At 48.1% G+C, this 72,089-nt stretch overlaps 3 protein-coding genes and 1 long non-coding RNA gene across 6 annotated transcripts; all 4 read right to left on the reverse strand.

The window, feature by feature from the left end:
* Positions 1-13,070: 13,070 nt before the first annotated feature.
* LOC123125058 (protein RADIALIS-like 3) lies at positions 13,071-14,002 on the reverse strand. Its single transcript, XM_044545590.1, has 2 exons — positions 13,668-14,002; positions 13,071-13,392 (listed from the first exon to the last, which is right to left on the reverse strand). Exon 1 carries the CDS (start codon positions 13,939-13,941, stop codon positions 13,681-13,683), a length of 261 nt encoding a protein of 86 aa, XP_044401525.1. The 5' UTR covers positions 13,942-14,002; the 3' UTR covers positions 13,071-13,392; positions 13,668-13,680.
* A 15,171-nt stretch (positions 14,003-29,173) lies between these two features.
* Positions 29,174-32,614, reverse strand: LOC123122024 (uncharacterized). Of its 3 annotated transcripts, XR_006460013.1 has the most exons (8): positions 32,161-32,614; positions 31,855-32,067; positions 31,249-31,341; positions 30,698-30,841; positions 30,256-30,348; positions 30,067-30,151; positions 29,685-29,799; positions 29,174-29,391 (listed from the first exon to the last, which is right to left on the reverse strand). It is a non-coding gene; the product is annotated as an uncharacterized lncRNA (long non-coding RNA). The 3 variants fall into 3 exon arrangements; XR_006460012.1 differs by lacking the exon at positions 29,685-29,799 and having other exon boundaries at positions 32,161-32,612; XR_006460014.1 differs by lacking the exons at positions 29,685-29,799; positions 30,256-30,348 and having other exon boundaries at positions 32,161-32,611.
* Positions 32,615-34,502: 1,888 nt separating this feature from the next.
* LOC123125059 (protein RADIALIS-like 3) lies at positions 34,503-35,866 on the reverse strand. Its single transcript, XM_044545591.1, has 2 exons — positions 35,516-35,866; positions 34,503-34,845 (listed from the first exon to the last, which is right to left on the reverse strand). Exon 1 carries the CDS (start codon positions 35,796-35,798, stop codon positions 35,529-35,531), a length of 270 nt encoding a protein of 89 aa, XP_044401526.1. The 5' UTR covers positions 35,799-35,866; the 3' UTR covers positions 34,503-34,845; positions 35,516-35,528.
* Positions 35,867-43,829: 7,963 nt separating this feature from the next.
* LOC123125060 (protein RADIALIS-like 3) lies at positions 43,830-45,147 on the reverse strand. The gene is made up of 2 exons (XM_044545592.1): positions 44,800-45,147; positions 43,830-44,201 (listed from the first exon to the last, which is right to left on the reverse strand). The coding sequence occupies exon 1, from the start codon at positions 45,080-45,082 to the stop codon at positions 44,813-44,815; it is 270 nt and encodes an 89-aa protein (XP_044401527.1). The 5' UTR covers positions 45,083-45,147; the 3' UTR covers positions 43,830-44,201; positions 44,800-44,812.
* Positions 45,148-72,089: the final 26,942 nt, after the last annotated feature.

Genomic DNA, 72,089 nt, shown 5'->3' on the forward strand with positions numbered 1-72,089 from the left:
GCCTGAATTCTGGTAATGATATTCAGACCCAATGATATTCTCAGTTAACAGAGTGCATGTGTGAAGCAATTGATGAATGAAATGTAGCAATTCATAAAATGCAGTAATTCTTCAGTTAACAGAGTGCATGTGTAGAGTTCATGGTAAAAAAAAGTTATTGGGCCATGGGCTGATGAGTACCGTGACAAAAAGCAGGCCCAAATAGAAAACAAGCCCACCCGCTTGGTGCACCAAATGTAGCAATTCATAAAATGGCTGCATGAACACATGTATGTATTGTAACTTTTTTTGTTTTGCTTTATATATTTGTTGCTTGTCTACGGTTCCATGAAACCCAAATTAAATGGGGATATGTGAAAGCCTCAGAAATCATTTTTGGAAATGATCATGTTAAAATTCGCTTCAAATAGGTCTAAGAAAATGTTCCTATTTTGCTCTGAAAATATTGGCCAAAGGTAAAATTCAAACCAATATTTTTAGGAGCACAGAAATATTTATTTGGGCATTTGAGTTAATCCAATAATTATTTTCACAAATAAAATTTCACCCTACACCTACTAGCTAGGGTGGCCCTAATAGCCGGGGCCTAGATACATGCATGCCCACATGCAGCACACCAATATATGATTTTTTTTTTTGCAAAAACAATTGGGTACCCATACACTTGCATGTCCATAGTGAAATCTTCCTTGTATTAGTAACACATAGATCAACTAGATAGATCATCAAGCACATATATCAATTGACCAATATCAACTCGATAGAAAAAACAAAAACTAGATAGAACACTTTGTGAGTATCTAGTTTGCATGTCCATGGTTTGGGTCATGACCCATGATTTGGCCAACATTGTGAAGACCGTTTGTGTGGCGTGGTGAATGGGGTGTAGCAACACAAGGCAACACACAAATAATAGCACAAAACGGGTACAACCCATAGCAACCCACAAATAATAGCACGAAACAAGAATATATAGTAGCACGAAACCCAACAACAATATAAATAGTAGCACAACCCATAGTTCCACGACATAGATAGCATAGCCTTACAACTTAATAATAGTAGCACACAAACATAAATGATTACAACTTAAAATACTAATATGATAGATAGATAGCTAGATAGTTCGGGGGCACCAATCGAGTTCTTCTCCTTCTCCTCCTCTTGGCAAACGCTACCTCGCTCCTCCGGACGCCCTTCACTCCTGGTTGTCGACGGGGCACAGGAGGGTGTGCACGCTATTGTTGGTGGGGAAGATGTTGTTGAAGTCGGTGAAGATGTTGTGGGTGGTGAAAGCAATAAACTCACACCCACACAAAAACACTCGGCCGAGGAGGTGGAAGGCGTTGAAGGGGTTGGTGAATATAGCGAGGAGCGCAACCACAACGCCATTGTGATTGACCTCCTCAACATGGAACATCCTTGGAGAGCCAGGGGAGGTGGCGGTAGCCGGCCGAAAGGAAGAACTGCGTTAACTCCCTTACGCCCCTCCACCTGGAGATCGCCTACACCCTAAGGGTGTTCTCTACATAGACGTCGGCGGGATAGAGCCTCTCCCGCACGGTGGGGGGGGGGGGGAAGCGGTAGGTTGGGCCGTTGTACTGCATGGTGGCTTCGGGACCCTCTACTTTGTGGAGAAGAAGGAAGAAGGAGGGCAGATGGGGGCAGATGTGAGAGGATGGGGTTGGGGTATGGATGAGGAGGGAGAGGAAGACGATAGGTATGGCTTAAATAGCCCTAGTGCGACATGTTTTTTGATTTTTTTTTGAATGGTTTCACCGGGTGGAAGTAATGACCGGGCGGCGTTTGGTGGCATCGGGAGTGTGTACACACGCATGGGGAACCGAAAGGCTGCATCGCATCAATGGGTGCCCCTGCATCAATAGCCCCGCTGCGACGTTTCACAGCTACACGCGTCTGTGCCATCGGTCGGGGGTTAAGGGGTCACGCTGACCCGTTCTTCTGTGCGTGTGCCGCCCGTGCATGCATGCATCGTAGGCTCCAATCGAGCATGGCAACGTAGCCTGCTGGCTAGGGCCTGGCTAGAGGAGGCGTAGTTCGGTCCAAAGGTCCAAAGGGTGGGCTTCTTTCACCAGAGCCCAACGGCTAGCCCACTCGCCACAGCGCAAAAAAATGTTTCTGAATCCAGCAAATCAGAGCGTAGCGCGTGGATCGCTGACGTAGCACTACATGCTGATCCACACCGTTGAACGCGTAGTGATCCAGTGATCCAGAGTTGAGGCGGGGGCTTATCCAGCATTGTCGACTGCAGGCAATCACAAAGCCTCACGCGGATCAGTGATGTAGCCCTAGCGCCTGATCCAGGCCGTCCACTAACAAAGATTCAGCGGCGCGAAGGGTGCGGGGTTTCAGATGGGGTTTTGAGGGGTTTTCAGAGGGTTTTGAGGGCTAGGGTTGAGCATAACTAATTCAAAAAAAATCATAAAAATATGAAACTTTGCACTCATCATCGTTTTATGTGAGTGAGTTGCTAGGAAAAATAGGAAACTTAGTCTATGGTATTTTCATGAAAAACCCTTCACAAAACATAGCTATCATGAACGAGGTTGCATGGGATTCAAGCTAGGGTTTAGCGCTAAGTATGTCATAATTTATCCAAACGATCTCATATTGGGCATGGACCCTATATTTCCACACTAGATGTCAAGTTTTGATTTTTGGCCCGTTTAGAAAAGGTAGAAAAAATTTGCTTACGAATGGGGTGTTTAGCCTAGCTTCGGAGCTCATTTGGAGCCCATTTTTCATGACTAGTGTTTCACATCAACAATAAGTGCTCGGATTGATCGCTTAACATGCATATATATGACTAATATTTGAGAAAGCATTGTAACATCAATACCATATACTAAACAATTTCAAATTTGAATTTTGGGTCAAATTTGAAATTCAGCCAGAATTTGAATAGCATTACGCAAATACCATTTTACACAAATTGAGGCAAGTTTGTTACTCTACAACACACATCACCATTAGACAAGTTTGACAAAAGAATTTTTCACTTCTTCTTACCACTCGATTTCTTCTTCTTACCACTTTTCGATCCTACCACACCTAGTTCACTCAAAGTCTTGGTTTTCTTAACTGGACTAGCTGGGATAGCTTCAGTTGGCACCACAACATCTACATGAGGCTCAGTTTGCACAACATCAACTCCAGTAGCTTCAATTGGTAATACAATTTGCAATATAGGCTCAGTTTGCGGAACATCTGCCGCAACAGCTTCAGTTTGCAGAACATCTGCCGCAACAGCTTCAGTTTGCACCACATTCTGCACCACATCATCATCCAAATGTTGCTCATGATGCATCACAAGATCAAAGACTGCCTCATTTTGCACAACATCATCCAAATCTTGATCATTTTGCATCACAACATCATCCAACTCTTGCTCATTTTGCACCGCAGCATCATCCAACTCTGGTTCATCACCAAAATTTCTCTTGTTTCTACATCCATTAATTCTTGCCTTTTTGATTGCCCAGCAATCTTCAACAACAAGGGGTTGACCACCACGCTTCCTCCTGGGAAACAAAGCTTGTAATTTTGCTAGTAATTAAAAACAACACCCAAATAAAAAAACACAAACGTAAACATACTTTGGCCTTTCAGGAGTGTAACGACATTTTGGAGATCCTTTTCGGTGCCCAAGTTCTGGCACAGCTTGCATCTATTTTTGTTACCTTTTTGGGACATTTTTGGCTTTGCATCCTTCGTCCCCTTCCCCTTTTTACTACTCCCACCTTTCTCAAACCATGCCTTGAATCTACTCTCTTTAGGCCTGCCAGCCTTTCTTTTTGTTAGGGGAGGACACATGGAAAATTCAATTTTCACTTCAGGCCACTGAGACTGATCTGTAAGTGCTGGAATTGGAGTTGCATATGCAGCCTTGAATCTTGCCACTGAGTAATATTCATGAAAATATGGGTGTATGTTTATCTTGGGTTGGGAGGCCAAGAAAAGAATGGAATGGTCACATGGTTTCTGTGTGTGTTGCCACTCGAGGCAAGTGCAGTCATGCAACTCAGTGTTAACAACATGCCTCCTTCCAGTCTTGGTATCTCTAACTTCAGCACCCCACAATGAAGATTTTTCCACAGACAAATGTGTAAGATTTCTGCTCCTGTTCACCACCTGTTGTACCACTGCAGGAAGGTTATCCCCTTGCAGACAATCACCAATCCTTCTTCTCAATTCCCACATGTGCATGATCATGATCCTGATTTGGTCAACCATCTCATGCACATGCAAGTTCTTTAACTGCTTTATCTTGTTGTTAAAACTTTCTGGCAAGTTATTGTTGATATGATCACATTTGATGGCAGTGTTAAACCCTGACCTGTACCACAATAGAGAATGATAGGTGTTCAACCATGGACCAAACTCACTGCATGCTGCTTTTATCTTATCAAGATGATATGAATGTGGTTGTTTGGTGTAAGATCGTGCTGCTGGCCACATTCTCCCAAATTCTTCCCCTCTGATTTTTTGATCAAATTCATCCACATATGGCCGAAGCACTCCCTCTGCTCACAATGAGGAAAAACATTCTTCACTGCATTTTCTAGCCCTTTACATGCATCTGTGTGTACTGCCAAAGGAGACACTGGCCCTATGCATCTTTTCAACTACATCATGAACCATGTCCATGAAACCTCTGTCTCTGACTGAAACAAACCAATAGCAACAGGGAACATCCAGTTGTGTCCATCTAAAGCATTGCATGCTGCCAATTGACCATTCCATTTGCCTGTCAAAAAAGATGAGTCTATGCTCAAATATGGACGGCACCCTGCTTTGAAGCCATCTATGCAAGGCTTTAAAGCCATAAAGAACTTGGAGAAAAGAACTCTACCATCCTCTGTTACCTCAGTATCTATCTCCACAACACTGCCAGGTGACCTCTTTTCCACCTCTGCTTTGAAGTTATAAAGCATCCTAAAAGTATTTGCCCAATCACCATATAATTCTTTCATTGCCCTCTGTTTTGCTTTCCACACTGTGGTATACTTCACCTTAATGGGGTACTGCTTTTCCAAGTCCACTTTAAGTTTCTTTGTTGTAGTGTTTGGTTTCTTGGCTAAAATTGGAGTGATCTTTTCTGCAATCCAAAGTTGTGATGTCATGGTTGATACTCTCTGTGAACTTGTAATACAAGTATGTGGATTTGGGATTTTATTAACCCTAATGGTACTTCCATTAGGTTGAATTCTAGCAGATATGTACCACTTGCAAGGCCTGACGCTTCCATCAAAACCTCTGCACCTTGCATAAAGTTTCTTTCGATCAGTCCACATAGTCTTGGCATCAAACTCATGTTTGACTGCATAAGTCTTGAAACACATCCTAAACTCCTCCATGCTTGGGAACAACTTGCCTACTTCAATAACAGGATTTTCTTTGTCATACACACTTACAAGCTCATCATCATGTGCATCATCTACATCATCTGCAACATCTTTCATCAGCTGCCCATCCACATCTTCACAAGCATCTATGTTAGCATCATTAGGCAAACTCGATTCATCCCTCTCTTCCTCATCTTGATCATCTACTGGAATGCCAATTTTTTTGGCCATCTCAGTGTCAGCCATCAGTGCAATGACCAAATCAGTAGTGTCTTCTAATTGTACTGAATTCCAATCAACACAAATAACCCTTGCAGCACCATCACAGCCCTCTTCTGCATCTTGCTCAGCCCCCTCTATTACTGTCACTTCACCCATAAACATGGGCATTATCTGTCTCTGTGAAGCCCAATCATCATCTACCATCTGCGAAGCCAACTTTGAGGGCACATATCCAACCTTAGAAATTGATTTCAGATCAACGAGCTCTACATGAAAGGTAGTCTGTTTGCTTGCCCAGCCGTCTTGCCGATCGATTTCATCCATCATCTCTTCACCATTCTCAATTCTCACATACTCACCCTTCCAATTATCAAACCGTAACAATGCTATCTCTTGCTCTGGACACCAAAAAATGCTCTCCCCAATTTTCTCCACAACATTTCTCACGGCCCTCTCTTTCATGCTCTGTATTTCCTGTGGATCAATCTCTGCAAATTCAACCTCCCATTTCACAACTGTATCTCTCTCTATGTCTCGCACGCTACCATCACCTAGCTTTGCCTTAGAAGGAAAGAATTCGATAGTGAATTCGAATGTCCGAGCACCATCGCCCCTGTTTGTCAATGGCGGGCAGTGTGAGCTAGCGGAAGCAGATGAGGCACAAATCGCATAGCTTGGAAAGTGATACACATACCTAGTCGACGTTGTTGTCTCTGGCAGCTCCGTCGCAGTCAGCCTCCCTCCCCCGCACCCAAATCTGGATCAAATCGATGAAAAACGGAGGGAAACAGAGGCGATGCGGTGAGATCTAACTCGACAAGGAGAGGAGCAGGAGAAGGGTTCCGGATTCACTCACCACAGTCGCCACCGTCGGCGAGAATGAAAGCTCCGCCGCTGCTGTCACCAAGAAAAAAAGCTCTGGTGCCGTCGCCGGCTCACCGCTGAGAACGAAGAGGAGGGAGCAACGGGTCATGTCTCACCTGATTCAGAAAAGCACGGGGACACGTCTCACCTGATGCACTGCCAATTGGGGTCGTAAACAGATGCACTGTCAAGTGGGACCCACATGTCTTAAACATAACCTCAGTTCCGTTGACGACCATTTTAATCGCCCGAGTGGGCCTTGGCTATTTGGGCTTATGAAACGTTGCACCAGATCTATTTTCATCAACTATGTCGCACTCCTTCCATTGCACCTCAAAGATGTCGCACAGGGGCTATTGACCCCCCAGCATGAGTTCCTAACGCGACCCTCTACGGCATCCGATCCACGTCGCCGATGTGTCGTCCCGTCGGCCGGCCGCCCGGCGACCGGCCCGCCACGTGCTCACCGATAGATCGCAACATCCCTCGCCGCCGTGTTTATCTTCACCAGGATCGACCCCTGCTCCACCTGCAATTGTGTCCTGCCGTCCACCACGCCGGAGCGCATCTTAATTTATGAGCAAGTCCAGCACGAGTGGAGGTGGAGTAGTACATAAGGATTCCCCCATCCCATCCTTGTCTGAATTAGGATTTTGATCAACTCCTATTGATTCCTAGGTATTCCTGATTTGCTTGTTGGTTCCTAACACAAACGTGCTCTGAGGTTTGTGTATGTCAATATCTTGCTTTATTCCCTATGATGTGCAGTCACATATTGGTTACAAAGTATTAGTGATTCTCAAATTTAAAATTTTGTGCTTACACTATTTACAATTTTCAAGCTATGTTCTGTATGAATATGATGCTTCCAAGTATCCATGCTTAAGAAGCATCATAATCCTGCTTCACTGCGTAGAATTTGCGGCATTCTAGCCATGCTTCTATTTTCTTCTCCTCTTTGTGCTATCGATGCTGAGATTGCATGAAATCGACGCTTCCAAATATCCATGCTTCCTAACTCCTAAGCATCGTAGATGTGTTTCGGCAACATCATATGTTCATACTTGCCAAGAGTTTATATCTTAATTTATTTGTCATGCACAACCTTATATTATGTATCTGACCATATTAGCAATCAAATTATAAGGATTCAAGTGTGACTTATATATGTCTGATAAAATGAGGTTATTGTTTCTATCAACCATGCTTCCTCTAATTTTTCCATAATAAATGTTATGCATATATATATCGTAAGGAATTTTTGCTTCGACCATTATAAGTGCGTGCTACTTCGTATCATGCAAATATTTTACTTAACCATTATCAGATACTAGTGTATATGTGTATGCACTAACCACTACCAATGTGTGGTTCAAGCATTCAGAGTGTTGCTACTGCTAGTAAATTTATTGTGCAAACATTTTGCTTCTTTTGGTGTGTTTTTTATCATCAATCACTTCAGCGTGTGCTTCCACCTTTCTCACTGAATGCTATTGTACCGAAATTTTGCCGCGCTGGATTCCATTTGTGCTTCTTTGTTTTCAATATAAACACAATGGTGTTGTACTGTGTTCAATGCTTACAGGCTGAGATCAACCAGGCACTGCTCTAAGCTGTCGGATGTACTGCAGGCGGGCGTAGAATGTCCTTGCTGTCGTGCTTGCCCAAGGGCATGGGTGGATGTATCATGGGAGTTTCACCCACTGTGCTATTGCCATTTGCCAATCAGATCTTTTGCATGCAACATATTGGCGGAATGAAACTCCAAATAGCTGACCAGGAAGCAAGTAGCAGAAGAAATGAAAACATGTCTGGTATGACCTACTGAATGTTTTTTGTGTGTGTGGAAATAGTAGCTAATGAATTGTATGTTCTTAAACTTTTTGCGAAGCACAACTTTCTGCATCTAATCATGCTAGCAATCCATGAAAATTGCATTTTTCCGACGTGTTTTGTATATGTTACGATATAATGAAGTTGTTGCTTCCTAGTAGCCAAGCTTCCTAATATTATTTCTTGCTTATGTTTCTATGGTATAGAACTTTTGCTTCAGGCATTATAAGTGTGCTTATTTTGTTTTACAATTTTTTTATAGTACCATTAGCAGCACTAGTGTATGCTTCAACCACTAATGATATGTGCTTCAACCACCACCGGTGTTGCTTCTATTGGTGAAACTTTATTGTACATACATTTCACATCTTCTAGTGTATCAACAACTATGTGCTTCCTTCTTTCTCACATAATGCTTCTCTTGTATAGATACCTGCACCCGATTCCAGATGGGCTTCTTTATTCCCAACAAGATGCCAATGACGTTAAGTTCCCTATAATTGAGACAAGCCAATGACTGCTCTAAGTTGTCGGTTGTACTAGAATGACGGAGAGCTGGTGGCACGCGTGGATCTTGTCCATGACCATCCTATAAAAGTGGTGTTGTAATAGTCTTTTATTTAGCTGCAAAAAAGAGTTGTGCTTCCCCATGATTTCTTTGCTAAGAAAATGTTTTCGTTATAAAAGAAAAATGTTTACTAAACACCAAAAAACTATTTCCAAATCTTCTAAAAACATTAGATAGATCAAATCCTTCTGTTGAACAATATTTTCTGCCACACCAGAAACTATAGTTTACCACAAGTTAACGGAAATGCTTCCATGACACAAAAGCTATGTTGTTGTTGCATAAAAATGCGTCTCGGAAAAACATAGCTATTGTATTGGATTTATTGAATTGTATGCTTCCTTTGGCTCAAAGGAATGTTTCCATGACAAAGGCACGTTTGCATGGCAAAAAGATGGTATCTCCCATAACAAATCTAGGAAACAATTCTCGGAAGCAGTAGTAATTAGCGGAAATCAGGCCCATCGTCCCCGCAAAAAAAGGAACCACCACAGGGTCCATGCATGCATAGCAGTAGGATGCACCAGGCAATTAATGCTTCACTCCAGAAATCATGCGCGGGGTTTATTGGTTGATCTAACGACTAGGATGCAATCAATCGGAGGGCTATGGACTGGTCTGATAGGAAAGAAGCATCAGTAGGCTGATGCCTAGTGCTGCCCAATATGTTTTCTATGGAACGGCAGTCCAGTATATATTGATGAGGTCCCCATGCATAGAGCTGGCTGTAAACACACCATTAGTATTCAATCGTCATTTGAATACATCTGGCGTTTGTGATAAGTTGACCAACGTCAACATGTAACTACGCTACCCATTTTCCCCTATCAAAGGCTGCCTAAATTTGTTGTTCATAGGTGTAGATCCCATAATCGACTGCATAGTCTCATTTGTTCTACGTGCCACGTTATTTAACAATGGGTATTGTAGAGCAAGCAAAGTCCCCAACTAAGTGTCTTTGCAAAAACTCATAGAATGGCCATTGCGAACCTCAAGCGAATCTATCTTAAATAAAGAAGACATGGCGTTCATCAAGCCCTTCCAGAAAGGGGAGTCCGTTGATTTTGCTTCCACCTGAGATAGAGTTTTGGAATATAGATACTTATTATGAATAAGCTCATACACCCTCCTCGTATAGCCATTTACTAAGCAGCGCTTGTTTTTTATCCTTAAGTTTTTAATACACAAACCACCTTGATCCTTTGGCCAACAGAAGATAACCCACTTATCTAGTACACCCCCCCCCCCCCCCCCTTTAATAAGACGTTTATGACAACATACATTGAACTATTTTGGCTATTGTCTGAATTTCTAAAACGTCTTATAAAATTGAACAGAGGGAGTATGTACTGCTATTTGTGATCATCGCACCTAGGCCTGGGCGTTCGGTCTAACCGAAGCTTTCAGTTCAATTTTCCGGGTTAAACTTTTTCTAGGTTTCCTAAAAATGCAGGCCGATCGGTTCCTACATAAGTAGGTAACCGATATTATTCTGAACCGAAAACTCGGTTCTTTGATCGGTTCTGACCGAACAGAACCGGAAGTTCAGGCCCGAGAATCTGTTTTCCTTTTTAGTCAGCCTGTACGTGTCAGTACAAGCAGCGGACGAGACGAATGGCTAGTAGCTGGTACTTCCTTATATAGTCTTGCCTACGGTACCTTTCTCCGTGGCTGCCCGAGGTGGTACTAAACCATAAACAGCTGTAGTGCAATTAACGTATTTTGTATATATGGGCCGATTGCTACAGAATATTTGGGCCATACCAAACATGTACGTTGTTAAACTGAGATGGGAGAAAGACTAGACCATTTTCACTGTTCTGACCTTATGAGGAAACTTTAGCACAAAATGAAGTCCAAACAAAACAATTTCACGATTGACCCTTTTCAGAAAGGGAAACGTTTGGGGCCGGGGCACCGGCGGAAGATTGGGCCGGTCGCTCCCTCTTCCTCGCGTCTCCTTCACCGCGTCTCCCCGCATCTCCCGCACATCTCACGCAGCTCCCCCACATCTCGTGCAGCTCGCCGGGGGCGCGCGCCGCCCTCTTCTTCTGCCCCCTCCTCCCCATCCCCTCCCCCTCCCCCGCCCCCGCCCCCGGTCGCAGCACCACGCCTTCCCTCCCCGCTCAAAGCTCGCCATGGCTCTGCGCAGTGACCATCCCATCTTGCCGGCGATCGAGGGGGGTGACCACGGGAGATGCTGCAACCGGGGTGACGGGGTGCTACCACGGTGACACTGATGCAACCCCGCGGAGGCCGGGGTGTGTGACGGCGATGACCGAGGTGACCGCAGGCTGCAACCATGGCTTTTCCATCGCCGGTTGCCGGTTGAAGCTTTTCCTATATACGGTTGAAGCTTTCTCTGTCAATGTTCGCAACTTTTTCTCTGGTCGCAGGTCTGGTTGAAGCTTTTTTTCTTAACGAATGAAGCTTTTTTATACACGGTTGAAGCTTCTCCAAACCACAGTCGAAGCTTTTCTGAAAACGATGGAAACTTTTTTCTTTTTTTTGTGTTTGCTACAACCACGTCATTTTTTTGCTGCAATCGGCAACCACAGAAGCTACATCCGGTTAACATTTTTTCTACAATGACGACGGCGGGCTGCAGCGGTAAGCTTTTTTGCTGGAAGCGATAAACTTTTTTGCTACAACCGGTGTCCTTTTTTGTTGGAACCAGCAAGAGCCTCAGGTGGGCACACGGCGAGGTACATCACGAGCACAACGACAGTGCTGCGGCCGGCGGCCAGCGCCACCGGAGATGCGGCCATCTCCCCCGGAGCTGTGGCCATCTCCCCCGGAGCTGCAAGCCTGCAACCACGAGTGCAACCATGGGCGCACGCTGCTGCATCCACAGAGGTGAGAAACGCATGAAGGCGGCATAGGTGAGGGCGGCGATCGGCGGTGAGGAGGCGAGGCGAGGCAGTTGGCGCGTGCGAAGGCGGGCCTCTCCCTTTTCCGTGCGGGAGGTTGAAGATGGGAGAGGTTGAAGATGGGAGAGGCTGGGGCTTGACCGGCCCAATGATTGGGCCGGTGCGCCGGCGCAGACCGCTGCCCTTTCAGAAACGCCAAAGGTCGTGGCGTTGTTGCACTATATGAAAACGCCGAACTAGTTAGCGTTGCTGGCCTGATCGAGACGCTACGTGGCAGGGCTGAAACGCCAAAGTTTGTAACGTTGCTGGAAACGCCAAGGGGGTGGGTGTTGCTGCCCAAGCATGCAACGCCAAGGGTGGTTGGCGTTTCAACTAGCTTTTCACATTTTTCATTTATTTATGAAGTGAAGCAATGCTAGCTAGTTCGGCTTTTCCAGATAGAGAAGAAACACCACGGCTTGTGGCGTTACCAAAAGGGTCAGATCGTGAAACCGAAATTACTGAATAAATTTTGGTTCTGCAAATTTGAAAACCGAAATACGAACCCAAAAAATTAGTTTCGGTCAATTCGGCTTCGGTCCCGGTTATTTTGGTTCGGTACATCGGTACTTGGTTAATGTGCCCACCCCTAATCGCACCGATAGAAGAGCCTAGCTAAAAAAAAATCAAGCCTTCTAAACAACACTTTGGGCATTAAAAAAATGGACAACATAAACATGGGTAGACTTGTGAGAACAGTGTTGATAAGAGTCAATCGTACCCCATATGACATGAGTTCCCCTTCCAACTGTTGAGCTTCTTTTGAAAACGATCCTTGATAATTTTCCATTCTTATTTTGTGAGCTTAGGGGGTGAATGAGTATTCCGAGGTACATAAACAAAAGAGATTCCACCTCACAACCGAAGAGTTGCCTATATTAATTCTCTCTTTCCTTGGCCTTTCCAAAGGAAAATAGCTCGCTCTTATGGAAATTTATTGAGATGCGAAAGCTGTTCGAAAAGACAAAGAATCAACTTCATGTTTTCACTTCATACATTTTTGTTATTGTAAATGTTTTTTTAAGGTTGTTATTGTAAATGTTCATATAGTTTTCTATAAACTTGGTCAAACTTTTCAAAGTTTGACTTCAATCAAAACTATGCGGAATAAATAAAACGGAGGGAGTACACAAGTTACCAGATGCCACATAGCCATACTCACATCTACTCCATCTTTGTCAGAAAGGATCAATAATTATTACTTGTAAAGTGTAATGTAAACATCCGAGTCATGAAGATGGATAAAACAGGAATATTCTACCAAGCACAAGTTCATAAACACTACACACAGGTAAAGGGGATTTACATCACAGATGTTTACTCCAAAACTTATTGGAGATGAGTAATACTGTACGCAATGAAAAATACAAGCTAGCATCAGCAAGACCAAGCACACTTGATTTGCTTACAAACCTAATTAATATTATGTACACACACATATGTTTTCTTCTTTTATTCCTAACCAAGTGCCCACAATCTTAGTTATACGGTACATAATTATGCTTGCTTCAATAACATGGTCCCAGCTAAGGACTAGATTATCAACAGGTTATCCTGTTTGCAGGATCTTCTCTCTCTTTTTTTGATGGAAAGCTCTTTGCAGGATCTTCAAAATTCAGAAGCTTTGCTCCTGAAAAAAACAACAACAACAAGAGATGTACCTTGTAAGTTAACATATCTTAACTTCTCAAATTTAGAACTGGGCTACATTATTGACATTTGCATTTTAATGGGAGAAACATGCATGCCCCCATTTGTTTGGATAGTTTTGTGTAGATGCTAGGCTAGGCCATGGTCTAACGTTATTATGAGAAGTGACTGAGTTGAGATCTCAAGGACCTGCTGATATTTCACACTTATAAAAACTGTAGACAAGAGACAAGGATCCGGTTGGGTTTTCGGTACCTTGATTGATGAATCAGTTCCAAGCCCCCCGGCCCTGGGTGTTGTACTTGGGGAAAGGAACCCTGCCGGAGTCGATCAGCTTGATGTCGCTATCAAGGATCTCGTAGTGGCGGCGCACCTCGTCGGCCGTCTTGGTCCCGCCCATGGCGCGGGACACCTTGAGCCAGCGGTCGGGCGTGCCCTCGCCGTAGTAGGCGAGTGCATCCTCGAACAGCTTGTTCTCTTTTTTGCTCCACTCCGCGCCGCGGGATGAGCTCCTCGACCCAGAAGACATCTCCAACTGGATCGGAAACCGAGCTACGTTTGCGCTGATTGATGGTTTTTGCACTTCAGAAGCTCCGGTGGTTATGGTTTGATGATCGCCGTGCTTCTTCGGTGCCCGCTATTTATAGGCGCTTGGGGCGCCGCCCCGCCGTCCTTGTCGCTCGAATGGTATCGGGATTGCCATCGGCTCGGGGATTGAAAGATCAGTGAGGCTAATTAGATTCTGAACTTTTTTGGATGAAGGTGCTTCCTTTGGAATGTAGATTCTGGTGCTGCGGTGCGCCTGGGAACAAAGAATCAACGATCGCCTGGGAACAAAGAATCAACGATCCACGTCAACGTCAAATGCATGCATGGCTCGTTAGTTCTTGTTTTCTTGAACTTGCAGCAAAGAGTCTACGGGGTCCTGCCTTGCATTTCGCGATCATTTTTGCGATAAGATTCAAAAGTCGAAGACCTAGCGTTTCCGGCCACTGTACCAACGTGGCGCCTTCCGGGCCGATGGGCAACATGGCGACGAGTTGGTGACTACGTCTGCACACTCTGGAGCTGCTCTATCCGATCGACGTGATAAGCAGATGCTCATGCCTCTTGGAGGTGCAGTAGCGATCAGGGCCACATGCAGAAATTCGCCTTTCTTGTCCGTGCCCGCGCTATGGATCGAGCGAGATATATACCTAGATAGAGAGATAGGCTAGCTAGGGTGGCGGGTGCGTATAGGAATGATCGAGCCGAGAGAATAATTTACGGCACATCAGGATTGGGATGCCCTTTTTGGCTCAGGAAAAGGAGTAAATATTCTGAATCCTGGCTTAGCTGATGTAGAGTAGAGACCGCCTGGATTCCAATCCCGCAAGTTGGTGCCTGGAATCTGAGAGGTTCCATTGGCAGATTTGGGATCCAGTTTGATGTAGACTGCACGCGGCGGTGGCTGCGTGTACGTTCGTGGTAGTAATCTCCGTGCATGCTGCGAGGTTGCTAGGTCACAGCAGAAACTCCCCACGAAGAGAATTCAACACGTACGTGAAGCAGCGAACTTTATGTCGTTAGAACCCGCACATGCTCTGCCCAGCAGAAATTCACCCTAAGTATAGCTGACAAGATGCACTTCAGAAAGGAGGTCCAGAAATCACAATTTGACGGGGGAATCCTGAAACCGCGCTTTATGCAGATTATATTCCACGAAGATTGATCTACTGTAGTGGGGAAAGATGCCCAGTTTAATTCTTTGGTCCACGGCGAGCATCAGACGGGCCGGAGCGCCTCCACGTGAGCTAGTAGCTCCTCCCATGGAGATGGAACATGTGGCGGCGAAATCTCGCAATTTCATTGCCCCCGTGGCCAACCGAGGAACATGAGCAGAGTCACAGGACCATGGATAAAAGGCATCACAACCTCATCATGGCATATGGTCAAATTCTTTCTCCAAACATATCGGAGTCATGAGTGGGGAGATCCATTCTTTCTCTTTGGTCTTAAAAGTTGGAACATATTCTAGCTACCAATTGGCGGCTACACATTGGATGGTTGGGATTATGCCAGGATGCAAGGTGCATCAACAGCTATCGCTACGAAGGACCTTCTTGGGCTGCAAAAATGTGGTACGGTAGTAAATTTTATTTTATTGTTGAAAGCACTGCCCTAAAGCTCTTTACTCGTTAGGCGGCACCTTATCTGATTGCAAGAATCCATTAGATGGCCAGGGATTACATCATACGTAACTGAAAGTTCATCAAATTTAACAGCAAAACACGCACAAAAATGGGCTAAAAAACTAGCACCTGCTCCCAGCAAATACTAGCTTAAACCCGTGGAAAGAGTGGATCATCGATCTCATCTCCTTCATGCTATGAACTCCTCCAGATTTGTCATCTTTGGTATCCCATAGTTGCTGCATCATTTGACAATCAGTCTCAACAGTAATAAACTGAAAAGTGAAAACCACGCTCCACCGCAAGCACGATTGCATCTCTGCAAGCAAGAAGCACACGACAAGCATGAGATTTTTTCCGGAAAAGAGGTTAAAACCCCCGGCCTCTGCATTAATAGATGCACACACTCATATTTATTAAATTATTTAATAAAGGTTTGACAAGAACATACACCAAACAATCTGAAACCACTACTCAAACCTACACACTCGATGATGGGAAATGACATCACCCCCACCATTTAGAACCGGGCTTACCGCCTATCCGCCCGCATGACATACTAGGGGCATAGACCCGGTGCAGCAGATCCAAAGTGTACACCACATGCACACGCTTCAGAAGCCGCCACCGTCATCGATCCGCTAACCCATCTCTAGAAAAGAGATATGCATTGTACTTGTGAGGCCGACCGGCCATCGACACCACCACGACGTCAAACACTCCGCCGCCCTGAGCTCGTCCATCCAGTCACATCCGTTGCCAAGAATGAGCTTCACCATGCTGCCAAGACCTGTCGTCGTCGACGCGGTAGATGCCACACAGCTCCACCTGCTAACCTCCACACCACCGTCGTTGCTTGAGCCCTTGTCCGGAGCCCACCGCCCACAGCCACACTCTCCCTAAAACCCAAACCTCCCAAGATGGCAACCCCGATTTTTTGTTCAAAAAGACCACTTGCCGAGACGAATTAACAGAAAAGACTACATGTAGATTAAATTGGCAAAAAAACCCCAGCCGTGGCGGCAGGCGCGGCAGCCAACACGTGGCACCTGCCGCCACGTCTGGTGGCGGCAGCACCTGCCGCCAAACTGGCAGGCGGCCACCAGCGAGTAACAGGAATTGGCATTCGCGGCCATCCTGCGATGGAACGGTGCTGGCCTTGTGGGCCATGCCGCCAACGTATGAGGCGGCCTCTGCCGCTGCTGTTCTATGCACTAATTGTGCTTTTTGACTTTTTAGATGGCACTAATTCCTACAAGACTACGATGACTGAAGCACTATTTGATTCCCATCTACATACTGATTGTAGTGTTTTAGATCACGTATATTTTTCGCCTAAAATTATGTCTGTTCACGGTTATTTTCACGCCATTAGAGCAACTCCAACGCGCCGAGCTAAACGGACGGCGCTTTTATCCGCTTTTTGTCCGTTTGTGTCGGCCGCCCGCTCGGTGTCCGCCCTCTTTAAGATTTGGGTCGGCAGTTCGCCCAATGGCTGCGACCCATTTTCATGTCCGCGTGCAAATTTCGAATAAGGTCCGCGGCCATAGATCATGCCAGCGGGCATGTCGTCGCCCGAAGTTCATGCCTACACCATGCCAGCAGGCATGTCGTCGCCCGAAGTTCACGTCGGCTGGCATGGGCCGCGCGCGTTTCCTCCCCTCCGGATGACGAGCCACCGGCCACCGGTGTGGCATTGAGGTCGATGGTTGCTGGCGCGGGCGTGGAAGGCGCCATCACGCTCACCTCGAGCGAGCATTCCCCGGAGAGTCGGGAGCCTTGCGGATAGACATGGAAGCCGGGTATCGGCTGCGTCGCTGACGTGCTGGCCAGGGTTTAACCCTAGAAACATCAGCGTGACGCGGCGCGTTAGGGGCCTCCTACTGCGCGGCGGCCGCCGCGATGCTTCGTCCCTTGCGCCCGCCGCGTGCCTCCGGCCCTTCCTCTTTGTTAATTCCCTTGCGCGCTCCGCGGGCGTTAGCTTCTTCTTCGGCTTGGGCGCGGCAGCGGTCTTGCGGGAGGGGGGAGGCTTGCCAGGTGGAGTAGTTGGCGCGCGTCGCGCGTGTCCGCCTCGTGTCTGGGCCGACGCAAATGAGCCTCAAAATGGGCCGGGAATGGGTCGGCAGGCGGACAAAAAGCGGACGCGCGTCCGTTTGGGTCGGCGCGTTGAACCAACTTTTCTGTCTGCGCCGACCCAAACGGACGCGCGCGAACGAAATAGGTCGCCGCGTTGAAGTTGCTCTTATATTTGTCATCGGAGTAGCCCAGCGCCTCCGGCGACCAAACGTCCCGCACCGGCAGTGGATCCACGAGGAGGGGAAATGAGCAGCTCCGCCACCGCCTACGCCGGTACAAACTAATAATACAAGTACATCTGAATTTTAAACGGGAAATATATGTGATCCAAAACACTACAATCAGTGTGTACACAGATGAAATTTTAGACGGGAATCAGATAGTGCTTCAATCATCGTAGTCTTCGTAGCAATTAGTGCCATCTAAAAAGACGAAAGGCATTGCAATCAGTCCATAGAATAACAACACGATGGGAATCAACACAGCAAAACAATCTCCGCGTTGCAAAACAGCAACGGCAGAGGCCGCCTCAATCGTCGGCGGCATGGCCCACAAGGCCAACAACGTTCCATCATGGGACGCCCGCGCCTGCCGATTCGTGTTACTCGCCGGTGGTGTGGCGGCAGGTGTTACACTGGGTCTTTTTTGTTAATTTGATTCGCAGGTATTTTTTTATTAATTCATCTCAGTAAGAGGTCTTTTTAAACAAAAAATCGGCAACCCCATGGAGGGTACGACGCGCATTGCACTGCCGCCGCCGCCCAATCCAAGGCTGAAAACGGAGATGAAGTTTGGTTTTGGGATGATACTTAAACATGTTTGTGGCTTTACATTGATTGCTTTGACTATGTAAAACTAATATGGTCGTTAATGATAGAGGAACGTATGAGCTCCTAAATTTGTAGCCGATGAGGGAGGAAGCTACCACGTCAAGGGAAGATCTAGAGCACACTTATTGACCGCGTTGTCATTGTCGTTGAAGCCACAACGCCAGCCGACCGAAATTCTAACGACTAAGGCTTAAACCTGAATCTCTAAATATGCTTTCGTCCTGCTTTATAAATAAAACAACCACCAAGTTTACGAGCAACACATGAAATAAAGTTGTCTGCTCAGGCATCAGCACAAACACGCCCAAGAAAAGCATAAAGGAAATAAGAAAAAAGACCACCCACTACTAGGGAAAAGTCTAGCAGCAGCGCGGGTTTTAGGTATATCAGTAGCGCGGGGACCGGCGCTACTAATAAGGTGCTACAGCTAACCCATAGCAGCAGCGCGTGCACGCCCGCGCTACTGCTATACAAGTGTAGCAGCAGCATGCTGCGTGGAAGCTCGCTACTGCTAATAGCTCTAGCGCGCTTTGGCCGTACGCGCTACTGCTATAGTCACGCTGCTGCTAACTTTTCTCCACTCGCTACTGCTAATTTTAGTAGTTTTTGATATTTTTTTCTGCATATTTGTTTTGTATTTGAACAGGCTTTATACAAGAATCTTTAGCACATACAAATGTCATCATCATACACATACAAATGGCTGCGAGACCACAAATGTAATCATAGCATATACATACAAATAGTCTCATCATAATCATCATCCAACACAAAGTGGTATCTCGTCATCATCTCAAAAATAGCGATACATGCAAGTCTCGAATACTTGCAACTACAACGTCATCCATCTAAACAATGATATACGCGAGAAGTGCTATCACTATGAGTGATAGTGGAACTATGCAGTACATGAGGCGGCGGTCATGAGTCCTCTCTCGCGCTCGCCTGAACCTCAAGTAACTAGCTTGTGCTTCTTGTCTGCTTTTGAAGCCTTTATGGTTGACGCCCAAGACTCCCTGCACTTGTGCCTGCACTCATGCCACTCGTCATACACTCCCGGAACCTTCCCTTCGTACACGACATAGCACTTGGCCATCAAGAAACTAGGTACCTGTTAGAGATGCATCTTCATCAAGAGGGTACAATCATATGCAACAAAATATACCAGAGCAACACGAAAAAGAAAGGGTTAGCAACTAGATGCAACATACAGTACGCAAACTAATTAACTAGAGGTACGCAGGTCATCGTACGCAAACTAACAAAGTAGCGTTACGCAAGTTCGGCAGGGACTGTGGACATCACAAAGTTTCATCGCTACAGGAAGTCTACAAGTTCAACCGACACATATCATCATCATCGGCATCGTAAATCACTAGAAGTTCCATCCTTCCATATCATCGAGGATGGACCCTAGCTTCTTGAACGGCGTGAGGTCTAGACGTTGCATGCCTATGTGAGTTCGGACGTCAGCTCGCGATATAGGACCGCCTTCTCATCGATGACTTCTTTCATGATGATCGTCGCAATGTCCCTTTGGATGCGAAAGAAGTCATCTCTAAGTTTATAATCCGCTTCTCCATGAGATACTAGCCACTTGTGGATATGATCATCATTTCTGCTTGTCATGCGAAGCTTTTGGTGATCCCTGCTGAACTCAATCATGAGATGGACGATGTAGAATCCATCCTTCTTGCTTGGTTTTGGGATATGGATGCAGCAGAAGTTAGTTTTATGCGCGAAACCCATCTTCTTGTTCCTTTGTTTCCTGATCTGCATGTGGCCACCTCTAATGCTGAAGCCTTGGAGAGCATCATCTAGAATATTCATTATGTGGGTGTAGTCCTTTTTCTTGTAGTCTCTGGAAGGGTCGAAATACACGGCGTGGGAGACTCGCGGGTAAAGAATGATAAGGACGGCGCGCCCGTTGCTGCGGGGAAAAGACACCTCAAATTATTCTCCATATGAGCGAGAAGGAATGATTGAAATGTACGAAAGGGTTGTCCGGAACTGACTTACTTTGGATGATAAGGCAGGAGGACAATTTCCTGGTCCTTATTCTGTACCATGAAGTTTTGGAGGTAGTTCCTAGCAGTTTCACGCTCAAAGTCGCCGTGACTCAAGAAAGACTCGTGCATGTAGTACGGATCCGCCACACAGATTTGCGAGACTTCTTCTCTCTTCATGACGGAGCTCATATGTAGCACAAAAAGGCGGACGATTGTAAAATCGAGCCGCCTCGTCAGAAACATCTCAAAGATATGGTCAAACCGCAGGAAGAACACCTTTGCGGGCCGTGTGTCGACGTAGCACTTCCCCTCAGGCACACGAGCCGTGTATGTCGGATATCTTGGATCCTTCGAGGCTAGTAGGCTTTTCTCAGTCGACAACACATGGTCGTGCAGTATCCTGAGATCCCCTGATAGTGCCTCCAGCGGTTTCGGCGGTAGCATCGGCTCGCCCGTGAGATGGAACATGGCCGCACCTTTCACGGGTACACGCTCTTCAGAATCCATCATCTGGCTGCTATGTGCTCTGGCTTGTTTGGAGGCAGCTATCTTCCCGGATCTCTTCCTCTCCTTTTTCTTGGGCACACCTTCCAGGCCCTTCCTTAACCCCTGCCCCAATATTCCCGGGCTAAGCACTGTACAACCCCTGGCTAGTTGAGCCTGTGTTGAGGTGGCACTACTAGGAAAAGGCCTACTAGTGGCGCACCAGTTTTGCCTACTAATGGCGCACTACTGGTGCGCCACTAGTACCACGCCACTAGTATTAAATACTAATGACGCACCACTGGTGCGCCATTAGTATCTGGTATACTAATGGCGCACTGGTGCGCCATTAGTATAGGCCACGGTGCGCCATTAGTATAGGCCACTGGTGCGCCATTAGTATCTGGTATACTAATATACTAATGGCGCACCACTGGTGCGCCATTAGTATAGGCCACGGTGCGCCATTAGTATAGGCCACTGGTGCGCCATTAGTATAGGCCACGGTGCGCCATTAGTATTTTTGAATTTTGAAGGCGGGAAAATAGTAGTGGCGCACCGTCTAACCCCCACCGTGCGCCATTGCTATTTTTGAATTTTGAATTTGGATCTGGATCGCGATTTTTTTGCCCATTTTTTGCTCATTTTTTTGCACGATATTTTTTCAAATTTTGTTCTCTTTTTTGTATCTTGTACGTTCTTTTGCCGGAGAGGGGGAGTAGGAGGTCACCGGAGAGGCGCTCGCCTACATCGCCGGAGAGGAGGAGGAGGTCGCCGGAGAGGAGTTCACCGGAGCACCGGAGAGGAGGAAGGAGAAACCGTGAGGGGAGGGGAGGAGAGGAGGGAGGAGGAGCTCACCGGAGAGGAGGGAGGAGGAGATCACCGGAGAGGAGGGAGGAGAAACCGTGAGGGGAGGGGAGGAGAGGAGGGAGGAGAAGGTCGCCGGAGAGGAGGAGGGTAGTATGGTGGAGGAGAGAAGGGGAGATGGAGTGGAGGAGAGGAGGAGATGGAGTGGAGGAGAGGTGGAGTGGAGGAGAAGAATGAAGAGGTAAGGAGGAGAGGACCACGCCCAGCCATATATACGGCATAGTAATGGCGCACCGCGGGCAGGTGCGCCATTACTAACTTTTTTATTTTTTTATATTTTTTTTTTGAATTTTGAAGGCGGGAACATAGTAATGGCGCACCACGGGCAGGTGCGCCATTAGTAAGTTTGAATTTTTTTAAATTTGTTTGCCTCTCCAGATCTTAAAAGCCCCGTATCTTTTTTCTGTTAGGTTTTTGAGAATTTTGAAAATGTTTAACGGGGTTCCCCCTGTTAAATTCGGATGTAACTTTTCGAGTAGATGATTTTTCATATAAAATACTTTTTCATCCGAGTTCGTATGCAAAAGTTGTGCCCATTTTACAAATTCTCGAGAGATTTTGCAAAAAAGTCGAAAATTCATGTTTATAAATTTTGCTAACAACTAGACCACATATCACATGGGAATCTTATTTTCTTTTTTTTGAAACTGAAAAGGCAGTCACGGGGTGCATTCGGGGGAATGTTTGGGCCAAACTACTAATGGCGCACCACGGGTATGGTGCGCCATTACTAGTTTTATTTTTTAAACTACTAATGGCGCACCGTGGGAGTGGTGCGCCATTACTAGTCCCACGGTGCGCCATTAGTAGTTTAAAAAATAAAATAAAATAAAAATTTGAAAAAAAATTGAAACATATTTACTAATGGCGCACCGTGGGAGTGGTGCGCCATTACTAGTTGAACTAGTAATGGCGCACTATCCCCGGTACGCCATTACTAGTTTTGAAGAAAAAATTTTACTAATGGCGCACCATGGATGTGGTGCGGCATTAGTATTTGCACACTAATGGCGCACCAACACATGGTGCGCCATTACTATTTAGTAATGGCGCACCACATGCATAGTGCATCATTAGTGTCCATATTGGCTATAGCTGTTTTTGTAGTAGTGTGGCATCTTCAGGCGTGTTCTGTGAGGATTTCATGAAGAGAGACTTTTTGCAATCCCTGCTACGACCTTCCTGCCCGGGCAGATCATCCATATCCTCATTAGCATGCTGATAGCCTGATTCGTCATATGGTTGACTCATCATATCTATGTCACAGTCATACGCGTTTGTATTGAGAAAACCCATAGGGTCGACCTCCGTCTCATCATCCATTCTCTGTTCTACATGACCGATTACATCAGCCAGTACTATTGCACCCCTTTCATCACGTCGTCCGCCGCTCTCACCCGGCACTACAGGAGCTGGTAATTGTGTAGGCGGGGTGGTCTCCGCACATGCTTGTTGATGTGTGGTTATTGGTGTGCTCTCGGCCGGCTCCAAACGAATAAGATTCTTCGGCCATAGCAGCACCCAACCCTTGCAGCTTCCAATCCGCGGCGGGGTCTCGTCGTCCTCTCCCACATGCTGTACTGGAGGAGGCAAATCCTCGTGCCCCGATTTCACACTGGACAAGCTAACCCTGAAGTGCCCAGCGGGGATCGGCTGTTTGTGAAACGTGGGTTGCAAGGGGTTTATTATCATCCCCTTTCCCACGTCCACCTTCTGGCCTTTGATAAATAGAGCATGGTGCACGGGGTTTCTTTCGATAGTGTTGTGTGAATGTCAGGCTTGGCAAAGAGTGTGATTAAGTAGAACTAGAGGATAAACAGCCCTAGCTAGCTAGGACATTCCCTCAAAAAAACAAAAAAACAAAAAAAAAACAAGAGTCAAGGATCCGGTTGGGTTTTGGTTACCTTGATTGATTAATCAGTTCCAAGCCCCCTGGGTGTTGTACTTGGGGAAAGGAACCCTGCCGGAGTCGATCAGCTTGATGTCGCCGTCAAGGATCTCGTAGTGGTGGCGCACCTCGTCGGCATTCTTGGTCCCGCCCATGGCACGGGACACCTTGAGCTAGCGGTCGGGCATGCCCTCGCCGTAGTAGGCGAGTGCCTCCTCGAACAGCTTATTCTCCTTCTTGCTCCACTCCGGGTTGGCGCCGCCGCGGGATGAGCTCCTTGACCCAGAAGAAGACATCTCCAACTGGATGCGAAACCGAGCTAAGTTAGCGCTGATGCTTTTTCTGATGGTTTTTGCACTTCAGAAACTCCGGTGGTTATGGTTTGATGCTCGCTGTGCTGCTTCGGTGCCCGCTATTTATAGGCGCTTGGGCCGCCGCCCCGACGGCCTTGTTGCTCGAATGGTATCGGGATTGCCATCGGCTTGGCGACTGAAAGGTCAGTGAGGCTAATTAATTACATTCTGATTCTGAACTTTTTTGGATGAAGGAGCTGGTGACTACGTCTGCACACTCTCGAGCTGCTCTATCCGGTCGACGTGATAAGCTGATGCTCATTCCTCTTGGAGGTGCAGTAGCGATCAGGGCCACATGCAGAAATTCGCCTTTCTTGTCCGTGCCCGCGCTATGGATCGAGCGAGATATATACCTAGATAGAGAGATAGGCTAGCTGGGGTGGCGGGTGGGTATACGAACGATCGAGCCGAGAGAATCTACAGCACATCTGGAATGGGATGCCCTTTTTGGCTAAGGAAAAGGAGTAAATATTCTGAATCATGGCTGAAGTGATGCCTGGATTCCAATCCCGCAGGAATGGGAATGGGATGCCCTTTTTGGCAGAGGAAAAGGAATAAATATTCTGAATCCTGGCTGAAGTGATGTAGAGGCCGCCTGGATTCCAATCCCGCAAGTTGGTGCCTGGAATCTGAGAGCTTCCGTTGGCAGATTTGGGATCTAGTTTGATGCAGATTGTATGTGGTGACTGTGTGAGCTAGTCAAGAGTCAAGACACAAAGCATGACCACGGGTACAAACCCAGTAAGAAAACCACTAGAAGAACAGTGATCTCCGTGCTGTGAGGCTGCTAGGTACGTAGTACACAGCAGAGGCGAGCTCACAAAGAGAATTCAAGCAGCGTACTTATGTATTTCAGAAAGCATGAGCTCTGCCTAGCTAGCAGAAATTCGCCCTAAGTGAAGTAGCTGACAAGATGCATTTCAGAAAGGAGGTTCAAAAATCAGAATATGACAGGGGGATCCTGTCATCCCGAAACCGCGCTTTATGCGGATTATATTCCAGCGAGATCGATCTATTCGGCCCATGCCTCCTCGATCTACTGTACTGGGCAAGATGCCCGGTTTCTTTGGTCCACGGTCGGCACCAGACGGACCCGAGCGCCTCCACGTGAGCTAGCTAGCTAGCTTCTCCCGTAAAGATGGAATATGTGGCAGCGGAATCTCTGCATGGTGGCGTTGGAAAATCTCGCAATGCCATGGCCCCCGTGGCCAACCGAGGAACATGAGCAGAGTCACATGACCATGGATAGAAGGCATCGCAACCTCATCGTGGCATATGGTCAAATTCCTTCTCCAAACATATCGGAGTCGTGGGTGGGGAGAAGAGGTCCATTATTTCTTTTTGGTCTTAGAAGTTGGAATAGATTCTGCCAATTGGCGGCTAGACATTGGATGGTTGGGATTATGCCAGGATGCAAGGTGCATCAGCAGCTATCGCTACCAAGAACCTTGGGCTGCAAAAATATGGTTCTGTATTTTATGTGACATGACTTTCAACACACGGATGCCCCTACACCCTTCATAAACAGTAAATTCAAAAAAACAGATCAAAAAATCGGAAACTTTGGGGGATCAAAGATGATCAAACGTTCGATGTTGTTACAAAGTTTCAGCCACAAATAACATTTGGAAAGACCTCACCTAAAAAGACAAAATCAGTGTTCAACGTTTATGTGCAGTTTTGAGTAGTGATTTTTTTTTGGTCAGGGCTCCTCGAATGTTGTTTGTGCCTGAAACTTTGCAAGAACATCAAAAGTTTGCCCAACTTTGATCCCCTAAAGTTTCAGATTTTTTTTGATTTTGTTTTCATTTTTATGAATTTACAGTTTCACGAGGATGTAGGGGCACCCAGGAGCTGTCACACCTTCCTCATATTTTGTTTTATTTTTGAAAGCACGGCCCTAAAGCTCTTTATTCGTTAGGCGGCACCTTATCTGATTGCAAAGAATCAATTAGATGAAGATTACATCATATATAACTGAAAGTTCATTACAGCAAAGCGCGCAGAAGAATGGGCTAAAGAATTAGCACTGCGCCCAGCAAATACTAGCTTAAACCCCTGGAAATAGTGGAGCATCGATCTTATCTCCTTCATGATATGAACTGAAAAGTGAAAACCACGCTCCATCACAAACACGATTGCATCTCCGCAAGCAAGAAGCAGACGACAAGTATGCTATATTTTTCTTAAAAAGGAGCTTAAATGCCCCGACCTCTGCATCAATAGATGCACACAATTATTTTTATTAAATTATTTAACAAAGGCCTGACAACAACCTACACGAAACAACCCAAAGCCACCACCCAAACGTACAAAATCGATAATGGGGAATGATGTCACTCCCCACCATTTAGAACCGGGAGCATAGACCCGGTGCAGCAGACCCAACGCGTACGCCACATGCACATGCTTCAGAAGCCGTCACCACCATCGATCCACTGACCCATCTACAGAAAACAGATCCACATTATACTTGCCAGGCTGACCAGCCATCGAAGCTGCCATGGCACCAAACATGTCACCTCCTTGCTTTCGTCGCCAAGACTGAGGTGCACCATGCCACCAAGACCCGCTGTCCTCGACGCGGTAGATGCCACGTCGTTCCACCTGCCAACCTTCACACCACCACCGTTGCCCGAGCCCTTGTCTGGAGCCCACCGCCCAGCCGCACTCTCTCGAAAACCAAAACCTCCCAAGATAGCACCTCCATGGAGGGTACGACGTGCATGACGCCGCCGCCCAATCCAAGGCTGAAAATAGAAATGAAGTTCGGTTTTGGGATGATACTTAAACATGACATGTTTGTGGCTTTACATTGGTTGCTTTGGCTATATGGAAATAATATGGTCGTTAATAATACAGGAATGTCTGAGCTCCTAGATATGCCGCTGACGAGGAAGGAAGCTACCACATCAAGGGGAGATCTATAGCACACTTATTCGCCGTCCTTGTCATTGTTGTCGAAGCCACAACGCCAGCCGACCGAAATTCTAATGATTAATGCCTAAAACTATAGAACCTCGAAATATGTTTACACCTCGCTTTATAAATAAAGCAACCACCAAGTTTACGCTACACATGAAATAAAGTTGTCTGCTGGGGCATCAGCACAAACACGCCAAAAAAGCATAAAAGAAATAAGAAAAAAGACCACCAAGTGGACGGCCTGAACCTACAGAAAACATGACTTGAACGCGGGGCTCCATCGACCCACCTACTCATTGTAACCGCAAGGCCACCAGGAGGAGAGGGGTCGCTAGAGAATGGCGGCAAAAAGGAGAACCCCCCCCCCCCCCCCCCCCCAAGGAATCGCCGCCATTTGTTTCCTCAGATTCAGTCTGTTTAGCAACGCTAGGAAGGGCATCAATAAGTAAGTAAATCCAGTTTGACAAAGATCAGTGCAATATTTCAGGTTCACGGACTGATTAAAATCATGGGCTAAAGGATTAATCGGCAGATAGAATTGCAGCAAAATTTAGGCCTACAGGCGTAATTCTCCTGTGAAATTGGCGCTATCTCGCACCATTTTGGGAGGCAGGAAAATAGTAGGGCAGTTACTAAACGACGATAGCGGCACAATAGCATTGATTTCACGGGCAGTTTAATTGAGATTTTAATCTTCCAAATATGTTTTCTATGGAGCACCAGTCCCGTATTGATGAGGTCCTCATGAATAGACCAGTGTAAACATTTTTTGTTAGAAAATGAGGACGACCCCTGGCCTCTGCATCTGGACGATGCATACAACCACTTTATTAATTATTCACAAAAACCTTACAAAGTAATACATCAGTATGTCTGAAGCCACCATCTTGGCAATATCTGTCGCAACTCCTATCCACTTGATGAAGGGGAGCCGATAGTTTGTGTCGAATACCAAACAGACCTCACACCATAGCATAACATCTAAAACCGAAGGCCCCAACCAAGCCACATTGTCGGGTCTGGAGCACACAGCAGTCCGGCACACTCTTAGAAGCCGCCGCCGTCTTCCGCCGATCCATCTTCAGAGCTGTACTGACGGATCGACCTTGTCAGGCCTAGCTGCCGTCGACGCCACCATGACGCTAGACAACGCCACCATCCTGCGCTCGTTCATCATCACGCGCCCACCGTCGAGACCCTAGTGCTCCATTCCACTGAGACCCGTCGTTGTCGACGTGCCAGATGCCACGCCGCCCCTCCTTCGCGAACAACACCTGTTGCCACTGGCCCCATCCCCTCCACCTGCAGTTCCTCTAACCAAGCACCCGAACACCCCAGGCGACGCCTCCAAGAAAGGCATGACGTACACGCAGTGCCGCCGCCGCCCAATCTGAGGAGAATTTGGGTCATCACTCGGGCATGGGTCGAGGTGGAGGGCAGGAACCTCGACGGCGCTTGCAAGGTGGAGAACGGCGACCTTGGTCGTCGCCACCGTTGGGATGAGTGAGTCATCCAGAGTTTCCTTCGGTCCAATGTCACCTCGACCAGCCCCGCGAATGCACTGAGGCCAACGACCAAGATCGCAAGACACCAGGTGCAACGGGAGAGGGCCTGTATCGGGGAGGAGATCCACCAGCAACTCACTGCCCACGCGGTCAAGACGCCGTCCAACCACCACCCGCGAACACTACACCACAGCACTACATCCCCAACAACCAGGTTGGCGTCGGTCGGGAAAAACTATTGCTGACCAACCTTGTCTGTTGGGGAAAGTCCAGACGGGAAAACCCTTTCCCGACCGACTGCTTGATGGCTATGGAATATCTTTCCCGACCGACAGTCTGTTGGGCCTACCATGGGCCTTTCCCGACCAACAGTCTGTTAGGGCAGCAACTGGCCTTTCCCGACCGACTATTGGACAGGGTATTCTTTCCCAACCAACATTCTGTTGGGCCTAGCATTATCCTTTCCCAACCGATTAGACGGCGTTTGTTTTGCCGACCAACAATCAGATGGGGTTTTCTTTTGCCGAACAGTTCACCAACATTTTGTTTAGCCAACCACAACTTTAATTAACATATGGTACTGATTGTCATATACATATAGTTCATTTGTTCTAAGCATAATCACCCAAACACCATACGTCACGCTCAAACCAAGAGCACGAAACATTTTTTATTCCATTAACTAATTGGCACATACATACACTTCAATCTGTTCTAAACAAAACCACCGAGGAACCATACATCAGGTTTACAAAAGGACAGTCAAAAGGTGCAAGTATGAGACATCAGTTGTACAAAATGAAAGCTAAAACATCTAGTTGACGTGGATCGTTGGCTTCATGGTTCCTTGTGAGTGTAGTCCTTTTTGCTTCCTACAAAAGTTAATCAATTCTCAGTTATAATACACTATTAGAAACTATACTACAGTACCAAAATGCCAACATACAGGATCATCACATTCTCAAAAATATAAATAGTAATAAATACAGAGAATTCAATAATCATGTGTTAACACTAACGTTGATCCTCGGTTGAGATTGTTCGCACTAATCTTTATATTTTGTATCCGCATACTTAGTTTGCTTTCGTTATGCATGTAACATAGATGGTCTAGGAGTATCTAGTCGTTGAAGGTTAAATCGAGTGCACGGAGGAGGCGAGATACCGGGCTGCAGTGCGATGCGGCGAGCATGGTGAGATGTCGATGGCGGCGTGAAGCCGCGGTGCTGTGTGATGCAGCACGCCGTGTGAAGCGGCAAGGCGCTTGACGACTGGAATAGCTAGAGGAGAATAGGCAAGTTAGTTTGTTTGTCAGCTACATGGCCGCTGACCAGGTGTGTGGCCGTTGAGTGGAGATGCGCAAGTGGACATGCATGCATGTAGGGATTAAGTGCATGGAATTAGTTGTGTGAGTGGGAGTGAGTTAGTGCCTAGACGTGATGTTAGTGGCCGGATGTGGCGCCTGAGTGGCCGCATATTAAGAAGCTACATCAGTTTGTGATGAAAATCATTCCTATCCGCAGCAAGAGTTTTCAATGTGCGCAAACCTTGACAAGTGATGTCCGGTCATCGGCTCGCCAGACCAAGATGTGCGCCACTAAAAATTCCTGAACAATAGTGGTTGCTAACCAACTGAAACAGGAGAAAAGGGGATTCAGGCTAACCAGCTGAAGCAGGATAAAAGATGCACCAAAACAAGCTAGAAATGATGTGCACACGTCAGCATGCATCCTTACAAAAGGGGCACGTAGGAAGATCTCTTTATAATATGTTATGCATGTAGGGATAATCATCATTCGAGTAGAGTCAGCATTACACTTCTGCAACTTCTACAGCAATAATGACATTATATATTAGTATATTACATCACCTCTATGAAATTTACTGCTGCTGAGCAAAAAAGGATTACATAATATATTTTATAGTGAGACATTTCTTTTTACCAAAACGATTAAGAGAAAAGAATGGCGCTGAACTAAACAAAGGGAAGTGACCATAAGTTGAGTAATATTGGTAAAAACGACAATCAACAATACTCATTGGAATAAGATTTAAATTACATGGTCGAATAAGATCTCCTTATCTCGATGAATCTCAAACTGGGATTTCGATATCTCAATAAATCTGAGATTCAGAGTTTCTAAAAGCTGCAATAATGCTTTACAAATCAGAGCTTACCTAAAATTAAAGAATATCTTGCCCAGAAGCCGAGGTAGGGACTCATTGAGTATGAGTACGACTATAAACTGCAAACTGTATGCTAGCTCTAATCTTGGTTGAAAGTTTTAAGAGCCAATTCTGAAGGCATCCGACTGTCAGCACCTGCAACATCTCATGTAATATGAATACCAGTTTTGTGTAAATCATGTAATAACATTAAACATCAATGTTGAATTTACACAACCATACTGTTAGTAACAAAGGCATGAATGAAACAAAAAGAATGTGGCCTATCTAATAATAGTAGGAAGAGCAACATAAATCCATATTCTCCTTGCAATGTGGCTTATCTAATAAAAGTACGAAGAGCAAAATAAATCTATGTTCTCCCAGCATTCTATGGTGCATGTTTTGCCCTGTTTGTGAGCAGAAGAATATGCAGGCTACTGTGAAAGCCAAGTTGTGCCTAACAATCAACATTCCAAGTTTCAGATAGGATATGAACCAAGAAAATACTGATTTTCTATACAGACATCACAGTTGTGGTGATTTCCGCGAAGAGGTGCAACCTGTTGGCGGCGTCGGATGGCTTGGGCTCCGAGTCCAGCACCGCTGCAGCAGCCTCCCACTCCGTCTAAGTGTATGGGATGCAAAGAAGAATCCTGGGAAAATATGGGATACATGAACTATTCTGGAAGTTACAGAACTACTGAAGCAAATTTAAAGATAAAATAGAACTGTAAAATCTATAGAAGCATGACTGTATAAATACAAACTGCTAGATATGTACTTTATCTTCATTCCAGTAAAACTGAACTAATTTTAATATAGTCCTATGTTTGCCAGAATTCTACAATGTTTAAATAAAAGTCTGAAACATTAGTATGATTATTTGGACTTTTTGTGGAACCTGAAGCTAGTTCTCAGGGTTGTCCCTCGTCTCAAAGCACAGATATGTGGATACGTTTTTCTATATAAATAAAGTAATGAATTTTCATATGATGAATACCCATGTATTGACCTTCAGGCACGCATAGCATAATTTGATAGTCTGGCAAGGGTTCAAACATCACAAATTACAACTCACAAGCTCTAAAGTTCACAAATCAATCACAACCAGTTCATAAAAAACAGTAGCTAATTAAGGTTTCCTGCAACACTACTGAAAGGAATACCTGTAGCATAGATTATTTTTTTCAATAATAGCATCAAGCTTGTTCTTCTCAAGTTCTCATATCCAGAAATCACACGAGATGTAGCTCTTAGACTGCATTGCCTGCTACCCCATTAGCAGATAGAGCCCCTGTTTTTGATGCTCTGCTTGAGCTGGAGCTCACATCCAAAACGCTGCTTGCTGGATAGAAGTACTATCCCAAGTCATGGCTGATCTGAACGGAAAAGGCAAAAGCAAATAAATCAACTAACGGCAGCACCGATTGAGGATGGGTGGAGAGGGAGAGGAGAGTGAAAAGAACACTCACCGCCCGGGGAGGGGAAGCACCAGCAGTCAACGGCCAGATCCTTCTTCAAACAAACCGACGAGCGCAGATCGGAGGAAGCCCATGGCGTGGCGGCGGTGGTGGCGGCCCCTGGGTGGCGACAGACGAGCGAGGGTGCGAGTGCTCTCTCTCTCGCAGGTGACCCACCTCTCCCTCCCTCCCTCCCTCCCTCTCTCAGCACCGGATCTGAGAGGGATGGCGGCGTCCACCACCGCGCCTTGGCCTCTCCCCGAACTCCAGCGCACAAGCTAGGGTTAGAAGTGTTCGGGGCCTAAGCAGTGGGGTTGCAGGAGGGTGGAGACAGGTGACGGCGTGCTGGAGACGGCGGGTGGTCGGCGGCGTGCGGGCTGCTAGCTAGCGGGCGGCGGCGGAGGGAGTGCGTGAGAGGATTTAGGTTTGGGGGATTTGGATTTGGTCGTGGCACCTGTTGAAGGCCGAATGAAAAAATAGGAAGGAGGCTTGGCGCTAAGTTTTTGGCCCGTGCGCGCGCAAAGACGGGCCGGCCCAATTGGTAATGAACAGTCGATCGGCATTAATCGCCGACCAACAGTCTGATGGAGATGCGGGCTTTCCCGACCGATAGTTTAACGTGAAACATTCCAGTATTGCCGACCGACAGTTGGACACGATACATCAGTATTATCGACCAACAGTTAGATAGAAGTTTTCCCAGCCAACAGTCTGTTGGTAAAATTGACTTTTCCCAACACACATCAGTAGGGAAATCTAGTGCGTGGTATAGTGGAACGCCGCCAACTGAGGGCTCCGTCGCTATGCTTACCCGGGCCACCGCCCCAGGTCGAGATTCCTCTGCGATGACCGAAGCGACGAGATCCGCCGCCACGCAGCCCACGTCGTCGCCCAAGCCTGCCGCCGCCCGAGCCCGCCGCCCCCGGGAGCCGCCACGCTTCCGGAAGAACCACACCCCATGGATTTGGGCGCCCGTGCACCACGACAAGCCCGCCGCCACCGGGAATGGCCGCGCCGTCGGGAGGGCCACACCCCGCGGATCTGGGCGCCCACGCCGCCCGCGGATCCGGGGGAGTGAGGAGAGGCCCTCCGCCGCCGCCATCGCACGCACAGGCTTTGCCCGGCGCTGACCACTGATAGCGGCGGAGGGGGAGGTGAGGGTTAGGGAAGGACTAGGCAGCAACGGCGACTGAGACCTCCCACGTGGCCCGTCAGGGGGGCGGCGAGTGAGGCAGTCGTGAGATGTACCATCATAAATTATTTTCACCTGACTGTAAACACACCACTAGTATTCAATCGTCATTTGAATACATATGGTGTTTGTGATAAGTTGACCAACATCAACCTACACATCACATGTAACCACGCTACCCATTTCCCCCAATCAAAGCCTGCATAAATTGGATGTTCATAGGTGTAGATCACATAATCGAGTGCACGGACTCATTTTTTTCTATGTGCCACGTTATTTAACAATGGGTATTGTAGAGCAAGCAGGTTGTCCCCAACCAAGTGTGTTTGCGAAAACTTGTAGAATGGCTATTGCCAACCTCAAACAAATCTCTCTTAAATAAACAAGACTTGGCCTTCATCAAGCCCTTCCAAAAAGGGGAGTCCGTTGATTTTGCTTCCACCTGAGATAGAGTTTTGGAATATAGATAGTTATTATGAATAAGCTCTTGCCATACACCTTCCTCGTTAAGCAATTTGTATAGCCATTTACCAAGCAAGTGCTTTTTTTTATCTTTAAGTTTTCAATACCCAAACCACCTTGATCCTTTGGCCAACAGAAGATATCCCACTTATCTAGTATGTACTTCTATTTGTGCTCATCGCACTGCCAGAAGAACCTAGATCAATTCAAATCAAGCCTTTTAAACACCCCTTCGGGCATTTCAAAAAAAGGACAACTGTGAGAATAGTGTTGATAAGAGTCAATTGTGCCCCATATGACATTAGTTCCCCTTCCAACTGTTGAGCTTCTTTTCAAAGCGATCGAGTTGCCTATATTCATTCTCTGTTTCCTTGGCATTTCCAAAGCAAAATAGCTCGCTCCTATGGAAATTTATTTTGAGACGCGAAGGCTGTTCGAAATAACAAAGAATCTACTTTGTTTTCGCTTCATACAGATCTGTTATTGTAAATGTTCACATAGTTTTCTATAAACTTGGTCAAACTTGTAAAAGTTTGACTTCTGTCAGAGCTAATATGCAAAATGAATAAACGGAGGGAGTACACAAGTTATCAGACGGCACGTAGCTAGTCGTACTTACCTACTTCATCTTCGTTGGAAGGGATCGATAATGATATGTAAAGTGCAATGCGAACATCCGTGTCTTGAACCAACTGATAGACAAACATGAATATTCTTCGAGCACAAGTTCATAAAGGAGTACAGAGAGTACTGGGGATTTACATCACTGATGTTTACCCCAAAACTTATTGGGGAGGAGTATTACTGTACACAATGAAAAATAAATGCTACCGTCTGCAAAACCAAGCGAACTTGATTTGCTTACAAACCTAATATTATGTACACACACATATGTTTTCTTCTTTTATTCCTAACCAAGTGCTCATAATCTTTGTTTTACGGTACATAATTATGCTTGCTTCAATAACATGGTCCCAGCTAAGGACTTGATTATGAACAGATTATCGTGTTTGCAGGATCTTCAGAATTCAGAAGCTTTTCTCCTGGAAAAAAAACAACGAGAGAGGTACCTTGTAAGCTAACTTACTACAACTTCTCAAATCTAGAACTGGGATAAATTAACATTTGCACTTCAGTAGGAGAATCATGCCCCCATTTCCTTGGATAGTGTTGTGTGAATATGCTAGACTTGGCAAAGAGTGTGGAATTTTGATGTTCTGTGATTTGGGATATGCAGCGCTGCCTCTCAAGGGGTACCATGGTTTTGGCCCTAAAGAGTGTGCAAAACAGACTTCAATTCACAGCCTTATGCGGGGATGCAGGATCTCTAAGATTAGCGCATCCATGCAAGCAAATTGTGCGTGCATGATGCTGTTCAAGCCTTCAAGGTTCCTGCTCCAGGCTTAAATTGTGTGCCGGATCCGCTTTGCTTGTGTGTAATAATAGTGCAATCACTGTCACACTAATGTTTGCAGTGCATCTGGAGCAGAAACAGCCAAGGAATCGACAGCATTGACAAGCGGCATTCCATTGTTGTTTATTTGTCAATTGACAACGTCAACCTAGCTAGGGCATGGTCTACCATTATTATGACAAGAGCAATTGATTGAGAACACTATATATCTTTGAGCGAGGACTCCTGCTGACACTTGACAGTTGACACACATATAGTACAGTATAGAAAAGAGAATGATCAGGTTGGGTTTTGGTTACCTTGATTGATGAATCAGTTCCAAGCCCCCTGGCCCTGGGTGTTGTACTTGGGGAAAGGGAGCCTGCCGGAGTCGATCAGCTTGATGTCGCTATCAAGGATCTCATAGTGGCGGCGCACCTCGTCGGCATTCTTGGTCCCGCCCATGGCGCGGGACACCTTGAGCCAGCGGTCGGGCGTGCCCTCGCCGTAGTAGGCGAGTGCCTCCTCGAACAGCTTATTCTCCTTCTTGCTCCACTCCGGGTTGGCGCCGCCGCGGGATGCGCTCCTTGACCCAGAAGACATCTCCAACTGGATCGGAAACCGAGCTAGCGCTGATGCTTTTTCTGATGGTTTTTGCACTTCCGAAGCTCCGGTGGTTATGGTTTGATGATCGCTGTGCTGCTTCGGTGCCCGCTATTTATAGCCGCTTGGGGCGCTGCCCCGCCGGACATGTCGCTCGAATGGTATCGGGATTGCCATCGGTTTGGGGATGGAAACGTCAGTGAGGCTAATTAATTACATTCTGATTCTAAACTTTTTTGGATGAAGGAGCTGGTCACTACGTATGCACACTCTCCCGTGCGGCGGCGGCGCGCCGCACCGGGGCCTCCCCGCCGGGCCTCCCTCTCCTCCCGCCGCCGCCGCCGAGGGCATCGCAGGCTAAGCCTGCGGGCCGCAGCGGCGGCGGCGGCAATCTTCCTCGTCCGGCGACAGGGGCGGAGGCACGTTATGGACACCGGTGTCACTGGCACCGGGTAAAATACGCATTTACCTTATACAAAGTCCAGATTTTTAGGCTGGACATCGGTAACTTTTGGACCTGGACACCGGCCAGCCCAGCGACTGACAAACACAAGCGAGGCAGTCCAGCCCATCTACGTAATGCCCACTCCAGAAACGATCGATTAATCCTTGGTCCCTGTATGTGCGCGTGTTGAAAGAAAAAAACACTATCGATCTGATTAATCGATCCCCAATACGGCTGTACCTTATCTATACGTGCACCTGTTCGGTTACTCATCCGCCCGGCTTCTGCGCCTCAACCCTCACAGCATCGCCCATCTCGGCCCTTCTCCGTCGCGCGGCCAGCCGCCGGTCCGCCCAGTCACCATTGTTCAAGCATCGCTAGCCGGCGACCTGAACCCTCACCCAGTCATGGATTGTTGAAAGTTTGAGGTACGTCTCGACTTCAACTCAGCACTTGGTAATTGCCGATCTCTTTCAAATCTGAAATCTCAGCTGTGTGTAGGAATTACAAAAAAATTAAGTTCTATTTTTCTAAGTGTATGGCTAGGGTCGTAAAATTTAAAGCTATTACAATTGGAAACAATTCGCTGTGATTCATATCTAACCAGGGGAGGATTATTTATGCAACAACGGCGAGACACAATGTCGAGTAAGTTTAAGTCCTTAATCGTATCATTCGATCGATACATTTTGTTTATTGTTTATGCTCTTGCATATGCAAACACAAATAATGTAACTCGTATATTTTTGCTAAAACAGTAATAATTAATCACAGGAGAATTTATAGAAAGGTTTCTTAAATAATATTGTAAATCGTTCATTGTTTGGCGTTCTTAGGCTTGTTCAAATTTGCATAATCAACTAGTATTTCAAATGGAAGTGAACAATTTATTTTGATAAGAAATCTCGTTGCCATATAATTAGTGTTCTTGGTGTGTTATTTTATATTATTGCTTGGTGTCCATCCTTATACATATGATGTGTACGTGCACGTGGACACCGGGACATTTTTGTTCTGGATCCGCCCCTGTCCGGCGATCGGATCTGGGTGGTGGCGACCCACTCCGGCCGATCCAAGGGCGATGGCGCAGGCCGGTGGCGACCAGGGCTGTTGTGCTGGTGCCGGTGACGAAGAGATCACGTCGGCGGCTAGGGTGTCCGATCTGGATCCCATTCGGATCTGGATGGTGGTTCCTCGAGCCGTCGTGCGCATCCTTTGTTCCGGCGCGGCAAGCGGCCTCTGGACTAGGCACGCGACACGAGGACGTTGGGGGCTCCGGCCCTTGGCGTGGAGGTGGTGGCCATCTTCTTCGCCGGAGGTGGTCGGCTAGATGGTTGTGGATTCTCGCATCCAGTCTCGGCGTACAGTGGGGAGACGGGGCTGCCGGTGAAAACCGTGCTATGACTCGGGTCATGGCGGGCGATGGCGGCGTTTTCGCGTCGTTATCTTGTTGAAGACATCGCCTTTGCAGCTTCTGTCGACTTGCTTGCGCTGCTCTGGGTGAAAACCTTGATCCGGAGTTTCCGGATCGGACGATGGCGGTGCTTTTGGGGCGTCGTTTTCCCTCATGGGGGCATCGTTTTTTGAGCAGCGGCTGGATGCAGGACTAGAGGACGGATTCTTTGGTGGAGCGGTGCGGCATCTCACTCATTGATGGCGGCGGATCTCGGTGGCATGGCGCTGTGGTGACTCTGCGTCCGATGCACGGAGATGGACTCGCGCAGGAGGGTGACGCGGTCTGGCGTCGTGGTGGCGTCGACGGCAGCTAGACCGGGCAAGGTAGATGCATCAGTACAGCTCTGAAGATGGATTGGTGGCAGGTGGCTGCGGCGGCCTCAGACCCGGCAGGCGTCCTGGTTGAGGAGTACGCCGGACTGGTAGGTGACCCATATCCGGCAGGCGTCCTGGATGGGACCTCAGGTCTTAGATGTTAGGCTTGGCTGCGAGGTCTGTTTGGTACGAGGCCCGGACTATCAGCATCCCTTCATCAGTTGGATAGGAATAGCGACACTTTTGTTGCCTAGTCGGTGGGTTCAGTCTTACTGTTGTATGACTTTGTAAGGTCTTGTGTGAATAATTAATAAAGTGGCTGCATGCATCGTCCAGATGCAGAGGCCGGGGGTCCTCCTCCATTTAAAAAAAAACGTATGCACACTCTCGAGCTGCATGCTCTATCCGATCGACGTGATAAGCATATGCTCATGCCTCTTGGAGGTGCAGTAGCCCAGAGCCACGCGCAGAAATTCGCCTTTCTTGTCGGTGCCCACGCTATGGATCGAGCGAGATACTAGCTAGGGAGATAGGCTAGCTAGGGTGGCGGGTGGGTATACGAACGATCGAGCCGAGAGAATCTACGGCACATCCGGAATGGGATGCCCTTTTTGGCTAAGGAAAAGGAGTAAATATTCTGAATCATGGCTGAAGTGATGCCTGGATTCCAATCCCGCAAGTTGGTGCCTGGAATCTGAGAGGTTCCGTTGGCAGATTTGGGATCCAGTTTGATGCAGATTGTACGTGGTGGCTGCGTGAGCTAGTAAGACACAAAGCATAGACCACGAGTACAAACCCAGTAAAAAACCACTAGAAGAACAGTGATCTCCGTGTTGTGAGGCTGCTAGGTACGTACTACAGCCACAACAGAGGCGAGCTGACAGAGAGAATTCAAGCAGCGTACTTATGTATTTCAGAAAGCATGAGCTCTGCCTAGCTAGCAGAAATTCGCCCTAAGTAAAGTAGCTGACAAGATGCATTTCAGAAAGGAGGTTCAGAAATCAGAATATGACGGGGGATCCTGTCATCCTGAAACCCCGCTTTATGCAAATTATATTTAGGATACTTGTATTTGGTAGTCTAGGATTTGTAATCCGTCTCCTACCTTATCTCCAGGAGAGGCGTCTTGTACTCAATATATACTCGCCCTCGAGTCTCAATAATACATCCATCATATTCCGCAACAATCCCTGTTTCTCCCTTTTAACATGGTATCTATCGCAAGTCGATCCTAAACCCTAGCCGCCGCCGCTTCCGCACCTGCGCGCCGCCCCCGGGACGGTCGACCTCCATGACCGCCGTCGGGGGCCGCGCCGCCCGTACCTAGGGTTCGTCCGCCGGCCGTGTTGGCCGGCTGCCCTAAAGAGTCTTTTTCCCGAGCCCTTGCTCCGGGTTTTTTCGCTCTCTCGCAGGTCGTTTTTTGATCGGCATTTTTCTTTTTGGTTTTCCGATTTATTCTTGATCGGTTTGCGTCGCCCGCCGCCGCCGTCGATCCCCGTGCGCCTCTACTCCGACCCCAGCGCGACCAGCCGGCCTCTCCTCCGACCCGGCGGCCACGCGTGCCGAGGCGGCCCGTTCGGGCCAGCCGCGGTCCGCGCGTCGGTTCGCCCGTCGCCCTGCGCCGGTTGTCACCGCCCTGTTCCGACCGGGACACCTGCATCGCCGCGACCCGGCGGCCTCGCGCCATGCGTCGGCCAATCATAGCCGACGCTCGCGCGCCGGCCCGCCCACCGATCCACGTCATCCGGCTCCGCCGCGTCTGCACGGCGGCTCGGCGGTCTACCTCGCCGGCCTCGTCCTCGGCTGCATCAGGCTCGTCGGCCGCCTCAACTCGGGCGCCGCTGCTCCGTTGGTCGCTCGGCCCTCGCTGCCCGGGCGTCGGCGCTGCTTTGGCAGCCCGGGTGCCGGTGCAGACGTCCCCTGCCGTCCGTCATCGCCGGCCTCATCCCGGACTCCGCCGCCACCACTCCTCCATCGAGCGGCGTCCCTGACGTCGCGCGCGATCGGCTTGATCATCCGCTCGCCGCCGCGATCCGCCTCATCTACGCCGCGCGACCGACCTGGCCCGTCGGTTACGCGCGCCTCCGCAGGTCCCGTGAAGATCGTCCCCGAGTTCAGCGCGCCTCTCTACCGATCGAGCATCGGGCTGCCGCTGCCTCGCCCCGTCGGGCCGCAGCGCCGCCGCCCCGTGGTTCTCCTCGCGGCTGCATCGACTCGTGCGTCGCCGCTACGTCGCCCCTTCGGGCCGTAGTGTCGCGATACGCGGTCCCTGCCGCCGTCCCGAGGCCGTCCCTGCGGTTGCACCGACTCGCGAACCGCCGTTGTGTCGCCCCTTCGGGCCGCAACGTCACGGCCCGTGGTCCCCGCCGCCGTCCAGAGGTCTTCCCGCCGTCGCCCCGACCCGCCTGCCGCCACTGCGTTGCCCCTTCGGGCCGTAGTGCCGCGGCCCGTGGTCCGCTCCGCCATCACCGCGCGTCGACCTCCCGTAGTATGCGCCGCGCCGTCTCCCTTGGCGCGGGAACGCCACCGTCCGCGTCGGTCTTCGTCATGCTGTCAGGGTTCTTCGCCTACTTCGAGCACCGCCGCCGCACTCCTAACCTAGCCGCCGCCGCTCTTCTTTGGCCGCCGCCGCGGCTACCTCTGTAGCTGTCGCCGCCGCCCGTCCACCACACTTCGTCTTCGTCCAGCACCAGCTCGTCTCCAGCGTCGCCGTCATCTACCCCGACCGCTTCATCTACTCCGACAACCGCGGGCGACATTGGCCCCGCGCCGATTGGCGCCGCAACCGTCGTCGAGTCCTTCTCTGCTGGCCTCTCCGACCTCTTCGACATGGTGTACAGTTCATGCAGGTCCCAGTCTACGCATGCCCGGTGCTGGCAACACCGCCGCGTGCCTTCGTCCACGACGTGTCCCCGGACCTGGCAAGCCTGGTGCGGCGCTTCGTCAACTTCGTCTTCGACCGTCTACGCATGCCCGGTGCTGGCAACACCGACGCGTGCCTTCGTCTACGATGTGTCCCCGGGGTTGGCAACCCCGGCGCGACGCGTCGTCAACACCATTCTCCTTTCTGGCGCATCACTTCTTCGACACCACTGCGCCCATGACTAACTCGGCGCCTCCTTGCGCCTGCGGCTCCACGGCGACTCCCTCGACACCGGCTACCCCGACTCGACATCGACCACGGCGTTCTTCGCACGGCTACCTCGACCACGGCTACACCACCCTACGCTCTCGGCTACATCGACATCGGCACAAAGGGCTATCATCCGCTTGAGCAACTCGTCGGCTTCCTCTACAGTCAACGCGTCCGCGACGCGACACCGTCCACGACGCTCCGGCTAGGACTGCGGGGGGATGTCAGTTCGTCGGCTGCTATTCTCTCCAGTCTGACCGTCCGCGACGCTCCTGTTGTTCGCAACGCTACCGCTACGACTGCGGGGGATGTTAGAGATATATTTGGGATACTTGTATTTGATAGTCTAGGATTTGTAATCCGTCTCCTACCTTATCTCCAGGAGAGGCGTCTTGCCCTCCAAATCTTGTACTCAATATATACTCGCTCTCGAGGCTCAATAATACATCCATCATATTCCGCAACAATCCCTCTTTCTCGCTTCTAACAGATTATATTCCAGCGAGATCGATCTGCTCGGTCCAATGCCTCCCCGATCTACTGTACTGGGGCAAGATGCCCAGTTTCTTTGGTCCACGGCCAGCACCAGACGGAACCGAGCGCCTCCACGTGAGCTAGCTAGCTTCTCTCATAAAGATGGAATATGTGGCAGCGGAATCTCTGCATGGTGGCGTTGGAAAATCTCGCAATGCCATGGCCCCCGTGGCCAACCGAGGAACATGAGCAGAGTCACAGGACCATGGATAGAAGGCATCGCAACCTCATCGTGGCATATGGTCAAATTCCTTCTCCAAACATATTGGAGTCGTGGCCGGGGAGACCCATTCTTTCTTTTTGGTCTTAGAAGTTGGAATAGATTCTACCAATTGGCGGCTACACATGGATGGTTGGGATTATGCCAGGATGCAAGGTGCATCAACAGCTACCTACTGCTACAGAGAACATTGCTGCAGAAATGTGGTAGTATATTTTATTTTATTTTTGTAAGCAGCGCCGTAAAGCACTCTATTGGTTAGAGCAACACTAGCCGATCTCCTAAAAAATAAGGAGTATTCGGCTGAGTAAAGCTTAGTGGAGTATTTTTACTCTACTAACTTTTGGCCGGACCTAGCCAATTCCCTTAATATAATGAAGTAATTCATGTAAATTCGATTTTGATATGATGGACATAGATCTTCTAACCGAAATTCGACACATAATTCACATTAACAATCCACCAAAACATAGTCTAGTTTAAAAATAAACTTACACCTTACTAATCTGACTTCACGAAGGCCAGCCAGTCCGCCCTAGACATCCCACCACCCGTGGGGTCAGGCCCGTGCCGTCGTTGTCGCGGTCGAGAAAGATTCTTCGCCATTCTTCAACGTCGACGTCATCGTCGCTGCTGCCGCCGTCATTGCCTCCTCCGTTGTCCTCCTCGTCACTTGAGAGGACCGTTTAGATCACTACTAGGTCTTATATTAGTTTACAGAGGATACTAGCTTAAACCCTGAAAATAGTGGAAATCGATCTCATCTCCTTCATGATATGAACTCCAGATTTGTCATCTTCCAAAGGTTCTGCACCATCTGGCAATTAGTCTCAACAATAGTAAATTGAAAAGTGAAAACCATGCTCCACCGCAAGCACAATTGCATCTCGATCTGCAAGCAAGAAGCACACAACAAACATGAGATTTTTTCAGAAATGGAGGTTAAAACCCCCGGCCTCTCAATCAATAGATTCATACATTCATTTTTATTAAATTATTTAACAAAGGTCTGATATACACCAAATAACTCGAAGCCACCACCCAAACCTACAAACTCGACAATGGGGAATGGCATCACTCCCCACCATTTAGAACCGGGCTCACCACCGGTCTGCTCGCATGATGTACCCGGAGCATAGTCCTGATGCAGCAGACCCGATGCGTACACCACATGCACACGTTTCAAAAGTCGCCACCCCATCGATCTGCTGACTCATCTTGAGGAAAGAGATCCGCATTATACTTGCCAGGACGACCGACCATCGACGCCGCCACAGCGCAAAACATGCCACCGTCCTGTGCTCGTCCATCCATTCACATCCGTCACTAAGACTGAGCTACACAATGCCGCCAAGACCCGTTGTCGTCGACGCGGTAGACGCCACGCCGCTCCAACTTCCAACCTCCACACCACTCGAGCCTCTGGAGCCCACCGCCCACAGCGCCACACTCTCCCTAAAACCCAAACCTCCAACACGGCACCTCCATGGATGGTACGGCGCACATGGGGCCGCTACTGCCCAATCCAAGGCTGAAAACATAGATGAAGTTCGGTTTTGGGATGATACTTAAACATGTTTGTGGCTTTACATTGGTTGCTTTGGTTATGTAGAAATAATATGGTCGTTAATAATACAGGAACATACGATCTCCTAGATCTACTGCTGATGAGGAAGGAAGCTACCACGTCAAGGGAAGATCTAGGACACACTTGAACGCCAGCCGGCCGTAATTGTAAATGTTCATATAGTTTCCTATAAACTTGGTCAAACTTTTCAAAGTTTGACTTCAGTCAAAGCTAATATGCGAAATAAGTAAAACGGAGGGAGTACACAAGTTATCGGATGGCACATAGTCATACTCACATCTACTCCATCTTCGTTGGAAGGGATCGATAGTGATAACATGTAAAGTACAAAGTAAACATCGGAGTCTTGAACCAACTGATATTGGCAAATAGGAATATTCTACCAGCACAAGTTCATAAACAGTACACACAAGTACTGGGGATTTACATCACTGTTGTTTACTCCAAAACTTACTGGGGAGGAGTAATACTGTACACAATGAAAAATACAAGCTACCGTCTGCAAGACCAAGCTCAATTGATTTGCTTACAAACCTAATATTATATTATGTACACACACATATGTTTTCTTCTTTTATTCCTAACCAAGTGCCCACAATCTTCGTTATACGGTACATAATTACGCTTGCTTCAGTAACATGGTCCCAGCTAAGGACTAGGTTATCAACACATTATCCTGTTTGCAGGATCTTCAGAATTCAGAAGCTTTCCTCCTGAAAAGAAAAATACAACGAGAAAGGTACCTTGTAAGTTAACTTATCTCAACTTCTCAAATCTAGAACTGGGCTACATTAACATTTGCATTTCAATAGGAGAAACATGCCCTTATTTGGATAGTTTTGTGTGAATGCTAGGCTTGGCAAAAATGAATTCCACTGGATACTTCTCTATATATGTTCTGCAATCTGGTTTTTGGCCCTAAAGGGTGTGCAAAACAGACATCAATTCCCAGCCTTATGCAGGGACGCAGGAACTCTAAGAAAGGGATCTCTAAGATTAGCGCATCCACGCAAGCAAATTGTGCGTGCATGAAGCTGTTCATGTTCAAGGTTCCTGGTCCAGGCTTAAATTATGTGCAATAATAATAGTGCAATCACACTGATGTTTGCAGTGCATCTGGAGCAGAAACAGCCAACGAATCGACAGCATTGACAAGCGGCATTCCATTGCTGTTTCTTTGTTAATTGACAACGTCAACCTAGCTAGCGCATGCTCTACCTTTATTATGACAATTGATTGAGATTGCTATATATCTTTCACACATAAATTGTACTAGAAAAGAGACAAGGATCAGGTTGGGGTTTTGGTTACCTTGATTGATGAATCAGTTCCAAGCCCCCTGGCCCTGGGTGTTGTACTTGGGGAAAGGAACCCTGCCGGAGTCGATCAGCTTGATGTCGCTATCAAGGATCTCGTAGTGGCGGCGCACCTCGTCGGCCGTCTTGGTCCCGCCCATGGCGCGGGACACCTTGAGCCAGCGGTCGGGCGTGCCCTCGCCGTAGTAGGCGAGTGCCTCCTCGAACAGCTTGTTCTCCTTCTTGCTCCACTCCGGGTTGGCGCTGCCGCGGGATGCGCTCCTTGACCCAGAAGACATCTCGAACTGGATCGGCAACCGAGCTACGTTTGCACTGATTGATGGCTTTTGCACTTGAGAAGCTCTGATGGTTATGGTTTGATGACTGCTGTGCTGCGTCGGTGCCCGCTATTTAAAGGCGGTTGGGGCGCCGCCCCGCCGGACTTGTGGCTCGAATGGTATCGCGGGATTGCCATCGGCTTGGGGATTGAAAGGTCAGTGAGGCTAATTAGATTCTCAACTTTTTTGGACGAAGGTGCTTCCTTTGGAATGTAGATTCTGGTGCTGCGATCCGCTTGGGATGACACATAGAGGTGCGCATAATTGGTAGATCCCGCACCCCCTCCGCGCGGACGAAGGAGGACCATCGATCCACGTCAACGTCTCAAATGCATGGCACTGCATCCACAGGTTAAAGAAACCCAGTCCCCGACCCTGGCTCTATCTTTTATTTTCTTGAACCGTGCTCAACCCCTTTCCATTACTCTCATAAAGAAAATATAACTGTTCATAGTTCAAAAAAAAAGTACAACTGTTCAAGAGATTCGTCAGAAGGAAACGATAAAGGGGAAAAGAGCGAGTTATGCACTAACAAGAAACCCAACACGCACGCCTCCAATCGAAATGTGCACTATGGAGCGAAAACATGTTAGCACCTAGCATAGAACCTACACTACACCGGCAGATCAGCAACATCTTGTTAGCTAATCTAGTCGGTAAGAATAAACTCGCAGTAGTTAGTTTGTTTCCAGCTTAGTTTGTCTGGCAAGAGCCCGCGACTTTTGCGCGCCTTGCATGTAGGCTGCATGGGCCTGTAGCACGATGTGACCACATCACATTAGCCCATGCGTTTAGCTCGGGTGGTTTAGCACGACGCGAACTCGTGGGATGGCACGAGTGGTCAGGGTCGTGGCACAAAGGTAGGAAACTACCTGTCACGGTACCCAATAAATAGAGGAAGAATAAACGAGAAAAGTCGCAAGTTTTGCACGCGATGCAAAATCCATGGAGTCTTTCCTTGTGTGATCGAGTGATTAGCGCAGATTAGACTCTAACAATTGGCATCAGAGCCGGTTCACTAGTAGAAAAGAGGGCTTTGGTTCAGGCCAGGTCAGCCCATTAGTCCCGGTTCAGTCCAGAACCGGGACCAATGGGGGCACTGGTCCCGGTACGTGAGGCCAGGGGCCTGCCGGGCCTCGTGGGGGCATTGGTCCCGGTTCGTCTGGCCCCTTTGGTCCCGGTTGGTGGGACGAACCGGGACCAATGGGCCTCGCTCCTGGCCCACCACCATTGGTCCCGGTTGGTGGCTTGAACCGGGACCACAGGCTGCCCTTTAGTCCCGGTTCATGCCATGAACCGGGACCAATGGGGTGCCTATATATACCCCTCGCCCGCGAGCAGAGCACTCCAGTGCTCTGTTTTTCTCTGGCCGACGAGGGGAGGGCTTTGTGGTGCTCTAGCTCACCTCCGATGCACATGAGGTGTTCGATGAAATGCCCGAGCCACACTAGTTAAGCTTTCTCCTCTCGAAGCTCGACCTCAAAGCTCCATTTTCCTCGAGATTTGTCTAGGTTTAGCGGCCCGTCACGTCCCATTCCCGTCTTCACCGCCGTCGATCGCCCGCGCCGATCTCGTCGCCGGCACCACCGTGGTGAGCCTCTTGTTCTTATCTTCTTTCTGAAAGAAAAAATTCTTACTTTAGATAGATACTTGTCTAATTTTCTTACTATTTTATTGCTTGTTATTATATAGTGCGATGGTTTTGGTATCCGCCCCCGTCGGCCCTCGTCCTGTCTATGATTCGGATGTGGTATATATTATCTTTATAACTATTGGTTCATTTATTGTTTATGAAAATTATGCCGACCAACGTGACATAGATTTTATTTATCTAGGAGGTATGTGAACCGGAAATTCCAACCGACCCTATTGTCGAGAGGTTAAATTTAGTTGAAGAAGAAAACAATTTCTTGAAGGAAAAAATAAAAAAATTGAGGAGGAGAAGATGATATTGGAGTTGCATGTTGCGGATGTCGTCGATGATCACAAGATCAAGATGGATGCAATGCGCTTGAAGATTAGAAAGATTAGAAAATATGCCATTCATACCGAGGCTTGGTATCATTATGCCGTTGGATCAATTGTTACCTTGGTTGCGATTATGATCGCATTTGTTTTCGCATTGAAATGTTTTACATAGTTTCAATGTATGGTTTAATTAATTAGATGCTCTGGAGAGCTATATGTTGTTAGATGAGTACTATGTATGTACTTTGGTTTTAATGTGATGATGAACTTCTATTAATTTGGTCACTTAATTATCTATTCATGATGTTCTGTAATGGTTTTTGACACACTTAATTATATATAATGCACGCAGATGAACCGGCAATGGATGTACGGTGACAGACACACCTCCGAGTACATTAAGGGCGTGCATGATTTTCTCGAAGTGGCTGAGGCAAACAAGCAGAATGGTTTTATGTGTTGTCCATGCCCTAAATGTGGGAATACGAAGTCTTACTCTGACCGGAAAATCCTTCACACCCACCTGCTTTACAAGGGTTTCATGCCACACTATAATGTTTGGACGAGGCACGGAGAAATAGGGGTTATGATGGAAGACGGCGAAGAAGAAGAGGACGATGACAACTATGTGCCCCCTGAATACGGTGATGCTGCAACGGGGGAAGCTGCTGAAGATCAAGAGGAACCAGACGATGTGCCCAATGATGCTGCAACGGGGGAAGCTGCTGAAGATCAAGAGGAACCAGTGCCCGATGATGATGATCTCCGCCGGGTCATTGTCGATGCAAGGACGCAATGCGAAAGTCAAAAGGAGAAGCTGAAGTTCGATCGCATGTTAGAGGATCACAAAAAAGGGTTGTACCCCAATTGCGAAGATGGCAACACAAAGCTCGGTACCGTACTGGAATTGCTGCAGTGGAAGGCAGAGAATGCTGTGCCTGACAAAGGATTTGAGAAGCTATTGAAAATATTGAAGAAGAAGCTTCCAAAGGATAACGAATTGCCCGACAGTACATACGCAGCAAAGAAGGTCGTATGCCCTCTAGGATTGGAGGTGCAGAAGATACATGCATGCCCTAATGACTGCATCCTCTACCGCGGTGCGTACAAGGATCTGAACGCATGCCCGGTATGCGGTGCATTGCGGTATAAGATCAGACGAGATGACCCTGGTGATGTTGACGGCGAGCCCCCCAGGAAGAGGGTTCCTGCGAAGGTGATGTGGTATGCTCCTATAATACCACGGTTGAAACGTCTGTTCAGAAACGAAGAGCATGCCAAGTTGATGCGATGGCACAGTGAGGACCGTAAGAAAGACGGGAAGTTGAGAGCACCCGCTGACGGGTCGCAGTGGAGAAAAATCGAGAGAAAGTACTGGGCTGAGTTTGCAGCTGACCCAAGGAACGTATGGTTTGGTTTAAGCGCGGATGGCATTAATCCTTTCGGGGAGCAGAGCAGCAATCACAGCACCTGGCCCGTGACTCTATGTATGTATAACCTTCCTCCTTGGATGTGCATGAAGCGGAAGTTCATTATGATGCCAGTTCTCATCCAAGGCCCTAAGCAACCCGGCAACGACATTGATGTGTACCTAAGGCCATTAGTTGAAGAACTTTTACAGCTGTGGAATGGAAACGGTGTACGTACGTGGGATGAGCACAAACAGGAGGAATTTAACCTGCACGCGTTGCTGTTTGTAACCATCAACGATTGGCCCGCTCTCAGTAACCTTTCAGGACAGACAAACAAGGGATACCACGCATGCACGCACTGTTTAGATGACACTGAAAGTATATACCTGGACAAATGCAGGAAGAATGTGTACCTGGGCCATCGTCGATTTCTTCCGACCAACCATCAATGTCGAAAGAAAGGCAAGCATTTCAAAGGCGAGGCAGATCACCGGAAGAAGCCCGCCATGCGTACCGGTGATCACGTACTTGCTATGGTCAATGATTTACACGTAATCTTTGGAAAGGGTCCCGGCGGACTAGCTGTTCCGAATGACGCTGAGGGACACGCACCCATGTGGAAGAAGAAATCTATATTTTGGGACCTACCCTACTGGAAAGACCTAGAGGTCCGCTCTTCAATCGACGTGATGCACGTGACGAAGAACCTTTGCGTGAACCTGCTAGGCTTCTTGGGCGTGTATGGGAAGACAAAAGATACACCTGAGGCACGGGAGGACCTGCAACGTTTGCACGAAAAAGACGGCATGCCTCCGAAGCAGTATGAAGGTCCTGCCAGCTACGCTCTTACGAAAGAAGAGAAAGAAATCTTCTTTGAATGCCTGCTCAGTATGAAGGTCCCGACTGGCTTCTCGTCGAATATAAAGGGAATAATAAATATGCCAGAGAAAAAGTTCCAGAACCTAAAGTCTCATGACTGCCACGTGATTATGACGCAACTGCTTCCGGTTGCATTGAGGGGGCTTCTACCGGAAAACGTCCGATTAGCCATTGTGAAGCTATGTGCATTCCTCAATGCAATCTCTCAGAAGGTGATCGATCCAGAAATCATACCAAGGCTAAGGAGTGATGTGGCGCAATGTCTTGTCAGTTTCGAGCTGGTGTTCCCACCATCCTTCTTCAATATCATGACGCACGTCCTAGTTCATCTAGTCGACGAGATTGTCATTCTGGGGCCCGTATTTCTACACAATATGTTCCCCTTTGAGAGGTTCATGGGAGTCCTAAAGAAATATGTCCGTAACCGCGCTAGGCCAGAAGGAAGCATCTCCATGGGCCATCAAACAGAGGATGTCATTGGGTTTTGTGTTGACTTCATTCCTGGCCTTAAGAAGATAGGTCTCCCTAAATCGCGGTATGAGGGGAGACTGACTGGAAAAGGCACGCTAGGAGCGGACTCAATAATATGCAGGGACGGGCATTCTTGGTCTCAAGCACACTACACAGTTCTACAGAACTCTACCTTGGTGACCCCGTATGTCGATGAACACAAGAACAGTCTGCGCTCCAAACACCCGGAGCAGTGTGACGACTGGATTACATGTGAACACATCAGGACTTTCAGCAGTTGGTTGGAAACACGTCTCAGAGGTGACACCACTGTTTGTGATGAGTTGTACTCGTTGTCCAGGGGACCATCTTCGACTGTATTGACTTACAAAGGATACGAGATAAATGGGAATACATTTTACACGATCGCCCAAGATCAAAAGAGCACCAACCAAAACAGCGGTGTCCGCTTTGATGCAGCAACCGAGAGGGGAAAGGACACATATTATGGTTACATAATGGACATATGGGAACTTGACTACGGACATGATTTTAAGGTCCCTTTGTTTAAGTGCAAATGGGTCAATCTGTCAGGAGGCGGGGTACAGGTAGACCCACAGTACGGAATGACAACAGTGGATCTGAACAATCTTGGGTACACTGACGAACCGTTCGTCCTAGCCAATGATGTGGCACAGGTTATCTATGTGACGGACATGTCTACCAGACCGAGAAAAAGAAAAGATAAGGAAGCGAATACATCATACGATGAGCCAAAGCGCCACATAGTTCTTTCAGGAAAAAGGGACATTGTGGGAGTGGAGGGCAAGACAGACATGTCTGAAGATTATGAAAAGTTTCATGAAATTCCTCCCTTCAAAGTCAAGGCTGACCCAAGCATCCTGATAAACGATGAAGATTATCCATGGTTACGGCGCAATAAGCAAATGACACAACCGAAGAAAAAGTGCAGACTTTCTCCCGCAACTATTATGATGATACCATGCCAACTTTGTAACACACGAGTATGATACCATTGTCCGTTTTGTACATGAAGTGCATTCAGTTTTTGCCGTAACCCTCTCAACTTTCTTGCACATGCTATGTGGATGAAATGATGATACCATACCAACTTTCAACCTTTTCAGAGTTCATTTGAAATGCTTTTCAATTTCAGGGTCTTATAACTCAAAATAATCAATAAATGCATGAAAAATAACAAATGAAGTCAGAAAGGGTTGAAAATTGATGATGTGGCTTTGAATGGTGCATTTTGAACACACAAAAAGTCAGGAGTTCAAATAAGTTAAAAAAATGAAATCCCTTTGTAACAGACGAGTTTCCGTATGAAATCCTGATACTTCGAAAGAGATTGTCCGTTTTGTACACGAAGTGCATCCAGTTTTTGCCGTAACCCTCTCAACTTTCTTGCACATGCTATGTGGATGAAATGATGATACCATGCCAACTTTCAACCTTTTCAGAATTCATTTGAAATGCTTTTCAATTTTAGGGTCTGATAGCTCAAAATAATCAGTAAATGCATGAAAAATGGTGCATGAAAAATAACAAATAAAATAAATAAGTAATTAGAAAAAAAATATAAACTTTAATAAAATATATAAGTAGAAACAAAATAAAATAAACTTTAATAACATAAATAAAATTTATGAAACTAAAATTATCAAAGTATTTTCTGTTCCAAACATTAAAAGCAACCTCTAGTATTATTGAAACTAAAATTATCGAAGTATTTTCTGTTCAAAATCATTGAAAGCAAAAAGAATTTTCATAAAGAACTTTTTTTGTTAGAAACTTTAATAGCAAAAAGAATTATCATAAAGTAAAATAAATAAGTAATTAGACAAAATAAAATAAAATAAATAAGTTTTTTGTTGTAAGTAGAAACAAAACAAAATAAATAAAGCAAAAAATAAAACAAAAAAGGCAAAAAATAAAAATTATGCCACCTACTGGGCCACCACGGCCTGAATACGACTAGAAACCCATCCATGGGCCAGGATTCAGGCCCGCAGAAGGCCGAGTAGGCCCACAGGCATGTACAGAGAGGTTAGGCCCGTAAGCCTGCTTTAGAGAGGAGCTCGACAGCTCAGGCGCACCGCATCTTATAAACAGGTGCGGCTCTCTCTCAGCTAGCGAGGTGGGACTAAACTCCCACCACCACGCCGCTGTGCAAGGCTTTCCGTCCCGGTTGGTGGCACCAACCGGGACCAATGCCCCCCTTTAGTCCCTGTTGGTGCCACCAACCGGGACCAAAGGCCGGCCTTTGGTCCCGGTTGGTGGCACCAACTGGGACTAAAGGGTGTCTTTGGTCCCGGTTGCTGCTATGAACCGGGACCAAAGGCCTGGGTATATAAGTAGCACTTAGGAAAATTTGACGAACTCATCGCCAGTTGCCCCGACGACGCCGAGCTCATCGACGCCGCCAGGCTGCCCAGATCAACGCCGTCCGCTGTCCCGACGCCCAGAAGCCGTCCGCGTGCCGCCCCGATGCCGTCCGCGCGCCGCCCCGACGCCGTCTGCGCGCCCCTGTCGTCGCCCCTGCCCCGTCACCGCCAGGCTGCCCCGCCGCCCCCGCCGACGCCATCATCGTCGCCCGCGCCCGTCGTCGTCGTTGCCGTTGCCCGCGCCCGTCGTCGCCGACGTTGCGGGGAAGCTCCACGCCGGCTCCCGCGACCCGTTCATCCCCGAGGCCGTTCGTCCGCCGCCGCACCGATTCCGGCCGGTGACCTCGACCCCTCCCCGTGCTGTGAGCCCCTGCCTCCTCCCCTTTCCTTCTCATTGCCGTCCCAGCACGCCATCCGTAAGCGCGCGCCACCGCCAACCATCGTCGTTGTCGCCGACCACCGGCCTATTTTTCATTTTTTTGTTAGGATGTATGTATGTATGTATGTTTACTGTATAATGCTCTGTATATGCCGTATAGGCTCATTTAAGAAAATGTTCATATGTAACATTTAAGAAAAAAAGTAAATGTATGTATGTTCATATGCAAAGAATTATTTTTGGATGAAATGAGAATGAGATGAGATGTGTTTTGTGTTGGAGAAGAAAAGAGGAAGAAGGAAAAACGAAGAAGAAGGAAAAGAGGGTCGAGGGGGGGGGGTCGATATACCCCCTCCCCGATAACATTTTTTCCATGTATATATGCAAAAGTTACATTTTTAGAAAAGTTTTATATATCTAGCTAGGAAAGGAAGAAGAAGAAAAAGAATGAGAGGAAAAAGGAAAATAAGAAGAGGAAGAAAGGAGAAGAAGAGGAGAGGAAGAAGAGGAGAAATAAATAAGAAGAAGAAAAAGGAAGAAAAAGAAGAGGAGAAGAAGAAAGGAATAGAGGAGAAGAAGAGAAAATAGAATATTTCTCTTCTTCTCCTCTATTCCTTTCTTCTTCTCCCCTTTTTTTCTTCTTTTTTTCTTCAATCTTCTCCTGTATTAATATCTTCTTCTCCTCTTTTTATTTCTTCTTCGTCTTCTTATTTTTTATCGGATATGTCGTTGTCGATATACCCCGTGTTCCGATAACTTCAACACGAGGGGGGGGGTTCGACCTACCCCCTCCCCGATAACATTATTTTCCCATGTATGTATGTCGTCGTTGTCGATATAACCCCCTCCCGGATAACTTCGACCGTGATAACTTATACCACGGGAGCACCCCCCGGCCCTCTCGCTCGACCAAAACTCTCGAGGACACCCAAACCCTAGAAAAAACGATGTCGGTCTCCTACCCCCTCCCACCGCGCCCCTACCCTTGAAGCGTTGCCGAGGCCACCCCAAACCCGGAATAAGCTAGGTCTACGTTTGCACTAATATATCCACCTGCTGTCATGTTTGTGTAATAATTGCCATGTTGTAATATTTGCAGAAACAATGGAGCACGGACGAGACGAGGAAGCAGAAGAGGTGTTGGGGGACATAATCTTAGCCGGAGGTGATGTCTTGTCGTATCTTAACGACAATGATGGTCTGGAAGAACAGGGTGAAGAAGCATGCTACGGTGATCGAAGAGTGGAGAGGAGGAAAGACATGATTATGATGGCTTCGGTGACCCAATGCTGGTGCAAGAAGGAGCCCGTGGTGACGGCTCCGGTGACCGGACAGAGTCCGGCCAGGTAAATATATTAGTTAAGCCTGTGCTGACTAGCTAATTGATGCATTCACTGTTTTGGTATGTACACATATTAATTAACTCCCGCCTTTCTTCTTTTTTCTAGCCCTCCGGATCGAGCACAACTTCGGTAAAGAGACGAGGCCCGAAGAGAAAGTTGCGCTCGGATGAAAGGTTTGAGATCACAGCAATCGCGCGCGACGGCAACCGATTGAACCCATCCGGACAAAGGAAGCATTTGCTGCTCAGTGCGGGGTTCTTGTTAGGAACAAGATCCCGATCAGCATCCACCAATGGTATAAGCCTAAGAGGGAAGACCCTGAGGTGTCTTATGTCAATATATGCAGAAAGATGATCTTTGGACTGAGCTGAAGGCAAATTTCACCCTACCGCCAGAGGAGGATCCGGAGAAGCCAGTTAAAGAGCAATTAATCAAGTATCATGCTCTTAAGAAGATGGCAGACCTATTCAGGAGGTGGAAGAATGAGCTGAAAACGTTTGTCGACAAAGAAGAGACACCAGAATTCATCCGCAAATATGAGAAGATCAGAGATCACTGGCCCGCATTTGTGGCCCACAAGACATCGGAAAAGAGTAAGAAGTTGTCAGCGACAAACAAGAAAATGTTGCGAAGAAGAAGCTTCACCATCGCACGGGGTCAGGTGGCTACCTCAAAGCCCGGCCTAAGTGGGCCAAGGCTGAGAATGATCTGCTTGATAAAGGGATCGAATCAGAGACAATGAACTGGCCAGACCGTTGCCGGACTTGGTTCTTCGGGGCTGGCGGAACCTTGGACCATGTATCAGGGAAGTGCGTTTGGACGGACGAGCAAATGAGAATACCAGTTAAGAGGCTTCAGCACTATATCGATGCAGCGCACCAAGGGACGGTTGTTCCAGATAGAGAGAACGATGAGCTCACAATGGCCCTCGGGAATCCTGAGCACCCTGGACGGACACAAGGCACGCTAGGCTCCGTTCCGTGGAAGGCTGGTTTTCCGGACGCAGGCGGTTACAAAAGCCTGGAGAGGAGGAAAAAAGTGGAGCAGACCCAAATTCAGAAGCTGAACGAAAGGGTTCAAGCGCTAGAGGAAAGAGACGTAGCTCGCAGCAATCGACCTGCCGAAACTACCCCCGAAGCTACCCCGCCATCTCAGCCGAGAAGCAATGTGGCTTCCACCGAGCTGCTTCAGCTGGAGCATGTCTTGACGGCTCCTGCTAGCTACCCCGTGGATGCTATCACGGAGTCTCAACATTGCCACCTTATGACGCGATGGGAGAACTTCAAAGTCAAGGCGGCTGTCGGCTCTGTTCGACCTCCTGAACCCGGCGCAACTTTTCAATGTCATCCGATTCCAGAAGGATATGCTAGGGTGACGGTGGACGAAATAACGGAGGGATTTGAGGACCTCCAGCTTGACCACCCTACCAGTGAAGGGGAGACTCGGCTGGGTTCTGCTCTGAAGACTCCATGCCTATGGCGGAAGGAGCTCATCAACCTTCCGAACTGGACGCCTCCGGCGAGTAAGGGAACTCAGCCTCCTCCTCCGGCGAGTGATCAGGGCACTCAGCCTCCTTCTCCGGCGCGTGGCGGCACTCCGCCTCCTCCTCCGCCTCCTCCTCCGGCGAGTGATCAGGGCACTCAGCCTCCTTCTCCGGCGCGTGGCGGCACTCCGCCTCCTTCTCCGCCTGCGCCAGCGCGCCGGAGCAGCCAGCCTCCTCCTCCGCCTCGTCAGCAAGGGCGGAAGAGACCCGCCGCCGCTCCGGCTGCTCCGGTGCATCGTAGTCCTTCTCCTCCGCCTCGTAAGCAAGGAAAGAAGACAGCCGCAGCCGCTCCGTCTGCTCTGCCGGCATCTAGCAGTACAGCCAGAGGCGGGAGGCAATACAGATTTGGTCCTTCTCTGAAGACTCCAAAGAAGTTACCATACGAGAGGACCGAGGAGGAAACCACGAATATCGTGCGAGCCGAAGTAAAGAACTTCTTTGAAGGGGTGAAAGCGAAGCGCACTCTGGCTGCCCTGACAAAACCACCAAAGTCTCCGCCGAAAGGCAACTATGAGCGCATTATTGGAAAGACATTTGCCGAAGCGGAGCGGTCGGGAAGTACTGTCAGTGATCAAAGGTTAAAAGAACGACGAGCTGGGAAAAAATTGCCCAGCTCGGCGAACAAGCGAACCAATCGTGCCCCCCGCTCAAGGTGTCTAAAGACATCGTCGCTAATGATCCGAGGATGGTGGCCGGTTATAGCAATCTTGGAGATTACCTGCCCGACGATGTAAATTATGATTTCTTGGAGGTGGACGAACACAAATACCATTACGGGAAGCCTCTCGTCAAAGATGGAAGATCTCTAACAACGATGATGCGAAGATTACATGATTGGTACATGAAAACCTGCAGAGAGTCTAGGGGGAGGGATACTTTGATGCTGAGAGTTAAAGAGGAGCATGACCTCGTTGGAATTGAAATGTTGAATGTTCCATTTGAGGAGTTCTTCCAGTTTTTCAATCAAAAGGCCCTCGATAAATCAACGGTCACTTGCTACTGTCTGTAAGTAGTACTACTTCTGTCATTAAGTCTCTCTATATAGGTCAGCTCTTTCATTGCATGTATTTATAATTATCCTCACTATATTATGCAGATTTAAGATCGCCGAATTGAAGAAAAGACAAATTGGTGATATTGGATTCATTAACACAAATCTCATAGATGCAACTGAGGTTAAATATCATGCCGAAAATACCGAGGCCAACTTGCTACGATCGTTGGTAATAAATGAAAACAAAGATATAATACTCTTTCCTTACAACTTCAAGTAAGTGTTACTGTCTTGTGCATGTTCGGTTTCCCTTATTAGTCCAGGTTATAGTAATGTAATGATGACTTATGCATGCGTGCGCAGCTTCCACTATATTCTCCTAGAGATTAAGCTTGAGCAGGGAGTAGTAACCGTCTTAGACTCGAGACGAAAAGATCCCCAGGACTATACGGACATGACTCAAATGCTCGAGAAGTAAGTTAAATCGATCATTATCCACCATATCAGCAACTTTGTTCATTTCCTGATATCAAGTAATTGTTTTCTTTGTCTGGCAGGGTTTGGAGAAAATACACCAAAAAAGCTCCGGGACTGCCGAAGAAGCTGCAATTTAGACACCCGAAAGTAAGTACTATAGTAGCATGTTCCGCGCATCTCCTAGTGATTCAAGCGCTAGTTTCATCAATACCATTTAGCATGCTTGCTTATCAGTTTGATTGACCTCTATTTCTTGTAAAGTGGTTGTGGCAGGAACAAGGGAATGATTTCTGTGGATACTACGTTTGCGAGTCCATCCGCCACACGACCTGTGAGCGGGGCTACTCTGACGAACAATATGAAGTGCGTAAGCAATAATATTCACAATTTTATTTTATTACCATCATTTGTGTTGAGTTTCATTTATTCATATATATATATATATATATATATATGTATGTATTGACCCCCTTCTTCAAATTAGATCTTTCGGATGCGGGATGAACTCCTAGCACCAGATCGTATGCGAGCAATTCAAGAGGAATTGGCGGCATTCTTCCTTGACCACGTGATCACTGAAGACGGGGAATACCATGTGGACCTTGACTTCGTATATAATTAGGAGATTATATTGTAAGAGATAATTATTGTATATATGTAGCCAGTAGTGTCGGATAGATATACGAGAACTTGTTGTTCGACCAATCTCTCGAAGAAGGAGAGGTGGTCGATATCACTTCTCTCTGTATGCATATGTTCATGACGATCTTATGTTTCCTTCATTTTCTTACGAGCTAGCGTGTCTAGTCCTTTCTATACGTATATAGTACGTAGCGTCGACCAAGCACGGAGATAAGAGAGGACACTTCTCTCTATTAATTAGCTAGCTAACACAATATATGAAACATCTAAATTAACCCCCAAAAACCCCAACCCCCCCCCTTTCAAAAAAATAACAAAAAGCCCAGCCCCTGAAATGCTGACGCGTGGATGCCTATTGGTCCCGGTTAGCGCACCAACCGGGACCAAAGGCCCTCCTGCCTGGGCTCGCCGCACCGGCCACGTGGAGGCCCATCTGTCCCGGTTCGTGTAAGAACCGGGACTAAAGGGCTAGGGCATTAGTAACGACCCTTTAGTCCCGGTTCAAAAACCGGGACAAAAGGCCCTTACCAACCGGGACAGATGACCCTTTTTCTACTAGTGGTTTAAGGCGATCCCGATGCCCATGGCTGACACTGGAGTTCAGCCGGACCAGGTGGCGGCGGCACCCCGCAACGGTGGCGGGGGTGGGAGCCGCTCACGCACTCCACCACGGGAGCGCAGCCGCGGACGGAGCCGCGTGAGGAGGGAGCGGCAGGTGGTGATCCACCTGGCGGCGGCCACGGAGCGCGCGCCGCTTGTGCCAAGCGCGGGCACCACGTTCCCGATGCTCAAGTCCACAAACTACATCGAGTGGTCTCTCGTGATGAAGGTGCACCTGGAGTCTTGGGGGCTCTGGGACGCGATCGAGGGCAACCCACTGCATGTGCGTGACGACAAGACGGCGCTCGGCGTGCTGTTCCGAGCCATCCCGCCGGAGATGCTCGGCGTCCTCGTCGTCAAGGCGACGGAGAAGGAGGCCTGGGACACGATCAAGGTCATGCGCATGGGGGTGCATCGTGTGCGCGAGGCGACCGTGCAACGGCTGCGCACGGAATTCGAGCAGATCGCCTTCCGCGACGGCGAGACCCTCGACGCCTTCGGGATGCGGATCACGAGCCTCGTCAACCAGCTGCGCACCCTCGGCGACAATTTGGAAGAGGTATGAGTTGTATAGAAACTCTTGCGGGTTGTCCCTTCTCGCTACGCACAGATCGCAGTGGCAATCAAGACGATGCTCGACCTGAGGACGATCTCGGTCGAGGAGCTGATTGGGCGGCTGCGGACGGCCGAGGAGCGCTGCGGGGCGGCTGCGCCAAGCCAGGCCGGCGGGGAGCTGCTTCTCACCGAACGACAGTGGGAGGCGCATCACCAAGGGCGCGAGACCGGGCAGGGTTCCGGCGGCGGCAACGGAAATGGCGGGCAGAACAACCACCGGGGCAAGAACCAGAAGAAGAGGAACGGCTCCCGCCCGCTGCAGGACGGCGGCAACAACGTCTGCGGGTCCGGCGGACACCGCAGCGGCGGCGGCCGTGACATGAGCAAGGTGAAGTGCTACAACTGCAACAAAACGGGCACTTCTCTCGCGACTGCACTGAGCCACGGCGCGAACGCAAGGAGCAGGTGAATCTGGCTCAGGAGGAGACACACGAGTCAGCACTCCTCCTTGCGAGCGCGCACGAGATCGTGGTGACCGCCGGCGGCGCTGCTGAGCACGTGCTTTTGAACGAGGAGCACTCCCAGGCGCGCGCGGCAGTAGAAGGTGAATGCTGCGACATGTCGTGGTACCTGGACACCGGCGCCAGCAACCACATGTCCGGCCGGCGGGACATCTTCTTCGAACTGGACACCGGAGTGCGCGGGACGGTCAAGCTCGGCGACGGATCGGCAGTCCACATCGAGGGCAAGGGGACAATTGTGTTCTAGTGCCGCAATGGTGAGCATATTGTGTTGTCCGAGGTGTACTTTATACCCCGTTTGTGCAGCAACATAGTCAGCATCGGACAGTTGGATGAGATCGCGTACGAGACCACGATCCATCACGGCGTACTCCAGCTTCGCGAGCCGGGAGGGCGCCTCCTCGCCCGCGTGCAGCGCAACGCGGGGCGGCTCTACATCTTGCAGCTCACTCCGGCGCGGCTGGTGTGCCTCGCCGTACACGGCGGCGAGGACTCGTGGCGGTGGCACGCGCGCTACGGCCATGTCAACTTCCGGGCTCTACGTTAACTTGCCCGGGATGGCATGGTGCATGGCCTACCACTCATCGACGAGGCTGATCGGGTGTGTGAGGCCTGCCTCGCCGGCAAGCATCGACGCGCACCCTTCCCCGACAGGGCGCTCAACCGAGCCACGACACCACTGGAGCTGGTCCACGCCGACTTGTGTGGACCAATTAGCCCGCCAACGCCGGGTGGGAAGAGGTACTTTCTCCTGCTGGTCGATGACCACAGTAGGCATATGTGGCTGGTGTTGTTGCCGCCCTCTCTCTCGCCTCTGCAGTCGCCTTGCACTCGAGGAAGAAGAAGACTAGAGGAGGAAGAAGGACACAAGACACAAGAAATTCCGGGCCGGCGCACGAATGCCGCCGTGGGCGCCCGCACGCCCTAATCTTCTTTATCTTTCCATGGCAACATGGCTGGCTCTCCACCAACACAAACAGGGAGCAGTCTACGGGTTTTATACCCGGGCTGGTGCTCATACACGCTACACCCCACCCCGCCCTGCTGCATGCCCACGAGCTGCATGCGCGCGTCCACGACACGCACAACCGAGATCGGCTCGCAACAGACTCACGCACACACGCGCGCCTGGCTGCTGCACCCGAGCGATCCACTCGGCCTCGCGCACAACGCACCGGACGCGGGCAGCTCAACAGACTGAGCGCACACACACGCTACAGACACATGCACACACACACCTGAGCCCGCCATGGTCGGACCCGACGCGGCCACCGCACGCACGCACGCGCATCGCGCCTGACCCGTACGAGCCGTGGCTTATTTGCCCAACACTTCACCTCCTAAGCCACGGCGTTGCTGCATGACCTGACGATACGAGCCCTGCCTCGTCGGTGTCGTCTCGGCGCCATGGACTCCTTCGCTGCGTCTCCGGCACAAGCGCCTCCATGGTTGTCACGCCGAGCCGCCGCGACCTGTACGCCACCACGCAGGTCCTTCGCAACCTCCTCGTCTCCGCGACTGCCGTGCCCTTCACGCGCACTCCCCACGTCCCCGCGCTCCCGCCGTGCACGTACGCGATCTGCGCATCCAGGTCCAGCGCCTCGACGCGGTCCACTCCCGCGGTCCCGACGCGCCTGACGCGTCGTGCGCACCCATAACACGCACCGGTCGCGCCCGGCTCGCCGCCGCGACTTATTCGCCACGCTCCGCACGCCTCCAGCTCGCGCCATGATCGCGCTCCGATGCGATCAACGCGGCTGATCTGGCATGTCCAGGAGTTCGGTCTTCTCTCCGCCGAGCCACGCCGCGCCACCGCAGCCTCCACTCGCCGCAACCTCCATGTCCGCTGCGCGCTCCGTGGATGCCGCCGCGCGCCACGGACGCCCCTCGAACTTGGCTCTGAATACCAATTGTTGTTGCCGCCCTCTCTCTCGTCTCTGCACTTGCCTTGCACTCGAGGAAGAAGAAGACTGGAGGAGGAAGAAGGACACAAGACACAAGAAATTCCGGGCCGGCGCACGAACGCCGCCGTGGGCGCCCGCACGCCCTAATCTTCTCTATCTTTCAATGGCTACATGGCTGGCTCTCCACCAACACAAACATGGAGCAGTCTACGGGTTTTATACCCGGGCTGGTGCTCATACACGCTGCACCCCACCCCGCCCTGCTGCATGCCCACGAGCTGCATGCGCACGCCCACGACACGCACAACCGCGATCGGTTCGCAACAGACTCACGCACACACGCGCGCCTGGCTATTGCACCCGAGCGATCCGCTCGGCCTCGCGCACAACGCGCCGGACGCGGGCAGCTCAACAGACTGAGCGCACACACACGCTACACACACATGCGCACACACACCTGAGCCCGCCACGGTCGGACCCGATGCGGCCACCGGACGCACGCACGCGCACCGCGCCTGACCCGTCCGAGCCATGGCTTATTTGCCCAACAGCTAGTACTGCTCGCCGCCAAGGACGAGGCGTCCGCGGCGCTGAAGCGGTTCCAGGCCATGACGGAGCTCGAGTCCGGGCACAAGCTCAAGGTGCTGCGCACAGATCGAGGTGGTGAACTCACCTCCCACAGCCTCGGCGATTACTTCGCGGACCAGGGGGTGCGACGGCAGCTTACCGCGCCCTACACGCCCCAGCAAAACGGCGTAGTGGAGAGGCGCAACCAAATGATCGTCGGCATGGCGCGCAGCCCTCTGAAGGCCAAGGGCATGCCGGGACGCTTCTGGCGCGAGGCCGTAACGACGGCCGTGTATCTCCTCAATAGATCCACGACAAAGAGCGTTGAGAAGATGACACCACACGAGGCGTGGTGTGGGCGCCGTCCAAGCGTTCAGCACCTGCGCACCTTTGGATGCATCGCACACGTCAAGGTAACGAAACCAAGCCTGAAGAAACTTGATGACAGGGGTGTGCCCATGGTGTTCCTGGGGTACGAGCCTGGCTCGGCGGCCTACCGTGTGCTGCATCCCTCGACGAATCGCGTGCATGTATCGAGGGACGTCGTCTTCGACGAGGACGGCACGTGGGATTGGGACGCCGACGCGGGTGGAGAGAACCACTCGTCGGTGCTGGAAACGTTCATCGTCGAGCTCGAGCACGGCCTGCGGGCCGACCCCTACGACGCACATGATGCTGCATCGGCAGCGACCTCTCGACCTCCGTCGCCTCCCGCGGTCGGCGCCGGAGGCGCTACTCCAGCCACTCCCACAATGCCGGCTCCCACGACGCCGGCACCCACGACGCCAGTCCCAGCAACGTCTGGCATTGAGTTCGCTTCCCCGCCCACTGGTGTGTCTGTGCCATCTGTTGATGTGGAGGCGCCACGGCGCTACCGCACGTTGGAGAATCTGTGGGACACCACGGAGGAGGTCGAGACGGTGTACAGTCTTCTCTGCCTGTTTGCAGGGGAGGAGCCAGCCTCGTATCTTGAGGCGGAGAAGGAACCAGGGTGGCGGAGCGCCATGGACGAGGAGATGCAGAGCATCGTCGACAACCGTATGTGGGAACTCACGGAGCTCCCGCCTGGACACCGCGCTATAGGCCTCAAGTGGGTGTACAAGCTCAAGAAGGATGCCCATGGCGCGGTGGTGAAGCGCAAGGCGAGGCTGGTGGCGAACGGATACGTCCAAGTTCAGGGAGTGGACTTCGAGGACGTGTTTGCGCCGGTGGCACGGCTGGATTCTGTGCGCGTCTTGATCGCCCTCGCTGCGCACCACGCCTGGTCGGTGCATCACATGGACGTCAAGTCCGCCTTCTTGAACAGCGACCTACTCGAGGAGTTCTACGTCGTCCAGCCACCGGGGTACGCCGTGCCCGGCAAGGAGGAGAAGGTGCCGCGCCTACGGAAGGCGTTGTATGGGCTTCGTCAGGCGCCGAGGGCGTGGAACGCCAAACTCGACGAAAGCTTGCGCTCCCTTGGCTTCGAGCGCTGTCCGTCCGAACATGCTGTGTACCGGTGTGGGGAGGGAAGCAAGCTGCTGCTCGTTGGTCTGTACGTCGACGACCTCATCATCACCGGTTCGGACCGTCAAAGATCAGCTCTTTCAAGCGCCAGATGACCTCGCTCTTTCGTATGAGCGACCTCGAGCGGCTCAGCTACTACCTCGGCATCGAGGTGCGCCACGAGCGTGATCAGATCACGCTGTGCCAGGCGGCCTACGCCAAGAAGCTGCTGGAGCGCGCCCGGATGGACGACTGCAACCCCGGCAACGTGCCGATGGAGGCACGGCTGAAATTGAGCAGTGACAGTAAGGAGAAGCCGGTGGACAACACCCTGCACCGCAGCATCATCGGAGGGCTGCGTTACCTCGTACACATGAGGCCGGATATCTCCTTCGTCGTCGGATATTTGAGCCGCTTCATGGAGGCGCCAGCATCAGATCACTACGCGGCGGTGAAGAGGCTGCTGAAGTACATCGCCGGCACGATTGACTACGGCTGTGCCTACGTCCGCAGGAAGGGCACGCCCGAGCTCACGGGATACAGTGACTCGGACCACGCCGGCGACATCGATGACAGGAGGAGCACGACGGGAGTGCTCTTCTTCCTTGGCGGCAGCCCCGTAAGCTGGCAGTCCCAGAAGCAGCGCGTGGTGGCGATCTCCTCATGCGAGGCCGAGTACATGGCCGCCACTACTGCTGCTTGCCAAGGCATTTGGCTAGCTCGGCTGGTTGGAGAGATGCTGAATGTCAACGTCAAGCAGCCAAGGTTACTGGTCGATAACAAGTCGGCCATCTCTCTCACGAAGAACCCCGTCTTCCATGATCGGAGTAAGCACATCGAGCTGCGGTATCACTTCATTCGCGAGTGCGTGGAAGAGGGGCGCATCTACATCAACTACATCTGCACGAACGATCAGCTCGCCGACACTCTCACGAAGGCACTCGGACGCATCAGGTTCCTGGAGCTGAGGGGGAGAATCGGCATGACAGAAATAAGCAGGCAGCGACAAGATTAGGGGGGTGTTTTGTTAGCTAATCTAGTCGCTAAGAATAAACTCGCAGTAGTTAGTTTGTTTCCAGCTTAGTTTGTTTGGCAAGAGCCCGCGACTTGTGCGTGCCTTGCATGTAGGCTCCATGGCCCTGTAGCACGATGTGACCACGTCACATTAGCCAATTAGTCCATGCGTTTAGCTCGGGTGGTTTAGCACGACGCGAACTCGTGGGATGGCACGAGTGGTCAGGGTCGTGGCACAGTCTAATTCACATCTAGATGTTATTTAAGGATGTCACATCTAAGCTCCCACAAATATATAATGCAACAACAAAAAATAGAAAAAAACTAAAAAGAAAAAAAATAGACCACAAACAGAGTGTACATCAGCTTAGATGTGACGTAACTATGTCACATCTAGATGTGTCCTAGACAGACTGAGGTAGGAAACTACCGGCCACTCCATTCCGTTCGGTACCCAATAAATAGAGGAAGAATAAATGAGAAAAGTCGCAAGTTTTGCACGCGACGCAAAATCTACGGAGTCTTTCCTTGTGTGATCGAGTGATTAGCGCAGATTAGACTCTAACACATCTAACACAAAAGATTACAGATCTAAGCGGACATGGAGTTTTTTATTCCAAGCTCACATACACCCGGGTGTACAGTAAAATCCGAAGAAACAATAGGAAAAAAAATTGTGATTAACATTGATGAATTTTTAGCCCGCGTGCAAATTTCATGATGGAATGGTACTCACGGAGATCTGAGGAAAAAAACAAAATCGATGCTTCAAGATGCTTCCAAATTTAGTTTTTTCAATTCTAAAATAATAATGAAACAAAAGACTGTTTTGGAAGCATTTTGGAGCATCAATTTTTTTTAATGCTAAACCCCCTTTGTGTGACAAGTTTCCTGTGTTATTCAACATATGTAACCATCATAATTGCACAGTGCGAGATTGTCTTGCAGCTGATGAGTCTACCTTCTTTAGGGGATTGCCACTTGATTTACACCAACAATGGGAAGGTGTTAAGAATGAGGTGAGGAACCTAGGCAACTTGGTGACGGTAGTGAGGTTTACTGGGGCAAGAAACTTCTTTTTACAAGAGATTCAGAAAATACAATTGTTCAAGAGATTCAGATGGAAACGAGAAAGGGAGAAAAACGAGTTATGCACTAACAAGAAACCTACCACACATGCCTCCAATCGAAATGTGCACTATGGAGGAAAACCTGTTAGCACCTAGCATAGAACCTACACTACACCAGCAGACCAGCAACATCTAATACAAAAGATTACAAATCTAAGCGGACATAGAGTTTTTGATTCGAAGCTCACATACACCCGAGTGGACAGTAAAATCCGAAAAAACAATAGAATAAATTGCAATTAACATTGATGAATTTTTAACCCGTGTGCAAATTTCGTGATGGAATGGCATTCATGGATATCTGCGGGAAAAAATAGAATCGATGCTCCAAAATGCTTGCAAAATTATTATATTTAATTCCAAAATAATAATAATAACAAAGACTATTTTGGAAGCATTTTTAGCATATTTTTTTTCAATGATAAACCCCCTTTGCCTGACAAGTATCCTATGTTATTCAACATATGTAACCATCATGATTGCACAATGAGAGATTGTCTAGCAGCTGATGAGTCTACATACTTTCTTGAGGGGATTGTCACTTGATTTACACCAACAATGGGAAGGCGTTAAGAATGATGTGGGGAATCTACTCACACCTAGTGATGGTAATGAGGTTTACTAGGGCTAGGCCAGAAACTTGTTTTTACAAGTAAATCAATGTATGATATGATGGCATGAGATTATAGGGGAGGAATTATAGTTGCATCTGGAAAGCTAAAATCCCTCAATACCCAGATCTTCTTATGCCAATTATTCAAAAATATTGTGTCACTAGAGATGTTATGAAAAGGAGAAAATGGGGTGGTAATCCTAGCTGTTCATGTTGTGATTAATATGAGTCTGCTTAGCATCTTTTTTTCTTGTGTCAAGTGGGCTGTGGGTAGGGTTGTTTGGCTTTTTGTAGGCTCAGTTTTTGGTACTAATATATGACCCAATAATATCTGGCAATATTACTCATGGTGTTATGATTTATTTCGTAACCACAAATGTTTATTTACTATTAGTTTGGTTGTTGTTGTCTGTGCTATTTGGACCCGACGCAACAAAGCTAGAAGACTCTTGAGCATCATGCATCGTTTGCACAAATCTTCATCACTGCCACCGCGTTGATCTTTAGTAATCCTTCCCCTTCCTTCGGAGCATCCGTATCCTCCACTTTTTGAGTACCTGTGAAGACAGCATGGAAGCACAAGCATCAAATACAATCTCAAAAGGAGTTCTCAAAATATTATTCTCGAAGGTGGGCGCTGATCTGCAAGTGCTACTGAAGTCTTTCTTTTGGGGTCATTTTGAAGTCATTATGCACGTGCGGTATGTCCTACTCCCCCTTTTTACGAGCTTGAAATACGTACCCTTGCTAGTTGTAGTAGTGAGCATGTGTGATATATCTAGGTGGGGGTAGGTCTTGAAAATAATCATAAAGTTTGTATTCACTTGGCTAAATTAGTTAAGTAGCTATTCTTCTCTTTCATTTACTTAACCAAGACTTGTTGTGGGGCCAATTTATCAGAAGTTATGATAACACTAGTAGAAAATAGAGTTTTATCACCGGTTCGTAAGGGTCTTTAGTGCCGGTTCTGCAACCGGCACTAAAAAGTGGGGACTAAAGGTCCCCCCCTTTAGTACCGGTTCAGCACGAACCGGCGCTAACGTGCCACCACGTGGCACGAGCCAGGCCCGGGTGCGTGTAGGACATTAGTACCGGTTGGTAACACCAACCGGTACTAAATGTTTGGGTGTGTTTTGGTTTTAATTTTTATTTTTCCTTTAGTTTTGTGTTTTCAATTTAATTTAGTGATTATTTTACATTATAATGAGTTGTTAAATCATTAGGTGAAAGTACCGCAGATTAGTTTCAACTGGATGCATGTGGATCCTAGCTAAGTGATCAAGTATATGCCATATCCATATTACTTGATCACAAGTGATCAAGTAATATGGATATGGCATATACTTGATCACTTATCTAGGATCCATCCAGTTGAAACTAATATGCGGTTTCTTTCAGAAATGATATAATAACTCATCATCATCATCATCATCATCATCATATTAATATAAAAACTCTTGCACCATATCATCACCAACAACAGTATATACTAGCTAGCAAAGATATCATCGAGTTCAACATGGTCATGATATTATAAGCGTTCATAACACCAAAAAAGCAAATCACTCTTTGAGATTAAGTTCAGGACGAAGAACACGGACACGCATGAGAGGACAACAAGTACTAAGAGCATGATAACTAGCTAAATCACTCCTGCTGCTCTCTCCCTCTCGGGTAAAATAGCATAGAACATGTATAGCTCTCCTGATTCATCATATTGGAGCATGCAGATGAACCTGTCTCCTAATCGTGGGCTGCGCTTCTGATTGCTGCCCCCTAGTACTTCTCTGCGATCGTTAACAATTTTGCTCCAATCTTTCACTATTAAGCATTCATCGCTTTCAGAAATCCTGAATGCACTCATGTGCACTATAGGATATCTTGGCCGTAAGCTAACAATTGACATGCGACCTTTAGTCTCGATCCACTGAGGCACAACTGTCATCGGGAGTCCCTGTTTAAGAACATCGTATAGTAATTAATATACTTAGCAATGAAAGTTTAGCTTGAAAAATAATGTATGCAAAAGATGCACGGAGGACTAACAGTAAAAATCTTACCATCTTTCCTAAATACATGTGACCGTAGTTCAATACGATCACTATTGGTCGCACGTTTTGAGTACTAAGATTTTCAAATTCAGGAAAATGATTTCTCTTGCCAGCATCAAGATCCTCAAGCCATGAAACATGATGACTTATCCTCGCAGTTTAGTTCAGCCCCGGGACAGTGGATGGTCCTGTCTACCAAGCGCCGAACATGTTTGCTTGAATCAAAATAAGCTGTCAATAGAAATTACTTGTCAACTATTTTTAAATAAACAATATCGAAGACATAAATATGGTTGAGAAACTCACATAATGGTAGAACTGGAGGCGTCTGCACATCGACCCAGATGTCTCTATTACCTTCAATATCATCTTCCGGACGAATATCAAAGGTGATAACCATATCAGGCTCAAATGCATAAGTCTTGCATAGTGCTTGCCAAGTTTTGCATTCAAAATAGGTGTATGTGTCTGCATTGTATAATTTGACGTTGAAAGTATAACCATGCTCGGTCTTCAGGTAAACTCTCTTTACCTCCATAGTTTCCATAGCACTGAAACCTATCTTATCCAAGACAAAAATTCTTGTATGGCAGGGGATGCGCTAGTACAATAGTGAAAATTAAAAATTATAAGTTGAAGCAAATGAAGTATAAGTCATGCTTAATTACGAAAAAAGACTTGTCGTTGTGACTTACTGTATCCACTTCGAAGGTCTCATCCAGCTTGATGCTGAAGCGCCTATCATCAACAAGGAAATTTCTGTCGCACAGGCCGCGCTGGTCTTCACAGTATTCGCACTTAATGAAATCTTTTTCGTCGTCAGACGACATTTCCTATGTTCATATAGGTGAAACATTAAACACTTACTAGTTCTATTAATTCAACTAATTCAACTACTTCTATTAATTCAACTAGTTCTATCAATTCAACTAGTTCTATTAATTCAACTAAGCATTTACTAAAAATAAACTAGTTCTATTAATTTTCTTACTAAAATAAAGTAGCTAGTTCTATATATATAGTAATATTTTAATTAGATCATCAAATCTCAAATACCTAAATTTTCTTACTAAAAATAAACTAGTTCTATTAATTCAACAAATTCAACTAAGAATTTACTAAAAATGAACTAGCTATATTAATTTTCTTACTAAAATATATAAAGTAGCTATATATAGTAATATTTTAATTAGATCATCAAATCTCATATACCTAAATTTTCTTACTAAAAATAAACTAGTTCTATTAATTCAACTAGTTCAACTAAGCATTTACTAAAAATAAACTAGTTATATTAATTCAACAGAAAATTTGACATGCATTAATCTAAACAACAGAAAACAGAAAATAAGTAAAAAAAATTGTGTGTGTGTGTCTCTGTGTGTGTATGTGTGTACGAGCGGGGCGGCGGCGTACGGGCGGCGGGGACGGCGCGACGGGCGGCGGGCCGGGGGGACGGCGCGAGACGGCGACACGTACGGGGCGGCGGGTCGGGGGCGACGGGGACGGCGAAGACGGGCGGCGGGCCGGGGGCGACGGCGCGGCGGGTCGCGCGACGACGGGGGCCGGCTGGGGCGGCGACGGGGGCGGCGACGACGACGGCGACAGGGACGGGCTGGGGCGCGGCAGGGGCGGCGACGGAGGCGAAGAACAAACTGAAACGAACTGAAAATATTCGTAAGTAGTGCTTATATAGCGGTGGCCATTAGTACCGGTTTGATCCACCAACCGATACTAAAGGCCTATTTTGGCCAGGCCAAGAGGCGGGAAGAGCAGACCTTTAGTACCGGTTGGTGGCTCCAACCGGTACTAAAGGGGGTGCGCTGCCACCCGCGGTGTAGAAAGTTTAGTCCCACCTCGCCGGGCGAAGGGCAGCCGCACTGGTTTATAAACCTAGCCGCGGCTGCTACTTTGAACTCCCTTGTAAAGCAGGCTTCTGGGCCTAACTATGGCGCGCTACCCTGTGAGCCTGCTGGCCCTTGTGGGCCTGAATTTCCACGCCCGTGGTCTAGCAGGCCCACTGGGCAGCGCCCCAATAATTTTTTATATAGTTTTTTCTTTTCTTCTTTATTTATTTCCTTTTATTTATTTTTGAATAGTTTTTATATAGTTTTTTTTCTTTTCTGCTTTTTTATTTCTTCTATTTATTTCTGATTAGTTTTTTATATAGTTTTTTTCCCCAAATCGGTAAATGACTGAAAAATAGCAAATGCTGTCATAAAGTGTTGAAAAAAATTTATATAGTTTTTTTCTTTTCTTCTTTATTTATTTTCTTCTATTTATTTCTGAGTAGTTTTTATATAGTTTTTTCTTTTCTGCTTTTTTTATTTTCTTCTATTTATTTCTGATTAGTTTTTTATATAGTTTTTTTCTTTTCCCCAAATCGATAAATGACTGAAAAATAGCAAATGCTGTCAGGAAGTTTTGAAAATTGATGATGTCACTTTGAATGGTGTGTACGGAACGCAAAAAAGTCTGGAGTTGTAATAAGTTTAAAAAAAATGAAGTGCCCATGTAACAGATGAGTTCTCGTCAGAAACCCTGATACTTCGAAAGAGATTGTCCAGTTTGTACACGAAGTGCGTACTGTTTTTGCCGTAACCCTCTCTACTCTTTTGCACATGCTATGTGGGTGAAATGATGATACCATGCCAAGTTTCAACATTTTCAGAGTTTATTTTGTAGTGATTTTCAATTTCACGGTCATTTAGCTCTCTAAACAAATCGGTAAATGACTGAAAAATAGCAAATGATATCAGAAAGTGTTGAAAATTGATGACGTCGCTTTGAATGGTGCTTACGGAACACAAAAAAAGTCTGGAGTTGTAATAAGTTTAAAAAAAAGAAGTGCCAATGTAACAGATGAGTTCTCGTCTGAAACCTGATACTCCGAAAGAGATTGTCCAATTTGTACATGAAGTGCATCCAGTTTTTGCCGTAACCATCTCTACTCTTTTGCACATGCTATGTGGGTGAAATGATGATACCATGCCAAGTTTTGTCATTTTCAGAGTTGATTTTATAGTGATTTTCAATTTCACGGTCATTTAGCTCTCTAAACAAATCGGTAAATAACTGAAAAATAGCAAATGCTGTTAGAAAGTTTTGAAAATTGATGACGCTGTTTTGAATGGTGTGTACGGAACGCAAAAAAGTATGGAGCTGTAATAAGTTTAAAAAAATGAAGTGCCCATGTAACAGATGAGTTCTCGTTAAAAACCCTGATACTTCGAAAGAGATTGTCCAGTTTGTACACGAAGTGCGTCCAGTTTTTGCCATAACCCTCTCTACTCTTTTGCACATGCTATGTGGGTGTAATGATGATACCATGCCAAGTTTCGACATTTTCAGAGTTCATTTTGTAGTGATTTTCAATTTCACGGTCATTTAGCTCTCTAAACAAATCGGTAAATGACTGAAAAATAGCAAATGATGTCAGAAAGTGTTGAAAATTGATGACGTCGCTTTGAATGGTCCGTACGGAATGCAAAAAAAGTCTGGAGTTATAATAAGTTTAAAAAAATGAAGTGCCAGTGTAACAGATGAGTTCTCGTCCAAAACCCTGATACTCTGAAAGAGATTGTCCAGTTTGTACACGAAGTGCGTCCAGTTTTTGCCGTAACCTCTCTACTCTTTTGCACATGCTATGTGGGTGAAATGATGATACCATGCCAAGTTTCGACATTTTCAGAGTTATTTTGTAGTGATTTTCAATTTCACGGTCATTTAGCTCTCTAAACAAATCGGTAAATGACTGAAAAATAGCAAATGCTATCAGAAAGTTTTGAAAATTGATAACGTCGCTTTGAATGGTGTGTACGGAACGCAAAAAAGTCTGGAGTTGTAATAAGTTTAAAAAAATGAAGTGCCCATGTAACAGATGAGTTCTCGTGAGAAACCCTGATACTTCGAAAGAGATTGTCCAGTTTGTACACGAAGTGCGTCCAGTTTTTGCCGTAACCCTCTTTACTCTTTTGCACATGTTATGTGGGTGAAATGATGATACCATGCCAAGTTTCGACATTTTCAGAGT

Source organism: Triticum aestivum, chromosome 5D, assembly GCF_018294505.1.
Source record: "Triticum aestivum cultivar Chinese Spring chromosome 5D, IWGSC CS RefSeq v2.1, whole genome shotgun sequence".
In the NCBI taxonomy this organism is placed as follows: Eukaryota; Viridiplantae; Streptophyta; class Magnoliopsida; order Poales; family Poaceae; genus Triticum; species Triticum aestivum.

Bases quoted from the DNA above. Each gene is read 5' to 3' on its own strand.
- LOC123125060 (XM_044545592.1), bottom strand. From the start codon at position 45,082: ATGTCTTCTGGGTCAAGGAGCGCATCCCGCGGCAGCGCCAACCCGGAG.
- LOC123125058 (XM_044545590.1), bottom strand. From the start codon at position 13,941: ATGTCTTCTGGGTCGAGGAGCTCATCCCGCGGCGCGGAGTGGAGCAAA.
- LOC123125059 (XM_044545591.1), bottom strand. From the start codon at position 35,798: ATGTCTTCTGGGTCAAGGAGCGCATCCCGCGGCGGCGCCAACCCGGAG.